This window comes from Staurois parvus, unplaced genomic scaffold (genome assembly GCF_062004578.1).
Source record: "Staurois parvus isolate SC_StPar_1 unplaced genomic scaffold, SC_StPar_1.0 ptg002301l, whole genome shotgun sequence".
In the NCBI taxonomy this organism is placed as follows: Eukaryota; Metazoa; Chordata; class Amphibia; order Anura; family Ranidae; genus Staurois; species Staurois parvus.
The window spans coordinates 9,774-64,205 of record NW_028320097.1 but is presented as its reverse complement, the minus strand read 5'-3'; the positions used below and the strand labels follow the sequence as shown (position 1 = coordinate 64,205).

Below are 54,432 nucleotides of genomic sequence, written 5' to 3'. Positions count from 1 at the left end.
ATATACTATATCCTGTGATCTCTCTCCTGTACACTCCATATACTCCATCCTGTGATCTCTATGCTGTACACTCCATATACTATATCCTGTGATCTCTCTCCTGTGATCTCTCTCCTGTGATCTCTATGCTGTACATGCCATATACTATATCCTGTGATCTCTCTCCTGTGATCTCTATGCTGTACACTCCATATACTATATCCTGTGATCTCTCTCCAGTGACATCTCTCCTGTACACTCCATATACTATATCCTGTGATCTCTATGCTGTACACTCCATATACTATATCCAGTGACATCTCTCCTGTACACTCCATATACTCCATCCTGTGATCTCTATGCTGTACACTCCATATACTATATCCTGTGATCTCTCTCCTGTGATCTCTATGCTGTACATGCCATATACTATATCCTGTGATCTCTCTCCTGTGATCTCTATGCTGTACACTCCATATACTATATCCTGTGATCTCTCTCCTGTGATCTCTATGCTGTACACTCCATATACTATATCCAGTGACATCTCTCCTGTACACGCCATATACTCCATCCTGTGATCTCTATCCTGTACACTCCATATACTATATCCTGGGATCTCTATGCTGTACACGCCATATACTATATCCTGGGATCTCTATGCTGTACACGCCATATACTATATCCTGGGATCTCTATGCTGTACACTCCATATACTCCATCCTGTGATCTCTCTGCTGTACACTCCATATACTCCATCCTGTGATCTCTCTGCTGTACACTCCATATACTATATCCAGTGACATCTCTCCTGTACACGCCATATACTATATCCAGTGACATCTCTCCTGTACACGCCATATACTCCATCCTGTGATCTCTATCCTGTACACTCCATATACTCCATCCTGTGATCTCTATCCTGTACACTCCATATACTCCATCCAGTGATCTCTATGCTGTACACGCCATATACTCCATTCTGTGATCTCTCTCCAGTGACATCTCTCCTGTACACGCCATATACTCCATCCAGTGACATCTCTCCTGTACACTCCATATACTCCATCCAGTGATCTCTATGCTGTACACGCCATATACTCCATTCTGTGATCTCTCTCCAGTGACATCTCTCCTGTACACGCCATATACTCCATCCAGTGACATCTCTCCTGTACACTCCATATACTCCATCCTGTGATCTCTATTCTGTACACTCCATATACTCCATCCTGTGATCTCCATGCTGTACACTCCATATACTCCATCCTGTGATCTCTATGCTGTACACTCCATATACTCCATCCTGTGATCTCTATGCTGTACACGCCATATACTCCATTCTGTGATCTCTCTCCAGTGACATCTCTCCTGTACACTCCATATACTATATCCAGTGACATCTCTCCTGTACACTCCATATACTCCATCCTGTGATCTCTAAGCTGTACACTCCATATACTCCATCCTGTGATCTCTATGCTGTACACGCCATATACTCCATCCTGTGATCTCTATGCTGTATACTCCATATACTCCATCCTGTGATCTCTATGCTGTACACGCCATATACTCCATCCTGTGATCTCTATGCTGTATACTCCATATACTCCATCCTGTGATCTCTATGCTGTACACTCCATATACTCCATCCAGTGACATCTCTCCTGTACACTCCATATACTCCATCCTGTGATCTCTAAGCTGTACACTCCATATACTCCATCCTGTGATCTCTATGCTGTGCCCTCCAGTCACCTGATGGCCTTTGTCTCGGTCCTGGACATGTTTGTGCCAGCTTGCTGATTCCAGTAACAATGTCGCTCGGCATCAGCAGATCTGCGATCCACGGGGCCGGCGACCCTCCAGAGAGTTCCCTATTCTCCACATTGTAGAGGGAGGACAGGGGAGTCTTTATAAAGGAGGGACCCCTCCCAGGGACATCCAGCTGGAGGTCTCTCTTTGTAGGTGGGGGTCTGGGATGGCTACTAGGACATAAGGTAAGTCCTGAACACTGACAACACCCCCATTAACCATGAATTACTGAGAATCCAATCACAGAATACACAGGAAAGTCAATATCTGAAGGGATCTCATTTCCTGGAGAGTCCAATATCTCCTCCACCAATAAACAGGAGAGATCAACCCTTATATTACCGCAGATAGTCTGACATGGACTGTATATGGGAAGAGCTATGGGACTATGGACTGTATATGGGAAGAGCTGTAGGACTATGGACTGTATATGGGAAGAGCTACGGGACTATGGACTGTATATGGGAAGAGCTACGGGACTATGGACTGTATATGGGAAGAGCTGTAGGACTATGGACTGTATATGGGAAGAGCTACGGGACTATGGACTGTATATGGGAAGAGCTACGGGATCATGGACTGTATATGGGAGGAGCTGTAGGACTATGGACTGTATATGGGAAGAGCTACAGGACTATGGACTGTATATGGGAAGAACTACAGGACTATGGACTGTATATGGGAAGAGCTGTAGGACTATGGACTGTATATGGGAAGAGCTACGGGACTATGGACTGTATATGGGAAGAGCTACGGGATCATGGACTGTATATGGGAGGAGCTGTAGGACTATGGACTGTATATGGGAAGAGCTACAGGACTATGGACTGTATATGGGAAGAGCTACAGGACTATGGACTGTATATGGGAAGAGCTACAGGACTATGGACTGTATATGGGAAGAGCTGTAGGACTATGGACTGTATATGGGAAGAGCTACGGGACTATGGACTGTATATGGGAAGAGCTACGGGATCATGGACTGTATATGGGAGGAGCTGTAGGACTATGGACTGTATATGGGAAGAGCTACAGGACTATGGACTGTATATGGGAAGAGCTACAGGACTATGGACTGTATATAGGAAGAGCTACAGAGCTATGGACTGTATATGGGACGAGCTGTAGGACTATGGACTGTATATGGGAAGAGCTACGGGACTATGGACTGTATATGGGAAGAGCTACGGGACTATGGACTGTATATGGGAAGAGCTACGGGACTATGGACTGTATATGGGAAGAGCTGTAGGACTATGGACTGTATATGGGAAGAGCTGTAGGACTATGGACTGTATATGGGAAGAGCTACGGGATCATGGACTGTATATGGGACGAGCTGTAGGACCATGGACTGTATATGGGAAGAGCTGTAGGACCATGGACTGTATATGGGAAGAGCTACAGGACTATGGACTGTATATGGGAAGAGCTACAGGACTATGGACTGTATATGGGAAGAGCTACGGAGCTATGGACTGTATATGGGACGAGCTGTAGGACTATGGACTGTATATGGGACGAGCTGTAGGACTATGGACTGTATATGGGAAGAGCTACAGGACTATGGACTGTATATGGGAAGAGCTACAGGACTATGGACTGTATATGGGAAGAGCTGTAGGACTATGGACTGTATATGGGAAGAGCTGTAGGACTATGGACTGTATATGGGAAGAGCTACGGGATCATGGACTGTATATGGGATGAGCTGTAGGACCATGGACTGTATATGGGAAGAGCTGTAGGACCATGGACTGTATATGGGAAGAGCTACAGGACTATGGACTGTATATGGGAAGAGCTGTAGGACCATGGACTGTATATGGGAAGAGCTACAGGACTATGGACTGTATATGGGAAGAGCTACAGGACTATGGACTGTATATGGGAAGAGCTACGGAGCTATGGACTGTATATGGGACGAGCTGTAGGACTATGGACTGTATATGGGACGAGCTGTAGGACTATGGACTGTATATGGAAAGAGCTACGGGATCATGGACTGTATATGGGAAGAGCTACGGGACTATGGACAGTCAATGGGAAGACCTACGGGACTATGGACAGTATATGGGACGAGTTGTAGGACTATGGACTGTATATGGGAAGAGCTATAGGACTATGGACTGTATATGGGACGAGCTGCAGGACTATGGACTGTATATGGGATGAGCTGCAGGACTATGGACTGTATATGGGACGAGCTGTAGGACTATGGACTGTATATGGGATGAGCTGTAGGACTGTGGACTGTATATGGAAGGAGCTGTAGGACTATGGACTGTATATGGGAAGAGCTATAGGACCATGGACTGTATATGGGAAGAGCTACGGGACTATGGACTGTATATGGGAGGAGCTACGGGACTATGGACTGTATATGGGAAGAGCTACGGGACTATGGACTGTATATGGGACGAGCTACGGGACCATGGACAGTATATGGGAAGAGCTGTAGGACTATGGACTGTATATGGGAAGAGCTACGGGACTATGGACTGTATATGGGAAGAGCTACGGGACCATGGACAGTATATGGGACGAGCTGCAGGACTATGGACAGTATATGGGAAGAGCTACGGGACCATGGACAGTATATGGGAGGAGCTACGGGACCATGGACAGTATATGGGAAGAGCTACGGGACTATGGACTGTATATGGGAAGAGCTACGGGACCATGGACAGTATATGGGAAGAGCTACGGGACTATGGACTGTATATGGGAAGAGCTACGGGACTATGGACTGTATATGGGAAGAGCTACGGGACTATGGACAGTATATGGGAAGAGCTACGGGACCATGGACAGTATATGGGAAGAGCTACGGACCATGGACAGTATATGGGAGGAGCTGTAGGACCATGGACAGTATATGGGAGGAGCTGTAGGACCATGGACAGTATATGGGACGAGCTGTAGGACCATGGACTGTATATGGGAGGAGATGTAGGACTATGGACTGTATATGGGAGGAGCTGTAGGACCATGGACTGTATATGGGAAGAGATGTAGGACTATGGACTGTATATGGGAGGAGCTGTAGGACCATGGACTGTATATGGGAGGAGCTGTAGGACCATGGACTGTATATGGGACGAGCTGTAGGACCATGGACTGTATATGGGAGGAGCTGTAGGACCATGGACTGTATATGGGAGGAGCTGTAGGACCATGGACTGTATATGGGAGGAGCTGTAGGACCATGGACTGTATATGGGAGGAGCTGTAGGACCATGGACTGTATATGGGAGGAGCTGTAGGACCATGGACAGTATATGAGACGAGCTGTAGGACCATGGACAGTATATGGGAGGAGCTGTAGGACCATGGACAGTATATGGGACGAGCTGTAGGACCATGGACTGTATATGGGAGGAGCTGTAGGACCATGGACTGTATATGGGACAAGCTGTAGGACCATGGACTGTATATGGGAGGAGCTGTAGGAACATGGACTGTATATGGGACAAGCTGTAGGACCATGGACAGTATATGGGAGGAGCTGTAGGACCATGGACTGTATATGGGACGAGCTGTAGGACCATGGACTGTATATGGGAGGAGTTGTAGGACCATGGACAGTATATGGGACGAGCTGTAGGACCATGGACAGTATATGGGACGAGCTGTAGGACCATGGACAGTATATGGGACGAGCTGTAGGACCATGGACAGTATATGGGACGAGCTGTAGGACCATGGACTGTATATGGGACAAGCTGTAGGACCATGGACTGTATATGGGACGAGCTGTAGGACCATGGACTGTATATGGGAGGAGCTGTAGGACCATGGACTGTATATGGGACAAGCTGTAGGACCATGGACTGTATATGGGAGGAGCTGTAGGACCATGGACTGTATATGGGACAAGCTGTAGGACCATGGACTGTATATGGGACAAGCTGTAGGACCATGGACTGTATATGGGACAAGCTGTAGGACCATGGACAGTATATGGGAGGAGCTGTAGGACCATGGACTGTATATGGGAGGAGCTGTAGGACTCCAGTAGAAGAATTCTCTTACTCAATGCTGTTGGTCCTTTACATACAGTGCAAAAGTCTTAGGCAGGTGTGATGCTAATGATGTAAATGAAGAACGATTTCCGAAATCGAAGTGTTAATCGTTTATTTTTTATCAATTAACAAAATGGAAAGTAAATGAAGAGAACTCCAATCAATATTTGGTGTGACCCCCCTTTGCCTTCTTCTAGGTAACGTGGACACATTTTATAAAGGATTCGGCAGGTAGGTTGTTCCAAACTTCTTGGGGAACTAAGCACAGATCTTCTGCGGATCTTGGCTGCCTACAATAAATGAGCAACAAATGGGCAATAGTCACAATACATGGACAACAACCAGAAAACTGCAACAATACACAAGCAACAAATGGACAATACTGACAATACATGGACAACAACCAGAAAACTGCAACAATACACAAGCAACAAATGGACAATACTGACAATACATGGACAACAACCAGAAAACTGCAACAATACACAAGCAACAAATGGACAATACTGACAATACATGGACAACAACCAGAAAACTGCAACAATACACAAGCAACAAATGGACAATACTGACAATACATGGACAACAACCAGAAAACTGCAACAATACACAAGCAACAAATGGACAATACTGACAATACATGGACAACAACCAGAAAACTGCAACAATACACAAGCAACAAATGGACAATACTGACAATACATGGACAACAACCAGAAAACTGCAACAATACACAAGCAACAAATGGACAATACTGACAATACATGGACAACAACCAGAAAACTGCAACAATACACAAGCAACAAATGGACAATACTGACAATACATGGACAACAACCAGAAAACTGCAACAATACACAAGCAACAAATAGACAATAGTCACAATACATGGACAACTACCAGAAAACTGCAACAATACACAAGCAACAAATGGACAATACTGACAATACATGGACAACAACCAGAAAACTGCAACAATACACAAGCAACAAATGGACAATACTGACAATACATGGACAACAACCAGAAAACTGCAACAATACACAAGCAACAAATGGACAATACTGACAATACATGGACAACAACCAGAAAACTGCAACAATACACAAGCAACAAATAGACAATAGTCACAATACATGGACAACTACCAGAAAACTGCGACAAAACACAAGCAACAAATGGACAATAGTCACAATACATGGACAACTACTAGGAAACTGTGACAACACACAGGCAACAAATGGGCAATAGTCACAATACATGGACAACTACCAGAAAACTGCAACAATACACAGGCAACAAATGGACAATAGTCACAATACATGGACAACTACCAGAAAACTGCAACAACACACAGGCAACAAATGGGCAATAGTGACAATACATGGACAACTACCAGAAAACTGCAACAACACATAGGCAACAAATGGGCAATAGTGACAATACATGGACAACTACCAGAAAACTGCAACAACACACAGGCAACAAATGGGCAATACTGACAATACATGGACAACAACCAGAAAACTGCAAAAACACACAAGCAACAAATAGACAATAGTCACAATACATGGACAACAACTAGGAAACTTTGACAACACACAGGCAACAAATGGGCAATAGTGACAATACATGGACAACAACCAGGAAACTGCAACAATACACAAGCAACAAATGGGCAATAGTGACAATACATGGACAACAACCAGAAAACTGCAACAATACACAAGCAACAAATGGGCAATAGTGACAATACATGGACAACAACCAGGAAACTGCAACAATACACAGGCAACAAATGGGCAATAGTGACAATACATGGACAACAACCAGGAAACTGACAACACACAGGCAACAAATGGGCAATACTGACAATACATGGACAACAACCAGGAAACTGACAACACACAGGCAACAAATGGGCAATAGTGACAATACATGGACAACAACCAGGAAACTGCAACAATACACAAGCAACAAATGGGCAATAGTGACAATACATGGACAACAACCAGGAAACTGTGACAACACACAGGCAACAAATGGGCAATAGTGACAATACATGGACAACAACCAGGAAACTGCGACAACACACAGGCAACAAATGGGCAATAGTGACAATACATGGACAACAACCAGAAAACTGCGACAACACACAGGCAACAAATGGGCAATAGTGACAATACATGGACAACAACCAGGAAACTGCGACAACACACAGGCAACAAATGGGCAATAGTGACAATACATGGACAACAACCAGAAAACTGTGACAACACACAGGCAACAAATGGGCAATAGTGACAATACATGGACAACAACCAGAAAACTGTGACAACACACAGGCAACAAATGGGCAATAGTGACAATACATGGACAACAACCAGAAAACTGTGACAACACACAGGCAACAAATGGGCAATAGTGACAATACATGAACTACACTAATGTCTGGGCTAGTGTGAGAAGAAGGGAGATGGAAGAGGGAGGAGAAGGAGGATGGACAGGTTAGATGGGACAGATGGAAGAGGGAGGAGAACAGAGATGGACAGGTGAGATGGGACAGATGGAAGAGGGAGAAGGAGGACGGAAAGGTGAGTTGGGACAGATGGAAGAGGGAGGAGAAGGAGGATGGACAGGTGAGATGGGACAGATGGAAGAGGGAGGAGAAGGAGGATGGACAGGTGAGATGGGACAGATGGAAGAGGGAGGAGAACAGAGATGGACAGGTGAGATGGGACAGATGGAAGAGGGAGGAGAACGGAGATGGACAGGTGAGATGGGACAGATGGAAGAGGGAGGAGAAGGGAGATGGACAGGTAAGATAGGACAGATGGAAGAGGGAGGAGAAGGAGGATGGACAGGTGAGATGGGACAGATGGAAGACGGAGGAGAACAGAGATGGACAGGTAACATAGGACAGATGGAAGAGGGAGGAGAAGGAGAATGGACAGGTAAGATAGGACAGATGGAAGAAGGAGGAGAAGGAGGACGGACAGGTAAGATAGGACAGATGGAAGACGGAGGAGATCGGAGATGGACAGATGAGATAGGACAGATGGAAGAGGGAGGAGACGGAGGACGGACAGGTGAGATAGGACAGATGGAAGAGGGAGGAGAAGGAGGATGGACAGGTAAGATAGGACAGATTTAAGAGGGAGGAGAAGGAGGATGGACAGGTAAGATAGGACAGATGGAAGACGGAGGAGAACGGAGATGGACAGATGAGATAGGACAGATGGAAGAGGGAGGAGAAGGAGGACGGACAGGTAAGATAGGACAGAAGGAAGAGGGAGGAGAAGGAGGATGGACAGGTAAGATAGGACAGATGGAAGAGGGAGGAGAAGGAGGATGGACAGGTAAGATAGGGCAGATGGAAGAGGGAGGAGAACGGAGATGGACAGGTAAGGTAGGACAGATGGAAGAGGGAGGAGAAGGAGGACAGACATGTAAGATAGGACAGATGGAAGAGGGAGGAGAAGGAGGACGGACAGGTAAGATAGGACATATGGAAGAGGAGGAGAAGGGAGATGGACAGGTAAGATAGGACAGATGGAAGAGGGAGAAGGGAGATGGACAGGTAAGATGGGACAGATGGAAGAGGGAGGAGAAGGAGGATGGGCAGGTGAGATAGGACAGATGGAAGACGGAGGAGAAGGGAGATGGACAGGTGAGATGGGACAGATGGAAGAGGGAGGAGAAGGAGGATGGACAAATGAGATAGGACAGATGGAAGACGGAGGAGAAGGGAGATGGACAGGTGAGATGGGACAGATGGAAGAGGGAGAAGGGAGATGGACAGGTGAGATGGGACAGATGGAAGAGGGAGGAGAAGGAGGATGGGCAGGTGAGATAGGACAGATGGAAGAGGGAGGAGAAGGAGGACGGACAGGTAAGGTAGGACAGATGGAAGAGGGAGGAGAAGGGAGATGGACAGGTAAGGTAGGACAGATGGAAGAAGGAGGAGAAGGAGGACGGACAGGTAAGATAGGACAGATGGAAGACGGAGGAGATCGGAGATGGACAGATGAGATAGGACAGATGGAAGAGGGAGGAGAAGGAGGACGGACAGGTGAGATAGGACAGATGGAAGAGGGAGGAGAAGGAGGATGGACATGTAGGATAGGACAGATTTAAGAGGGAGGAGAAGGAGGATGGACAGGTAAGATAGGACAGATGGAAGACGGAGGAGAACGGAGATGGACAGATGAGATAGGACAGATGGAAGAGGGAGGAGAAGGAGGACGGACAGGTAAGATAGGACAGAAGGAAGAGGGAGGAGAAGGAGGATGGACAGGTAAGATAGGACAGATGGAAGAGGGAGGAGAAGGAGGATGGACAGGTAAGATAGGGCAGATGAAAGAGGGAGGAGAACGGAGATGGACAGGTAAGGTAGGACAGGTGGAAGAGGGAGGAGGGAGATGGACAGGTAAGATGGGACAGATGGAAGATGGAGCAGAACGGAGATGGACAGATGAGATAGGACAGATGGAAGAGGGAGGAGAAGGAGGACAGACAGGTGAGATAGGACAGATGGAAGACGGAGGAGAAGGGAGATGGACAGGTAAGGTAGGACAGGTGGAAGAGGGAGGAGGGAGATGGACAGGTAAGATGGGACAGATGGAAGATGGAGCAGAACGGAGATGGACAGATGAGATAGGACAGATGGAAGAGGGAGGAGAAGGAGGACGGACAGATGAGATAGGACAGATGGAAGACGGAGGAGAAGGGAGATGGACAGGTAAGGTAGGACAAATGAAAGAGGGAGGAGAAGGAGAATGGACAGGTGAGATAGGACAGATAGAAGAGGGAGGAGAAGGAGAATGGACAGGTGAGATAGGACAGATAGAAGAGGGAGGAGAAGGAGGACGGACAGGTGAGATAGGACAGATGGAAGAGGAAGGAGAAGGAGGACGGACAGGTAAGATAGGACAGATGGAAGACGGAGGAGATCGGAGATGGACAGATGAGATAGGACAGATGGAAGAGGGAGGAGAAGGAGGACGGACAGGTGAGATAGGACAGATGGAAGAGGGAGGAGAAGGAGAATGGACAGGTAAGATAGGACAGATTTAAGAGGGAGGAGAAGGAGGATGGACAGGTAAGATAGGACAGATGGAAGACGGAGGAGAACAGAGATGGACAGATGAGATAGGACAGATGGAAGAGGGAGGAGAAGGAGAATGGACAGGTAAGATAGGACAGATGGAAGAGGGAGGAGAAGGAGGATGGACAGGTAAGATAGGACAGGCGGAAGAGGGAGGAGAAGGAGGACGGACAGGTAAGATAGGACAGAAGGAAGAGGGAGGAGAAGGAGGACGGACAGGTAAGATAGGACAGATGGAAGAGGGAGGAGAAGGAGGATGGACAGGTAAGATAGGACAGATGGAAGAGGGAGGAGAACGGAGATGGACAGGTAAGGTAGGACAGATGGAAGAGGGAGGAGAAGGAGGACAGACATGTTAGATAGGACAGATGGAAGACATAGGAGAACAGAGATGGACAGATGAGATAGGACAGATGGAAGACGGAGGAGAAGGAGGACGGACAGGTAAGATAGGACAGGCGGAAGAGGGAGGAGAAGGAGGACGGACAGGTAAGATAGGACAGAAGGAAGAGGGAGGAGAAGGAGGATGGACAGGTAAGATAGGACAGATGGAAGAGGGAGGAGAAGGAGGATGGACAGGTAAGATAGGACAGATGGAAGAGGGAGGAGAACGGAGATGGACAGGTAAGGTAGGACAGATGGAAGATGAAGGAGAACGGAGATGGACAGGTAAGGTAGGACAGATGGAAGAGGGAGGAGAAGGAGGACAGACATGTAAGATAGGACAGATGGAAGAGGGAGGAGAAGGAGGACGGACAGGTAAGATAGGACAGATGGAAGAGGGAGGAGAACGGAGATGGACAGGTAAGATAGGACAGATGGAAGAGGGAGGAGAACGGAGATGGACAGGTAAGATAGGACAGGCAGAAGAGGGAGGAGGATGGACAGTTGATATGGGACAGATGGAAGAGGGAGGAGAAGGAGGATGGACAGGTAAGATGGGACAGCTGAGATGGGACAGATGGAAGAAGGAGGAGAAGGTGGACGGACATGTAAGATAGGATAGATGGAAGACGGAGGAGAAGGAGGACGGACATGTAAGATAGGACAGAAGGAAGACGGAGGAGAAAGTGGACGGACAGGTGAGATAGGACAGATGGAAGAGGGAGGAGAAGGAGGACGGACAGGTGAGATAGGACAGATGGAAGAGGGAGGAGAAGGGAGATGGACAGGTAAGATAGGACAGATGGAAGAAGGAGGAGAAGGAGGACGGACAGGTAAGATAGGACAGATGGAAGACGGAGGAGATCGGAGATGGACAGATGAGATAGGACAGATGGAAGAGGGAGGAGAAGGAGGATGGACAGGTAAGATAGGACAGATGGAAGAGGGAGGAGAAGGAGGATGGACATGTAAGATAGGACAGATTTAAGAGGGAGGAGAAGGAGGATGGACAGGTAAGATAGGACAGATGGAAGAGGGAGGAGAACGGAGATGGACAGGTAAGGTAGGACAGATGGAAGATGAAGGAGAACGGAGATGGACAGGTAAGATAGGACAGATGGAAGAGGGAGGAGAACGGAGATGGACAGGTAAGATAGGACAGGCAGAAGAGGGAGGAGGAGGAGGATGGACAGTTGAGATAGGACAGGTGGAAGAGGGAGGAGAAGGAGGACGGACAGGTGAGATGGGACAGATGGAAGAGGGAGGAGAACGGAGATGGACAGATGAGATAGGACAGATGGAAGAGGGAGGAGAAGGAGGACAGACATGTAAGATAGGATAGATGGAAGACGGAGGAGAAGGAGGACGGACAGATGAGATAGGACAGATGGAAGAGGGAGGAGAAGGAGGACAGACAGGTGAGATAGGACAGATGGAAGAGGGAGGAGAAGGTGGACAGACAGGTGAGATAGGACAGATGGAAGAGGGAGGAGAAGGAGGACAGACAGGTGAGATAGGACAGATGGAAGAGGGAGGAGAAGGTGGACAGACAGGTGAGATAGGACAGATGGAAGAGGGAGGAGAAGGAGGACGGACAGATGAGATAGGACAGATGGAAGAGGGAGGAGAAGGAGGACAGACAGGTGAGATAGGACAGGCAGAAGAGGGGACCCGCTTACAATCAGCAACTACAATCCATTCGATAGGCGGGGCAGATGGGGGTAGAGACATTGTGTGTTATGTGAATATGAAGGGCATTAAAGAGACAAAATATAAAATATATGTAAACAGAAAACATAAAGCTGAGGCAGATATCAGGAAAAGGTCCTGGACTGCCGTATCTCTCTCTTGAACATTCCTTGGCAGTCATGCTGATCCTGTGGACTTGATTCTTCTCTAGTATGTGAGATGTTTCTTCAGCAATGCCGGGGGCCCCCTGCTCCTCACACAACATATCAATTGTCCATAATGGGGTACTGGCGCAGGTATGTGACTTCAGGCAGGCAGCTGGTGACACATCAGAAATCACTGAAAACTGGTGACAATGACATTTGTTGAAGATGGGCCTAAGAGCTCCACCAGCTCCTCCTAACCCAACGTACCAAGTTCATTCAAATACGATGAGTGCAATTATCACTGGAAATGCTTAGGTTAGATGTGGGGCTTGGATTATGGCTTGAATCGGGATTCAGATTACAGCTAGGGTTACGGTTTGGGTTCAGATTAAGGTTAGAATAAAGGTTCAGATTAGTATTAGGGTCAGGATTGGGGTTAGGATTAAGGTTCAGGTAAGAGTTATGATTAAGGTTCAGATTAGCGTGTTAATTAGGGTTTGGATGAGGGTTAGAATTCTAACAAGAATTAGGATCAATAGTAGGATTAGGTTTTAGGATTCAGATTAGGATTAGAGTTAGATTTGAGTTAGGGTTAGTTTTGAAATTGGGTTAAGGTTCGGGTTAGGGTTCAGATTAGGATTAGGGTATGGGTTCGAATTAGGGTTAGGATTAAGGTTAGGGTTCACATTAGGATTAGGGTTTCAATTAGGATTAGTGTCAGGATTAGGTTAGGGTTCGGATGAGGGTTAGAGTTCAGATTAGGATTAGGTTTTGAATTAGGAATAGGGTTTGGGTTAGAATTAGGATTGGGGTTAGGATGAAGGTCAGGGTTCAGATTAGGATTAGGGTTAGATTTGGGTTCGAATTAGGATTAGAGTTAGAGTTCAGATTAGGGTTAGGTTTTGAATTAGGATTAGGGTTAGAGTTCAGATTAGGGTTAGGTTTTCAATTAGGATTAGAGTTAGAGTTCAGATTAGGGTTAGGTTTTGAATTAGGATTAGAGTTAGAGTTCAGATTAGGGTTAGGTTTTGAATTAGGATTAGAGTTAGAGTTCAGATTAGGGTTAGGTTTTGAATTAGGATTAGAGTTAGAGTTCAGATTAGGGTTAGGTTTTGAATTAGGATTAGAGTTAGAGTTCAGATTAGGGTTAGGTTTTGAATTAGGATTAGGGTTTTGGTTCCCATTAGGATTAGATTTGAGATTGAATTTGGATTAGGGTTGGAGTTCAGATTAGAATTACAGTTTTTAATTAGGGTTAGGGTTCAAATTCGGATTGGAGTTAGAGATTGCCTAGTCTGCCCAGTCTGTTGGATTAGATTAATAATGGCGACGTTGATGAAATATGTAATCATTATTTCTCGTCTCGCAGACCGCGGAGAATTAGAAGTCTGAAAATGTACACCTTGATGGGCGGCGGTCTGCTCTGTGCAGTCTCTGGATTGGTTCTGCTCATAGTTGCCACAGCGACTGACTTTTGGATGCAGTATCGGTACTCGGGGAGTCTGAGTAACCAGGGCCTGTGGAGGTTCTGTGTGGCCGGGAAATGCCACGCTCATACCATCACTGTCGGTAAGTTCCACCATCCTATCATAGAGATATAACCAGATGTGGGCTCACTGGGGGGCCACAATGCAATGATTGGCTGGAGCCACATGTCAGATTTGTGTGGCCACCATGTTACTGAGGCTAGCAGAGGCAATAAATGTCTACAAATCGCTTGCTGATCTCCCCTCCCCCAGCATTTGTCTCAGATTATAATGGCCTGTAAATCCGTCCAGCTTTGCAGAACTTTGCCCGAACCCTTCCCAATTCTGTACATCTGAGCTACACACCTCCATTCACTGCAATGGAACCCCACAGCCAACCCGGCCAGCAAAGACCCTACATGAGCAGAGATACAAGTATAAACTATCACCAAACTGCTGGGGGAGACAACCTGTCCTTTAATGTGTGCAGGGCTCGGGCTCTGTGTCATACAGTATAGTTCCGGAGGGAGGGTCAGGATAAGGATTATGGAGAAGAGTCTGATTAGGATTTTGGTGTAGGGTCAATGTTCCGGAGGAAGGGTCAGGATAAGGATTATAGAGAAAAGCCTGGTTAGGATATTTTGGTGTAGGGTCAATGTTCCGGAGGAAGGGTCAGGATAAGGATTACAGAGAAGAGCCTGGTTAGGATATTTTGGTGCAGGGTCAATGTTCCGGAGGAAGGATCAGGATAAGGAATACATAGAAGAGCCTGGTTAGGATATTTTGGTGCAGGGTCAATGTTCCGGAGGAAGGGTCAGGATAAGGATTATGGAGAAGAGTCTGGTTAGGATATTTTGGTGCAGGGTCAATGTTCCAGAGGAAGCGTCAGGATAAGGATTACATAGAAGAGCCTGGTTAGGATATTTTGGTGTAGGGTCAATGTTCCGGAGGAAGGGTCAGGATAAGGAATACATAGAAGAGCCTGGTTAGGATATTTGTTGTAGGGTCAATGTTCCGGAGGAAGGGTCAGGATAAGGATGTTCCGGAGGAAGGGTCAGGTTAAGGATTATAGAGAAGAGCCTGGTTAGGATATTTGGTGTAGGGTCAATGTTCCGGAGGAAGGATCAGGATAAGGATTATAGAGAAGAGCCTGGTTAGGATATTTGGTGTAGGGTCAATGTTCCGGAGGAAGGATCAGGATAAGGATTATAGAGAAGAGCCTGGTTAGGATATTTTGGTGCAGGGTCAATGTTCCGGAGGAAGGGTCAGGATAAGGATTACAGAGAAGAGCCTGGTTAGGATATTTTGGTGCAGGGTCAATGTTCCGGAGGAAGGATCAGGATAAGGAATACATAGAAGAGCCTGGTTAGGATATTTTGGTGCAGGGTCAATGTTCCGGAGGAAGGGTCAGGATAAGGATTATGGAGAAGAGTCTGGTTAGGATATTTTGGTGCAGGGTCAATGTTCCAGAGGAAGCGTCAGGATAAGGATTACATAGAAGAGCCTGGTTAGGATATTTTGGTGTAGGGTCAATGTTCCGGAGGAAGGGTCAGGATAAGGAATACATAGAAGAGCCTGGTTAGGATATTTGTTGTAGGGTCAATGTTCCGGAGGAAGGGTCAGGATAAGGATGTTCCGGAGGAAGGGTCAGGTTAAGGATTACATAGAAGAGCCTGGTTAGGATATTTTGGTGTAGGGTCAATGTTCCGGAGGAAGGGTCAGGATAAGGATTATAGAGAAGAGCCTGGTTAGGATATTTTGGTGTAGGGTCAATGTTCCGGAGGAAGGGTCAGGATAAGGAATACATAGAAGAGCCTGGTTAGGATATTTGGTGCAGGGTCAATGTTCTGGAGGAAGGGTCAGGATAAGGATTATGGAGAAGAGTCTGGGTAGGATTTTGGTGTAGGGTCAATGTTCCAGGTGAAGGGTCAGGATAAGGATTACATAGAAGAGTCTTGTTAGGATATTTTGGTGTAGGGTCAATGTTCCAGATGAAGGGCAGGATAAGGATTATGGAGAAGAGTCTGGTTAGGATATTTTGGTGCAGGGTCAATGTTCCAGAGGAAGCGTCAGGATAAGGATTACATAGAAGAGCCTGGTTAGGATATTTTGGTGTAGGGTCAATGTTCCGGAGGAAGGATCAGGATAAGGATTACATAGAAGAGCCTGGTTAGGATATTTGGTGCAGGGTCAATGTTCCGGAGGAAGGGTCAGGATAAGGATTATAGAGAAGAGCCTGGTTAGGATATTTGGTGTAGGGTCAATGTTCCGGAGGAAGGGTCAGGATAAGGATTATGGAGAAGAGCCTGGTTAGGATTTTGGTGTAGGGTCAATGTTCCGGAGGAAGGGTCAGGATAAGGAATACATAGAAGAGCCTGGTTAGGATATTTTGGTGTAGGGTCAATGTTCTGGAGGAAGGTTCAGGATAAGGATTATAGAGAAGAGCCTGGTTAGGATATTTTGGTGTAGGGTCAATGTTCCGGAGGAAGGGTCAGGATAAGGATTATGGAGAAGAGCCTGGTTAGGATATTTGGTGCAGGGTCAATGTTCCGGAGGAAGGGTCAGGATAAGGATTATAGAGAAGAGCCTGGTTAGGATATTTGGTGTAGGGTCAATGTTCCGGAGGAAGGGTCAGGATAAGGATTATGGAGAAGAGCCTGGTTAGGATTTTGGTGTAGGGTCAATGTTCCGGAGGAAGGGTCAGGATAAGGAATACATAGAAGAGCCTGGTTAGGATATTTTGGTGTAGGGTCAATGTTCTGGAGGAAGGTTCAGGATAAGGATTATAGAGAAGAGCCTGGTTAGGATATTTTGGTGTAGGGTCAATGTTCCGGAGGAAGGGTCAGGATAAGGATTATGGAGAAGAGCCTGGTTAGGATTTTGGTGTAGGGTCAATGTTCCGGAGGAAGGGTCAGGATAAGGAATACATAGAAGAGCCTGGTTAGGATATTTTGGTGTAGGGTCAATGTTCTGGAGGAAGGGTCAGGATAAGGATTATAGAGAAGAGCCTGGTTAGGATATTTGGTGTAGGGTCAATGTTCCGGAGGAAGGGTCAGGATAAGGATTATAGAGAAGAGCCTGGTTAGGATATTTGGTGTAGGGTCAATGTTCCGGAGGAAGGGTCAGGATAAGGATTACATAGAAGAGCCTGGTTAGGATATTTTGGTGTAGGGTCAATGTTCCGGAGGAAGGGTCAGGATAAGGAATACATAGAAGAGCCTGGTTAGGATATTTGTTGTAGGGTCAATGTTCCGGAGGAAGGGTCAGGATAAGGATGTTCCGGAGGAAGGGTCAGGTTAAGGATTACATAGAAGAGCCTGGTTAGGATTTCGGTGCAGGGTCAATGTTCCGGAGCAAGGATCAGGATAAGGATTACATAGAAGAGCCTGGTTAGGATATTTTGGTGTAGGGTCAATGTTCCGGAGGAAGGGTCAGGATAAGGAATACATAGAAGAGCCTGGTTAGGATATTTGTTGTAGGGTCAATGTTCCGAAGGAAGGGTCAGGATAAGGATGTTCCGGAGGAAGGGTCAGGTTAAGGATTACATAGAAGAGCCTGGTTAGGATTTCGGTGCAGGGTCAATGTTCCGGAGCAAGGATCAGGATAAGGATTACATAGAAGAGCCTGGTTAGGATATTTTGGTGTAGGGTCAATGTTCCGGAGGAAGGGTCAGGATAAGGATTATAGAGAAGAGCCTGGTTAGGATATTTTGGTGTAGGTCAATGTTCCGGAGGAAAGGTCAGGATAAGGATTACATAGAAGAGCCTGGTTAGGATTTTGGTGTAGGGTCAATGTTCCAGAGGAAGGGTCAGGATAAGGAATACACAGAAGAGCCTGGTTAGGATATTTTGGTGTAGGGTCAATGTTCTGGAGGAAGGGTCAGGATAAGGATTATGGAGAAGAGTCTGGGTAGGATTTTGGTGTAGGGTCAATGTTCCAGGTGAAGGGTCAGGATAAGGATTACATAGAAGAGTCTTGTTAGGATATTTTGGTGTAGGGTCAATGTTCCAGATGAAGGGTCAGGATAAGGATTATGGAGAAGAGTCTGATTAGGATTTTGGGTCTAGTGTCAATGTTCTGGAGGAAGGGTCAGGATAAGGAATACATAGAAGAGCCTGGTTAGGATATTTTGGTGTAGGGTCAATGTTCCGGAGGAAGGATCAGGATAAGGATTACATAGAAGAGCCTGGTTAGGATATTTTGGTGTAGGGTCAATGTTCCGGAGGAAGGATAAGGATTACATAGAAGAGCCTGGTTAGGATTTTGGTGTAGGGTCAATGTTCCGGAGGAAGGGTCAGGATAAGGAATACATAGAAGAGCCTGGTTAGGATTTTGGTGTAGGGTCAATGTTCCGGAGGAAGGGTCAGGATAAGGATTATAGAGAAGAGCTTGGTTAGGATTTTTTGGTCTAGGTCAATGTTCCGGAGGAAGGGTCAGGATAAGGATTACATAGAAGAGCCTGGTTAGGATTTTGGTGTAGGGTCAATGTTCCGGAGGAAGGGTCAGGATAAGGAATACATAGAAGAGCCTGGTTAGGATATTTTGGTGTAGGGTCAATGTTCCGGAGGAAGAGTCAGGATAAGGATTATAGAGAAGAGCCTGGTTAGGATATTTTGGTGCAGGGTCAATGTTCCGGAGGAAGAGTCAGGATAAGGAATACATAGAAGAGTCTTGTTAGGATATTTTGGTGTAGGGTCAATGTTCCGGAGGAAGGATCAGGATAAGGATTACATAGAAGAGCCTGGTTAGGATATTTTGGTGTAGGGTCAATGTTCCGGAGGAAGGGTCAGGATAAGGAATACATAGAAGAGCCTGGTTAGGATATTTTGGTGTAGGGTCAATGTTCTGGAGGAAGGGTCAGGATAAGGATTATGGAGAAGAGTCTGGGTAGGATTTTGGTGTAGGGTCAATGTTCCAGGTGAAGGGTCAGGATAAGGATTATGGAGAAGAGTCTGATTAGGATTTTGGGTCTAGGGTCAATGTTCTGGAGGAAGGGTCAGGATAAGGAATACATAGAAGAGCCTGGTTAGGATATTTTGGTGTAGGGTCAATGTTCCGGAGGAAGGATAAGGATTACATAGAAGAGCCTGGTTAGGATTTTGGTGTAGGGTCAATGTTCCGGAGGAAGGGTCAGGATAAGGAATACATAGAAGAGCCTGGTTAGGATATTTTGGTGTAGGGTCAATGTTCCGGAGGAAGAGCCAGGATAAGGATTATAGAGAAGAGCCTGGTTAGGATATTTTGGTCTAGGTCAATGTTCCGGAGGAAAGGTCAGGATAAGGATTGCATAGAAGAGCCTGGTTAGGATTTTGGTGTAGGGTCAATGTTCCGGACTTACTCTCTACATGTTAATTTTCTCTCCATTTGGTTGTATTCAGCCTTCTGGGATGCCACCCGTGCATTCATGCTGCTGTCTATTCTGTCCAGTTTTGCTGGAATAATCCTGGGCCTTACAGCTTTCTCCAGTGGGGCCAAATCTGCTAGAACCCGCTCTGCAGGAGTCACATTACTGGTTGCAGGTAAGTGTTACCGAATGACCTGGCTATCAATAAGTGGCTACCATCACACAGAAGTTATGTCTGAGTTTGTGCCATATCTTACTATTGTACAGGATTTCTATATCACCAGCACTTTACAATATAAAGATTGACAGGAGAGGGTTGGGTTGGCCCAACTCACAAGAGCTTACAATTTATATTGGCATGAAGATTAGGGTTTCCAGCTCAACCCTTTATACCCCGAACACATTAATTCCACAGGTTCTGAGGGGGATGTAATACAGATAAGGTACTGAGTTTACCTACCACTTTGATCAGCCACAGAACCTGTGGAATTTATGTGTTGGGGGTATAAAGGGATGAAGTGGTGACCCCAATGAAGACTCTTTTCTTCTTCTATTTATTCATCCATCAAACTGCAATGAACAGTATTCTATCTATAAGAGTGTTCATGAACTGGAGGAAACACACGACTTCTCTGACACAGCAACTCTTCGGCCCTCTGCCACTGCTGCAATGCTCCCAACATGGCCCTCTTACTTTTTTTTAAATTCCTAGTGTCCAGCCTGTGGCACGAGGGCCAAATGCGGCCCTTTGATGTTGGAAGTGATGTCCTTGGGCCCCAGCAGTCTGTAGAGGGAGTATTAATCTGTCTAATGTTTTCATGCAACATGTCCGTAGTCTCTGAGTGTCTCCTATAGCATGACTTCAGTCTCCAGCCACTCCTGAAGAACAACATCTGACCACTTCCTCTAGCAAGCCTTCAGTCTCTGACAGTTTCGTTACCATTACATGTGGGGGGGGGGGGGTTACATTTGAGGCTCCCTTTACCTTGCAAGTTGAAAAGGACCAATTTAAATGGTTTTGACATCCAAGGTGTCCTCAGATATTCCCATCTGGTATCTGATACACATCCACTAGGTGTCAGCAGACTGTAAGTAGTACAATGTAGACAGTTTATAGTAGGGTTTATATAAGGGTGAATGAGCTTGTGTTGGGGAATTGTGAACATGGCTTCAGTCAGGTCTGATGGTCATCATCCATCAACTCTACCACCTTTACCTGGAAAAAGAAATATTGGCATTAAGTTCCCTTTTGTTGAAAATTCTGTTCTCAGCCAGGCAAGTAAAATATAAAGAGTATCCATTGGAAGAATTCTTTAAAACCCTTTGATTCAGCGCATTGCAGGAATTGGAGGACAAGCATCTTCAGATGCTGGGAAAGTAAAGCTGGTTGTGGAGGCTTTGCCTTGTCAGACACAGAAGTCCAGGCTACCAGACTTCTAAATGAGGCAGTGTGCATCCTATTGGCTGGATTTAGCAGCCGACACCAGAGGTTGAAGTCATGGCCAGAGTTAGGATTGCAAAAAAATGGGAACCAAAGTTTCCTTCACGGTCCAACCTGCGGACCTTCATGACTGCCTTGTTAGAGATATTGAGCTGTGAAATGGGGTCTCATAGTGAGATGGGATGTGGGGTGGACAGCCCTGGAAGGAGCGTGGACTTTTCAGACCTTCTTTATCGATTGTTGTTTGAGGCTAAATAAAGAGAGAAGTGAAGTATAATTTACAAAATGTGAGCAAAAGTTACCTCTGTCAAACAACGGGCAGCGAAATTTCAAGATCTGCCTACAACCGGTCCAAACTGTTTGTGGAGAGCCCACGTGTCTTTCTCAATGTTGGGACAAGTGGAGAGGCTTTTCTTTCTAGAGACTGTGCTGTACTGAAGGGATTGCTGTGTTGCATCTGTTTGCAAATGAAGTTGACATTTTTGAAACCCGGCAGGAACTAGTTAAGATTTATATGATAACACATCTAATGGCAGACTCAGGGCTTTGGGCCATAGAATAATATTCCTAGAAAAAGTGGGGGGATGACTAACGGCAAAGTGACCACACTGAATGGCTATCAAAGTCTTATTAATTAGGGTGCACTAAATGAAGAAACATTGATTGAAAGATCTGCCTACCAGCAACTCAAAAAGAGAATTAGAAATGGAGATGTTTGCAAGAGATTGCAATGACTGCTGACTTTTCTAAGCTCAAAGCTTTGCAAATAAACGGTCTACATCAGTTAATGCAGTCTTCAATCCCGCATACATTGAGAGGGTACCAAGGACAGAAAATCATGGGAAATATGTGTCCTATGGTAACTCCTCCAAATGTGGCAGAACATGAGAGGGAACCAAGGACAGAAAATCATGGTGTCCTAAGGGAACCCCTCTAAATGTTTCAGAGCTTAAGTGGGAGTCAAGGGCAGGAAATCATTGTGTCTTATGAGAACCCCTCTAAATGTGGCAGTACGTGAGAGGGAACCAAGGACAGAAAATCATGGTGTCCTAAGGGAACCCCTCTAAATGTGGCAGAACATGAGAGGGAACCAAGGGCAGGAAATCATGGTGTCCTAAGGGAAACCCTCTAAATGTGGCAGAACATGAGAGGGAACCAAGGGCAGGAAATCATGGTGTCCTAAGGGAAACCCTCTAAATGTGGCAGAACATGAGAGGGAACCAAGGGCAGGAAATCATGGTGTCCTAAGGGAACCCCTCTAAATGTGGCAGCACATGAGAGGGAACCAAGGGCAGGAAATCATGGTGTCCTAAGGGAACCCCTCTAAATGTGGCAGCACATGAGAGGGAACCAAGGGCAGGAAATCATGGTGTCCTAAGGGAACCCCTCTAAATGTGGCAGAACATGAGAGGGAACCAGGGGCAGGATATCATGGTGTCCTAAGGGAACCCCTCTTAATGTTGCAGGACTTAAGTGGGAGCCAAGGGCAAGAAATCATTGTGTCTTATGAGAACCCCTCTAAAATGTGGCAGTACGTGAGAGGGAACTAAGGACAGAAAATCATGGGAACTATGTGTCCTAAGGGAACCCCTCTAAATGTGGCAGAACATGAGAGGGAACCAAGGGCAGGATATCATGGTGTCCTAAGGGAACCCCTCTTAATGTTGCAGGACTTAAGTGGGAGCCAAGGGCAGGAAATCATTGTGTCTTATGAGAACCCCTCTAAAATGTGGCAGTACGTGAGAGGGAACCAAGGACAGAAAATCATGGTGTCCTATGGGAACCCCTCTTATTGTAGCAGCGTGAGTCATAGCTGATTGTAGCACTGGATAAAAGTGTTGTCTGTGTGGACAGAGGAGCCATTTTGAAGTTGTTTGTCAAAGTCAAGTCTATGACAATTCCACACCACTTACCAAATAACAATGTTTAAGGAAATTATACGTCAGCAGATACGAGAACTATGCCCGATTCTGATTTTGTTTGGCCCATTTGAGGAACTCTGCCTATTAGGATTGTAACCCAGATGTCCCAGTATTGGCTGACTCTGGAGATATGGGTAATGGCATGGAGTCTAGTGATGCAACACCAACAAGCCAATTTACACATTTAGTTCTCTGCAGTTTAAAGGACAGTTGAACACATTTCTTCAAACATAAACCCCACGAATCTCCCATGTGAACTGAACTCTTTGTTTTAATGGGAAAGGAACCTCTTAGTTTGACTACAATATAGAAACAGACAAGCTTGGAATTGGCCTGATATCCGGGTCTGCGGAGATATGAAAAGTGATGAGCACAAGCCATCCAATTCTCACAGTTGAGGATATTTTGCATGAGATGGATGGGCAATGGTTTTTAGCATACTGAACTTAAAAAGGGGTTATCCTTAGACAGCTAACCCTGGTTGGTAGAGTCATCACTACATTTGGCAACGTTAACCCTAAGGTCTCTTCCACTGATATGTAACCTCTGCCGAGGAGATTTATCATGATCTGATTCAACAAGTACAGAGAGGTTGTAAGGCCAATATTTGAGGCCATATTATTTTATGAGGGCTAAGCATCAATGCATTGTACACACCAAGCAATGGTCACAGGAAAAGGTCTGGTGGCCAGGAATTGATAAGGTGGTTTGTTCACCAGATGTCAAGCCTGTCCACATCTGATCACCAAACCAAAATCGGTTACATAAACTCTTTGCCCTCAGATCCATGAGAGGAATTGGCTATTGATGCGATATATTTCCGGAACTCTGGCTTTAACAGGTTGTGAATCTTAATTGACATTGGCAGGAGGCATTCCATGACGGCAATTTCATCAACTTAAAGAGGAACTTCACTCTGTCACTCAACATTGACTGTTTCAAAGCCTTATGCTGTAAGCATTAGTAAATAGATAGGAAGGGAAACTAGATGTACTTGTTTTTGCCTTTTTAACATTTCTTCAGTTACTTCCTGGTTTCCATGCCTAGGCAAATGATGTCATACATCCTAGGAGTCTTCAGGAGGGGAAGAGGGTGGGTGGAGATTTCTCAGCTAAGAGCACCCTCCTGCCTGCATGCCTGACCTAAGAGCAGATTGATTACAAGGAAGTAAATGCTACACTAATAATCTGCCCTTACTCAAGATGGCCATGGCCAGAAATGCTAGGTGGGTGTTTCCCAGCAAAATAAAGCATGGAGACATGGATGGATGAATGGATGGATGGAGACATGGATGGAGGGGGAGTATTCTTTGAATTTTAAAAATGAATTACGTAAATAGCATTTTTGGTTGGTGGTGCTCAGATGCAGTGCAGTTCCATTTTATGTTTTAGAGTGGCTTCTCATGGACTTCCTAAACACATTGTAAGTGGCAATGGATCCCGGTTTCTTTGCATCATTATACTACAACATTCTGTGAAGAAGAAGTAGAACTTCTCAGAACACATATTTGTTGAAATTTATTTGAGTTGAATATTTGGAAGACAACATTTAGAAAAAGAAATGTTGGTGACCACTCCTCATGCCATAATGGAGGTAATGCATGCAGAACGTCTTTGTGGTCACAAGTTCAGGACAAAGTCACTCCACATTGCATCCCACCCTATAAGGGTACTGGACATTTCTGAGGTCAGAACCTTTCTGAGGTCAGAACCGTTCTGAGGTCAGAACCTTTCTGAGGTCAGGACATTTCAGAGGTCAGGACATTTCAGAGGACAGAACTGTTCTGAGGTCAGAACCTTTCTGAGGTCAGGACATTTCAGAGGTCAGGACATTTCAGAGGACAGAACCTTTCTGAGGTCAGGACATTTCAGAGGTCAGGACATTTCAGAGGTCAGAACCTTTCTGAGGACAGGACATTTCAGAGGTCAGAACCTTTCTAAGGACAGGACATTTCAGAGGACAGAACCTTTCAGAGGTCAGGACATTTCAGAGGACAGAACCTTTCTGAGGTCAGGACATTTCAGAGGTCAGAACCTTTCAGAGGTCAGGACATTTCAGAGGTCAGGACATTTCAGAGGTCAGAACCTTTCTGAGGTCAGGACATTTCAGAGGTCAGGACATTTCAGAGGACAGAACATTTCTGAGGTCAGAACCTTTCTGAGGTCAGGACATTTCAGAGGTCAGGACATTTCAGAGGTCAGAACCTTTCTGAGGTCAGGACATTTCAGAGGTCAGAACCTTTCTGAGGACAGGACATTTCAGAGGACAGAACCTTTCAGAGGTCAGGACATTTCAGAGGTCAGGACATTTCAGAGGACAGAACCGTTCTGAGGTCAGAACCTTTCTGAGGTCAGGACATTTCAGAGGTCAGGACATTTCAGAGGACAGAACCTTTCTGAGGTCAGGACATTTCAGAGGTCAGGACATTTCAGAGGTCAGAACCTTTCTGAGGACAGGACATTTCAGAGGTCAGAACCTTTCTAAGGACAGGACATTTCAGAGGACAGAACCTTTCAGAGGTCAGGACATTTCAGAGGACAGAACCTTTCTGAGGTCAGGACATTTCAGAGGTCAGAACCTTTCAGAGGTCAGGACATTTCAGAGGTCAGGACATTTCAGAGGTCAGAACCTTTCTGAGGTCAGAACCTTTCTGAGGTCAGGACATTTCAGAGGTCAGTACATTTCTGGCTCTGCAGATTGAACCTAAAACTATAAAAATTCTATTCTAACAAGTTACACCATGTGTACTGTACTGTACAAGAGAAGGTGGGAGCCTGGGAGGATCCAGAAGGAGCCACAAATGTTCAGAGCTCGTTTTTATTGTGTCAGAGGACCAAGCAATGAAGGTTGGTCAATGAGCTGAATTCTGGAAGAACAGATGACCCTTCTGACACAAACACAGTAAATACATCCGAACCAGCAAAAGCTCAGCAGTAGACATGTGTCAAACAAAAACATTTGTTTTATTTTGTTTTGATACGTTAAATAATTACATTTCATTAATTTTGTTTAATTTGTTTCATTTTCTAATTCAATTTTATTCAACCGAATTAGGAAAATTTGAATCACCATTCAAATTGGCATTCCAATTCTAATTTATTCTATTCAAAATTTGAATTTCATAAGATGATTATATTCTCTTTTGTTCTATTATATTTTGTTTTTTTTCTATTCTATTCTCTTATTTTCTATTCTTTTCTATTCTATTCAGTTCCTTTATGTTCTATTCTTTTCATATTCGAATTAGAGTGGAATTCGATTCAAATTTTGTCTGAACTGCATTTTGTTATTTTGGACTTGTTACTATTGTAATTCAGAAATTCAGAGACATCCGAATGTCCAAATAACAAAAAATATGTTCGAATTCAGAATAAAACAAACCACACGTCTCCTGAGCAGTCAATTCAGCCACCAGCAGACCTTGAATGAACCATTTGACATCTTCATGTTTTTGGATTGCATCTGCTTTAGTCTCTGTAGTCTATGTCCTCCTTATATATTTAGTTTCATTGAAGGACATAAAGCATCATAGTATTTCTTAGATTGCAGGTTGTTATACTCACTCCAGTCTGTATAAGACGTGAATCGGTTATTGTATAGCCAGGCTGGAGAAGTGACCGTCTGCCTAGGGTTGCTGATGTGTATGGTACACCACCGGGGAGAACCTTCATTATGGAGTTGGCTCCAACCCTCGTCACGTCCTTGGCTCCCAGGCTCCTACCTTAGTGCTTGGACTAAAGCAGACTTCAATGGGAGGTCAGTGCTCTGTGAATTGCATGGCCATTCTCAAGGCCTGCTGCATGTGGGGTCCAGATAACGCCGCCAATGGAGCCAAAGCACACGCAATTAATCAAGATACAGAAATATGTGACTCCCGGTGCCAGGAAGTATTTACACCGTCTGCGATTACTTGTCACATTCAGCAGAATATAGTCGTAGTGCGAAGGGAAGACTGGAGGCCACCAATAAACGATTGTACTGTGTATAGCATGTGCTGGTCATACCATCGACCGATGAATATTCTATACATTATAGCCTGGCCTGCTGTATATATATGTATATATTCATTCTCGGCAGGCTAGCATACATAAATAAATATATATATACACATACATATACACAGTGCCTACATATTACTACAGTCCTGCTTCTAGAGTTTGCGCTCCATATTCCCATCCATTACATGCAGTACTTCTATAGATTACCGTGCTTCATATACACAGTATTAGATGTAACAATATCCCAATGTGTTCTCCTCCATGTAGTCTGTATGGTGTGTAGAGCCCAGACTGGGGGTAGTATATATTGTGTATATCATGTATAGAGCCCAGACTGGGGGGGTAGTATATATTGTGTATATACCGTGAGTATCCCCCAGACTTGGGGGGGTAGTATATATTGTGTATATCATGTGTAGCCCCCAGACTGGGGGGTAGTATATATTGTTTATATCATGTGTAGCCCCCAGACTAAGGGGTAGTATATATTGTGTATATCGTGTGTAGCCCCCAGACTGGGGGGTAGTATATATTGTGTATATCATGTGTAGCCCCCAGACTGGGGGTAGTATATATTATGTATATCGTGTGTAGCCCCCAGACTGGGGGGTAGTATATATTGTGTATATCATGTGTAGCCCCCAGACTGGGGGTAGTATATATTATGTATATCGTGTGTAGCCCCCAGACTGGGGGGTAGTATATATTGTGTATATCGTGTGTAGCCCCCAGACTAGGGGGTAGTATATATTGTGTATATCATGTGTAGTCCCCAGACTGGGGGGTAGTATATATTGTGTATATCGTGTGTAGCCCCCAGACTGGGGGGTAGTATATATTGTGTATATCGTGTGTAGCCCCCAGACTGGGGGGTAGTATATATTGTGTATATCGTGTGTAGCCCCCAGACTGGGGGGTAGTATATATTGTGTATATCATGTGTAGCTCCCAGACTGGGGGGTAGTATATATTGTGTATATCGTGTGTAGTCCCCAGACTGGGGGGTAGTATATATTGTGTATATCGTGTGTAGCCCCCAGACTGGGGGGTAGTATATATTGTGTATATCGTGTGTAGTCCCCAGACTGGGGGGTAGTATATATTGTGTATATCGTGTGTAGCCCCCAGACTGGGGGGTAGTATATATTGTGTATATCGTGTGTAGCCCCCAGACTGGGGGGGTAGTATATATTGTGTATATCGTGTGTAGCCCCCAGACTGGGGGGTAGTATATATTGTGTATATCATGTGTAGTCCCCAGACTGGGGGGGTAGTATATATTGTGTATATCATGTGTAGCCCCCAGACTGGGGGGTAGTATATATTGTGTATATCGTGTGTAGCCCCCAGACTGGGGGTAGTATATATTGTATATATCATGTGTAGCCCCCAGACTGGGGGGGTAGTATATATTGTGTATATCGTGTGTAGCCCCCAGACTGGGGGGTAGTATATATTGTGTATATCGTGTGTAGCTCCCAGACTGGGGGGTAGTATATATTGTGTATATACTGTGTGTAGCCCCCAGACTGGGGGGTAGTATATATTGTGTATATACTGTGTGTAGTCCCCAGACTGGGGGGTAGTATATATTGTGTATATCGTGTGTAGCCCCCAGACTGGGGGGTAGTATATATTGTGTATATCGTGTGTAGCTCCCAGACTAGGGGGTAGTATATATTGTGTATATCGTGTGTAGCCCCCAGACTGGGGGGTAGTATATATTGTGTATATCGTGTGTAGTCCCCAGACTGGGGGGTAGTATATATTGTGTATATACTGTGTGTAGCCCCCAGACTGGGGGGTAGTATATATTGTGTATATCGTGTGTAGTCCCCAGACTGGGGGGTAGTATATATTGTGTATATCATGTGTAGCCCCTAGACTGGGGGTAGTATATATTGTGTATATCGTGTGTAGCTCCCAGACTAGGGGGTAGTATATATTGTGTATATCGTGTGTAGCCCCCAGACTGGGGGGTAGTATATATTGTGTATATCGTGTGTAGTCCCCAGACTGGGGGGTAGTATATATTGTGTATATCGTGTGTAGTCCCCAGACTGGGGGGTAGTATATATTGTGTATATCGTGTGTAGCCCCCAGACTGGGGGGTAGTATATATTGTGTATATCGTGTGTAGTCCCCAGACTGGGGGTAGTATATATTGTGTATATCATGTGTAGTCCCCAGACTGGGGGGTAGTATATATTGTGTATATACCGTGTGTAGCCCCTAGACTGGGGGGTAGTATATATTGTGTATATCGTGTGTAGTCCCCAGACTGGGGGGTAGTATATATTGTGTATATCATGTGTAGTCCCCAGACTGGGGGGTAGTATATATTGTGTATATACTGTGTGTAGCCCCCAGACTGGGGGGGTAGTATATATTGTGTATATCGTGTGTAGTCCCCAGACTGGGGGGTAGTATATATTGTGTATATCATGTGTAGCCCCTAGACTGGGGGTAGTATATATTGTGTATATCGTGTGTAGCTCCCAGACTAGGGGGTAGTATATATTGTGTATATCGTGTGTAGCCCCCAGACTGGGGGGTAGTATATATTGTGTATATCGTGTGTAGTCCCCAGACTGGGGGGTAGTATATATTGTGTATATCATGTGTAGTCCCCAGACTGGGGGGTAGTATATATTGTGTATATACCGTGTGTAGCCCCTAGACTGGGGGTAGTATATATTGTGTATATCGTGTGTAGCCCCTAGACTGGGGGTAGTATATATTGTGTATATCGTGTGTAGCTCCCAGACTAGGGGGTAGTATATATTGTGTATATCATGTGTAGCCCCCAGACTGGGGGGTAGTATATATTGTGTATATCGTGTGTAGCCCCCAGACTGGGGGGGTAGTATATATTGTGTATATCATGTGTAGTCCCCAGACTGGGGGGTAGTATATATTGTGTATATCGTGTGTAGCTCCCAGACTAGGGGGTAGTATATATTGTGTATATCGTGTGTAGCCCCCAGACTGGGGGGTAGTATATATTGTGTATATCGTGTGTAGCCCCCAGACTGGGGGGTAGTATATATTGTGTATATACTGTGTGTAGTCCCCAGACTGGGGGGTAGTATATATTGTGTATATACTGTGTGTAGCCCCCAGACTGGGGGTAGTATATATTGTGTATATCGTGTGTAGCCCCCAGACTGGGGGGTAGTATATATTGTGTGTAGCCCCCAGACTGGGGGGTAGTATATATTGTGTATATCGTGTGTAGCCCCCAGACTGGGGGGTAGTATATATTGTGTATATCGTGTGTAGTCCCCAGACTGGGGGGTAGTATATATTGTGTATATCGTGTGTAGAGCCCAGACTGGGGGGTAGTATATATTGTGTATATCGTGTGTAGTCCCCAGACTGGGGGGTAGTATATATTGTGTATATCATGTGTAGTCCCCAGACTGGGGGGGTAGTATATATTGTGTATATCATGTGTAGCCCCCAGACTGGGGGTAGTATATATTGTGTATATCGTGTGTAGCCCCCAGACTGGGGGTAGTATATATTGTGTATATCGTGTGTAGCCCCCAGACTGGGGGTAGTATATATTGTGTATATCGTGTGTAGCCCCCAGACTGGGGGTAGTATATATTGTGTATATCGTGTGTAGCTCCCAGACTGGGGGGTAGTATATATTGTGTATATACTGTGTGTAGTCCCCAGACTGGGGGATAGTATATATTGTGTATATCATGTGCAGCCCCCAGACTGGGGGGTAGTATATATTATGTATATCATGTGTAGTCCCCAGACTGGGGGGGTAGTATATATTGTGTATATCGTGTGTAGCCCCCAGACTGGGGGGGTAGTATATATTGTGTATATCGTGTGTAGTCCCCAGACTGGGGGTAGTATATATTGTGTATATCGTGTGTAGTCCCCAGACTGGGGGGGTAGTATATATTGTGTATATCGTGTGTAGCCCCCAGACTGGGGGGGTAGTATATATTGTGTATATCGTGTGTAGTCCCCAGACTGGGGGTAGTATATATTGTGTATATCGTGTGTAGTCCCCAGACTGGGGGGGTAGTATATATTGTGTATATCATGTGTAGCCCCCAGACTGGGGGTAGTATATATTGTGTATATCGTGTGTAGCTCCCAGACTGGGGGGTAGTATATATTGTGTATATCATGTGTAGCTCCCAGACTGGGGGGTAGTATATATTGTGTATATCGTGTGTAGCTCCCAGACTAGGGGGTAGTATATATTGTGTATATCGTGTGTAGTCCCCAGACTGGGGGGTAGTATATATTGTGTATATCGTGTGTAGCTCCCAGACTAGGGGGTAGTATATATTGTGTATATCATGTGTAGTCCCCAGACTGGGGGGTAATATATATTGTGTATATCGTGTGTAGCTCCCAGACTGGGGGGTAGTATATATTGTGTATATCATGTGTAGCCCCCAGACTGGGGGGTAGTATATATTGTGTATATACTGTGTGTAGTCCCCAGACTGGGGGGTAGTATATATTGTGTATATCGTGTGTAGCCCCCAGACTGGGGGGTAGTATATATTGTGTATATTGTGTGTAGTCCCCAGACTGGGGGGTAGTATATATTGTGTATATCGTGTGTAGCCCCCAGACTGGGGGGTAGTATATATTGTGTATATCGTGTGTAGCCCCCAGACTGGGGGGTAGTATATATTGTGTATATCATGCGTAGCCCCCAGACTGGAGTCCCTAGACTCCCCTGGATTGGATAATGCCATCATGAAAAGTGAATATTTCCTGCCCCTTCGCCATCCTTCTCGCTGCCTTCTGCTTCCTCCTTGCCGGGTTCCCCGCCCTTCTCTTCCGCCATCTTGCCGGGTTCCCCGCCCTTCTCTTCCGCCATCTTGCCGGGTTCCCCGCCCTTCTCTTCCGCCATCTTGCCGGGTTCCCTGCCCTTCTCTTCCTCCTTGCCGGGTTCCCCGCCCTTCTCTTCCGCCATCTTGCCGGGTTCCCCGCCCTTCTCTTCCGCCATCTTGCCGGGTTCCCCGCCCTTCTCTTCCGCCATCTTGCTGGGCTGAGCCCTTCACAGTCATTCTAAGGGTGAAAGATACGGAAAGCCCAGAGCCAGAGTTCAGGAAAGGTTGGTGTATGCTTGTCATACTTTGGACCCCGGGCCCCGTCATATGCTCTGGACAATAGCCAACAATAGTTGCCCCTTTACTGCACTCAGCATTGGATGGAGCCGCTCTGGATTCAGCCAATAAATGGATGTCAATCTCTGGAAGGTACTGTATTTGTAATGGAGGAGAACAGGGCTGCCCCATAGAGTTCCCCAAATTAGCCAATAGATGTCTCCATAGTTAGGGTTGGGGGCCCTGTAATGAAGAAGGGAGAGTAGGTACCAGTAGGGAGCCAATACCCGTTACTGGCGTCATGTACCTGGCCGAAGTGAGGAGAGGGCTTCCTTTGTGGCTGAGTGCAGAGCACCCCTAGAGGTGGAGACAGGGAGTGCGGAATGACCTGATGAGTAGGGTGGATGAGGCACTTGGAAGGGACCTGACCTACAGTGGTGTCAGCAGGGCAGAAGATACTCTAGATGAGCAGCTGAAGTCTTGATCAGGTCAGGGTACCAGCAGGACAGGTGGAACTCCAGAGGCACAGGTGGATCTTGACAGGTGAGCAGAACAGGAGGCGGAGTCAGAACCCAGAGCCAGGATCATGCATAGTAGGTCAGTCAGGAAGAGACGTGTGGCCGAGATCTGGCCGAGGTCATACTCAGGAAGTAGGCAGTCAGTAAAGTCCATATAACAAGCCGGGGTCAGAGCCAGGAGAGAAGCCAAGACAGGTTCAGGGGCAAGTTGGGTCAGCAACGGGAAATGCAAAAGTATAGCAACACAGGAGCACCGGGAACCGGGGCCGACGATTATCTAGCAACTTGTGCACCAGAGAATTGACTTTAAATAGGCCACTGAGTGTCAAGAACTGTTGTGAGAGCACCGGCGCACATGGGAGCACACCCAAGTCCCCGCACACAACCTCTCTGCACATTTCTGCGCAATTAGTGTGGCCATTGTGAATGTTGGCAAATGTGCCCTTACTTCTGCGGTTCATCCTCTGACAACTGATGTACCACAGGGAGCTAGGAAGTGACAGCTCTGAGCCCTGCTAGTGTAGGGCATCATGGGTAAGAGGGCTCGGTATATAGTCCATGTCCACCAGTGTGGTTCTGTATGGGAAGCTGTGCAAGGACCAAGGCATGCAAAGAAGCACCCTTTAAGACTCCAGCTAACCCTAAGTAAGGAGGGGGAGGTGCAGGACTATCAGGACTACTCAGGTGCCTTTGGCATGGGATGTAGGAATCTGACAAACTCCTAAAGGTATGGACTGCTGATCGACTCGGCTCCAATCTCGGCTCTTATCTGCTTGCAAATACGGAAAGTGCCATCACCATTAGGATGACTGAAAGAATGTGAATCAACTGCAGTTCAGTAAGGAGTTCAAAGTCTTGTGGTGTCTTGAATCTTCCATCTCCTGACCTCAAGATGAGAGCTTTTCTGGAAACCAAACTTGTGCTGGGCTGGAGCTGGGGTCCTGTGCTGGGCTGGAGCTGGGGTCCTGTGCTGGGCTGGAGCTAGGGTCCTGTGCTGGGCTGGAGCTGGGGTCCTGTGCTGGGCTGGAGCTGGGGTCCTGTGCTGGGCTGGAGCTGGGGTCCTGTGCTGGGCTGGAGCTAGGGTCCTGTGCTGGGCTGGAGCTGGGGTCCTGTGCTGGGCTGGAGCTAGGGTCCTGTGCTGGGCTGGAGCTGGGGTCCTGTGCTGGGCTGGAGCTGGGGTCCTGTGCTGGGCTGGAGCTGGGGTCCTGTGCTGGGCTGGAGCTGGGGTCCTGTGCTGGGCTGGAGCTGGGGTCCTGTGCTGGGCTGGAGCTGGGGTCCTGTGCTGGGCTGGAGCTGGGGTCCTGTGCTGGGCTGGAGCTGGGGTCCTTTGCTGGAAGGCCTGAGGAAGGTATGGAATAGGCTAGTGGGTGGTGCTGACATGGCCCGTCCTGGGGGTACCTCTGTAGTGGCATTAGGGGAGGTACCCATAAATCTAAGTGGACCACCTTATGAAGGGTAGGAATCAGAAAGTACAGGTGCTCCCCTGCCACACGGCTGTACACACGGAAGACATACAATTCAGCACACGGCTGCCACTCAATGTATGTATGTATGGCTGTGCGGCATGCTGTGACCTCTTCTTCTCCTCTACAGGCTTCTTCGCTCTCCTGGCCTTGTCCGTATACACAGGGGTGACAGTGAACTTCTTCGGGAAACGCTACGCGGATTGGCGATTTTCCTGGTCGTATATTCTGGGCTGGATTGGAATTATTCTTACTGTGTCAGCAGGTATGAGAAATGTCATCTTCCATATTCTAGAGAGGAATGTTGCCTCCAGAATGCTCCTCACATTGTCCACTGATGGGAGAACCTGGTCTGACCTTTCCTTCTAGAGAACATTGATCTCTCTGTTTTCTGCTTCCAGGAATCTTTCATATCTGCGCCTATGCCAGAAGCAGCCCCCAGGATGTGGGCAACGTGTCCAGTGGATGAGACCCCCTCCAGCTCCTCCCCATTTATTATCTGCGACCCAGCCCCCACGGGAAGTCACATGGATCCTCAGAGGATGGTGTCCCCGCCCCCCGCTGTCTGTGTATTCACCGTTTTTCTATTTTGTATTGAAGACACGCTTTTATACTGTGTATGGACTGACTTTGTCTAGCCAAGATCTCATTGGACTGCAGTATGAATATTGATGATATTATCCAGAAAATGTCTTAATGTCAATAAAATCTACAAGTCAGAATGATTTCTGAAGATCGATATGTTAGAGAACGGTCACAATGCGAGTGTATGAACGGCCATGGTCATTGTTTGTTTTGGATAGAAGGGTTCAATTCTGCCAGTTTACTTTTTCTGATATACCAACTTATAGCGCTGCCCTCTGCTACCGCGCCAAAATATTAGAAATGCAGCATATAAATATATAAATCCAAGTCAGATCAGAGTCCAACGTAGTCGCCACCGAACTACACTAGGTGAAACCAATTGGTGCCGTCTTTACATCACAGTGTAGGTGTGCAATCCCTTTCCAGTAGTTTGTGCAGGAATCGTAGGGCAGTGCTCCCCTCTAGTGTTCCCCTCCAATGCTCCCCCCAGAGTCCCCTCCAATGCTCCCCCCAGGGCTCCCCCTAGTGCTCCTCTCCAGTGCTCCCCTCTAGTGTTCCCCTCCACTGCTCTCTTCCAGTGTTCCCCTCCAATGCTCCCCCCAGGGCTCCCCCTAGTGCTCCTCTCCAGTGCTCCCTTCCAGTAGTCCCCCAGAGTTCCCCTTCAGTGCTCCCCTCTAGTGTTCCCCTCCACTGCTCTCTTCCAGTGTTCCTCTCCAATGCTCCCCCCAGGGCTCCCCCTAGTGCTCCTCTCCAGTGCTCCCTTCCAGTAGTCCCCCAGAGTTCCCTTTCAATGCTCCCCTCCAATGCTCAAACCAGAGTTCGCATCCAGTGCTCCCCCCAGTGGCTCACACCAGTGCTCCCGCCAGGGCTCCCCCGCTCACCAACAGTTGGTGACCCTTCAGCAAAGCAATGAGAGTTGGATTAGAAGTATCTTTAACTTGGGCTCTTTTCCTCTCAATCACCCGCCACTCCTCCAGTCTGATGGCAGGGTTCAGTCATTTATATGCTCATTATATGTAGGGAGGGCAGCAAGAGAGATCCAGTTAGAATGATTCCATATTTTATTAAACTACATTTCAAATAAATTTCACTCATTAAAACAGATAAATAAAAGGCAGAATTGCTGGACCAGAAACACCGCCGGGGCGTGCGCTCCACCAGTGAGATGTGACGTCACCAGAAGTCCCCATCTACCGCGTTTCACCCCTCCAACAGGGAGTCTTCATGTATTTGGAATATTCACGGGGTGATCATAGCGCGGGTAGAGGGAAAGTATTTATTCTTCCCCATGGGAATATTTGCACTCCCCTCTTATTCTGGGGATAACCATCAATTTCTTCTTAGTGACAATGGTCACCAGTACAAATAGAAGGTTAAATCTCCACAATTGGGACACAGACAATAGTAAGAACTGGGAAGACGGTCTAACTCCTCCCCACTCTGGGCAAAATAAAAAAGTATATATTCTGCCCAGACATATGGCTTCATGTCTGGACTCCGCAAACCATCAGCAACACTGGAAGGAAATGTTCAGCCTCTTCCCTGACATGCAGATGGTGATCCTGAATGATAATGGTGGTGCAATGGTGGCACTCCAGAGGGACCTTTCATAAAGAGAATCCATGGAAGAGACGCACCCGGGACTGTTTGTCCACACAGCTAGTGAAGAGTTCATGGAATGCAGTTGGAGGTTTTTTGGTATTCAGAATAGAGTCCTCAAACATCCAAAAGCCACAAGGGAACATGGCCGCCTGCCTTTAGGTGACACATTACGGGGGGGTAGAATGACCTTAGGTGTGATATAGACAGTCAATGCACCTGATTTCAAAGTGACCAATCATATGACTTCTGCCATTGTGGAAATGCCCTAACCTATACACACCCCATGACTGGAAACAATTGCAGAGACCCAATGATCAGACGATGAAAGGTTTTGCAGAGACACAATGGAGAGCATTTCTGGGTATCAGAGGACACATGATATGACATCATTCATTCCTGATGAAGCCAGGCAGGCACTAAACCTGCAGCAATGCGTCCTCCATGTCTGTGTCCAGACTTAACACGAGATGGGGGGAGAGCCATCCAGGGGTGGGGTATAAAATGACAGGTCCTCTTATAGGGGGTGTTCATAGACAATAACACCCAAAGTGTCCCCCATTCCCCAATGAGCTGGGACTTACCTCAGCAGCACCAGTTGTAGGTTCTACCTTTTTGCATCTCCCTCGTGATCAGGGGCAGACTGCAACTCATGGGGCCCCCGGGCAATAGGGGATCATGGGGCCCCTGTGTCCTTGCCCAAACTCAAAAAAGCCTATGAAAAAAGGTACCAGGGTCATCTCATGGGGCCCCCTACTGACGGCAGTGCCCGAGTTTCCAAATGGTCAGTCCGCCCCTGCCCGTGATGAAGAACCTATGCAAGCCGCCTCCTCTGCCCACCCCCCCCTTTGGCCCGGCCCCCAAACAGATCACTTATCAAAAGCAACACCTGGAATTGGGGTGCCATTTATCAGACTGGTCATGGCCAGACTAGGATTCTGCTGGAGGAGGTCCTTAGGGGCGTATTCATAAAGTGGTGAATCTGACATTCTCTGCCAGTGGATCTTCCAGGTCCATGTGTTTCCAAAGACAGGTATTGATTCTCCACCACAGAATGTTGGGTGAAAATCACATTCACTGCTTTACAATAGATCCCTTCATGTCTCATCTAGAGATATGAAGATACGGAAAGATGTAGAATACAGCCAGCCGACTGATTCATCATCATCAGGCAGTTAGTCACCCCAGAAGACCCAGCTCGCTCTTCAGGCAGCCTTGGCCCCGGGCCGACACCCTGACAACTCCGCACAAACAACTCACATTCCCAACTTTATCTTACAATCAGCAAAGTCCTGGTCTGGATTACAGGACAGATCTTCTTGTACTGTGAGAGTTGTAGATATAATTATCTCAAACCGGGAAAAACCACAAATTCCTAATCCTAGCTAACCGGAATGTGTCACCTGACTGTGTCTAAGGAAGAACTCCAGACTGATCAACTATCACGGGTACCTAATTCCAGAGCAGGGGCCCCCTTTATACTCCGAATCTCAATGAAGCCAAATCTGCGATGTGAAGGAGCCGGGAGCCGGGAAGGACCGTCTTCTCTTCACAGATTTGTTTTCATTTCACATCAATAGAAAGTCATAGAAGATGTTTGTGTCTCGCTGAGTGCAGTGAGAGGCGCATTGTCTGCACACAATATCTCCGCTTGTACACCATTGTGCCTATTCAATGCGGTCATGTCTGGCTGAACCTGAAACCGTGCCAGAATTCTTCTACATTACATGTATGAGTATGGAGGAACAATACAGAGCGGAGGACCGATCATATTATATGGAGGACCCATCATAATGTATGGAGGACCCATCATAATGTATGGAGGAACGATACAGAGTGGAGGACCGATCATTTTATATGGAGGACCCATCATAATGTATGGAGGACCCATCATAATATATGGAGGAACAATACAGAGCGGAGGACCGATCATAATATATGGAGGACCCATCATAATATATGGAGGAACAATACAGAGCGGAGGACCGATCATATTATATGGAGGACCCATCATAATGTATGGAGGACCCATCATAATGTATGGAGGAACGATACAGAGTGGAGGACCGATCATTTTATATGGAGGACCCATCATAATGTATGGAGGACCCATCATAATATATGGAGGAACAATACAGAGCGGAGGACCGATCATATTATATGGAGGACCCATCATAATGTATGGAGGACCCATCATAATGTATGGAGGAACGATACAGAGTGGAGGACCGATCATTTTATATGGAGGACCCATCATAATGTATGGAGGACCCATCATAATATATGGAGGAACAATACAGAGCGGAGGACCGATCATATTATATGGAGGACCCATCATAATGTATGGAGGACCCATCATAATGTATGGAGGAACGATACAGAGTGGAGGACCGATCATTTTATATGGAGGACCCATCATAATGTATGGAGGACCCATCATAATATATGGAGGAACAATACAGAGCGGAGGACCGATCATAATATATGGAGGACCCATCATAATATATGGAGGACCAATCATAATATATGGAGGACCCATCATAATATATGGAGGAACGATCATAATATATGGAGGACCGATCATAATATATGGAGGACCCATCATAATATATGGAGGACCCATCATAATATATGGAGGAACGATCATAATATATGGAGGACCCATCATAATATATGGAGGACCCATCATAATGTATGGAGGACCCATCATAATATATGGAGGACCCTTCATAATATATGGAGGACCCATCATAATGTATGGAGGAACGATACAGAGCGGAGGACCGATCATATTATATGGAGGACCCATCATAATATATGGAGGACCCATCATAATATATGGAGGAACAATACAGAGCGGAGGACCGATCATAATATATGGAGGACCCATCATAATATATGGAGGAACGATACAGAGTGGAGGACCGATCATAATATATGGAGGACCCATCATAAAAAATGGAGGAACGATACAGAGCGGAGGACCGATCATAATATATGGAGGACCCATCATAATATATGAAGGAACAATACACTGCACAGGACTGATCATAATATATGGAGGACTGATCATAATATATGGAGGAACGATCATAATATATGGAGGACCCATCATAATATATGGAGGAACGATCATAATATATGGAGGACCCATCATAATATATGGAGGACCCTTCATAATATATGGAGGACCCATCATAATGTATGGAGGAACGATACAGAGCGGAGGACCGATCATATTATATGGAGGACCCATCATAATATATGGAGGAACGGTCATAATATATGGAGGAACGATACACTGCACAGGACTGATCATAATATATGGAGGACTGATCATAATATATGGAGGAACGGTCATAATATATGAAGGACCCATCATAATATATGGAGGAACAATCATAATATATGGAGGACCCATCATAATATATGGAGGAACGATCATAATATATGGAGGACCCATCATAATATATGGAGGACCCATCATAATATATGGAGGAACGGTCATAATATATGGAGGAACGGTCATAATATATGAAGGACCCATCATAATATATGGAGGAACGGTCATAATATATGGAGGAACAATACAAAGCGGAGGACCGATCATAATATATGGAGGAACGATACACTGCACAGGACTGATCATAATATATGGAGGACTGATCAAAATATATGGAGGAACGATACACTGCACAGAATCGATCATAATATATGGAGGACCCATCAATGTATGGAGGACCGATCATATTATATGGAGGAACGATACAGAGCGGAGGACCGATCATAATGTATGGAGGGCGATACACTGCGGAGGACCCATCATAATATATGGAGGGCCCATCATAATATATGGAGGACCAATACACTATGAAGGACCGATCATACTGTTTGGGGGATTGATCCCAACATATGGAGGACCAATAGACTGCAGAGGACTGATACTAATGTATGGAGGACCAATCCTAAAGAGTGCAGAGGTCAACCGTTGCACTATATAGGACCATTCCCATACCACAGAGCAGCCATTCTCATGTCAGGGTTCTTCCAATGGTTGGTGGAGGCTCCATGGGCAGTGGCTGGTTGATGGGACCTGGAAAATTCCAGAGTCACTTGGTTGAGCCATTGTCCCTCACTGAATTCATTTTATCCGGGGTTCTGAGACCTGAAAAGGTTGAGGACGGCTGTTGTGGAAAATATTATTTGGGTCCTTTTGTTCCCCCTAAAGGGCACAACTCCGACACAGCATGCGGTTCTTTCTTCTGGCTCCATTGCCTAGCAGGGTATAAACCCGACCCAGCGGTTCACCCTGACCCCAAGCAGCATCAATAGAAACAGCATGTAGTAACAATACAAATGACACCCCCACAGTAACAGCATGTAGTAACAATACAAATGACACCCCCCCCCAGTAACAGCATGGATCCAGCGTTTAGGCCTCTAGGTCTCTGGTCTATGCAGTGAGAGATACACAGGGGCCTTCTAAAGATACGGTCCCCCCTTACCCCCAGTGGTCAAATAGCTGTCATTGGCTGGTGTTGGGGCCAAAGTCCTTGGTGGAGTAATCTTAATGGATTTGTAATCCCAGGAAAAGGGGAAAGGAGCGGTCCAAAGACAAGAGTCCCAGATGTTCCAGCAGGAGGACAACACTAAGGGAAGGGAAGAAGATGGGTGGTCTGATGGTCTTGGATGGTCTCTCTTCCCTCCCATGAGGACCATCTCTGAATACACATATTGGCTCTGGATGTGACAGGGATGCAGCAGTGGATGTCCTGTTAGATAGGGTCACACAAGGGCGGCCTCTCATGAGGTCAGTGCACAGAGATAGAACCTACTACTGGCAGCCCCTGGCAGGAGGACTCCCAGAACCTGCCTGCAGCTCAGCTCAGCAGCACTCCGGGTCCTGGGCTCCTACGTAGCATAGCTCCCAGCTGTCCGATTTCGAGGGACTGTCCTTCATTTGGACAAAGCTGTATAGTAGTAATAATAGTAGTGGTAATAAAAGCACTTGTGGGTTTAAATGATCTTTTCTTGTATAATTCTGCTTTAAGGGGGCGTGGCAGGGGGGGTGTCCTATGCCTACATACTTTTGCTAATAGGTGTTCCTTGTTCCCAATTTCAGAAAGTTGGGAGGTGTGCCGTAGTCACTTCACTCTGGAGACCTGCAAACTGTCTTCATTACCCCTTCTCCATTACTGCCCATCATTCCACCTCAGGGGCTCCATCCCCAATAGACCCTCTTGGATCAGTAGTCCTGATCCCCTTCTCCCCAGGGCTTGGTCTCTGTGTGGGGACTACATCTCCCATAAGACTTTGCAGTCCCCTCCTCTCCAGTACATTTCTTGTCCCTTCCAAAATGGCCACCTCCCATGTTGAGGACACTGTATAGCTTATTATCGTTCATGTTCTCCTCCAATATGGTGCCTGCACCTAGTCTTCAACAAAATGGCCACCACGTTTCTGTCTAGCACAGTCCTCCAATCAGGAAGAGGAGAGTAATTTAACAGGTCTATAACCCAGGCTGCATGGAACTCATCACCTCTTGCCTATTCACCAGGAATCATGAATTGAATGTGTCAGTCCTGGTTCCTCAGCGTCACAACATTTCTTTGAAGATTTACGTCTGCACTTTATGTGACTATAAATTATAAGAACATCCATTTATTCCCCAGTCACAGGAGATGAGTGGCAGTTAGTAGGGGGGCCTCTGTCACTCCTCCACCTCATCAGAGCTGGCAGTCATGTGAAGAATGCTGGAGGTGGAAACCAGAAAAACAACTTTTACCTGTGAAGATGAAATGCCCCCGGGGACACAATGGCCGAAGGGGGCAACAATAAAAACACTTCATTTCCAAGACTTGGCTCTCTGAAACTGGTTCTTCAGGAGGCAACACAATGAGGTCTCTGTCACCTTTTATCACCTGAAACATGGTAGGACTTCCCTCTCCCAGACTCAACCCAGTGGTATCGGGGTGAAAGGTACATTATCCTGTATTCCGGGGTATGGGGGTGATAGGTACATTATCCTGTATTCCGGGATATCGGGGTGATAGGTACATTATCCTGTATTCCAGGGTATCGGGGTGATAGGTACATTATCCTGTATTCCGGGGTATGGGGGTGATAGGTACATTATCCTGTATTCCGGGATATCGGGGTGATAGGTACATTATCCTGTATTCCGGGGTATGGGGGTGATAGGTACATTATCCTGTATTCCGGGATATCGGGGTGATAGGTACATTATCCTGTATTCCGGGATATCGGGGTGATAGGTACATTATCCTGTATTCCGGGATATCGGGGTGATAGGTACATTATCCTGTATTCCGGGATATGGGGGTAATAGGTACATTATTCTGTATTCCGGGATATCGGGGTGATAGGTACATTATCCTGTATTCCGGGGTATCGGGGTGATAGGTACATTATCCTGTATTCCGGGGTATCGGGGTGATAGGTACATTATCCTGTATTCCGGGGTATCGGGGTGATAGGTACATTATCCTGTATTCTGGGGTATCGGGGTGATAGGTACATTATCCTGTATTCCGGGTATCGGGGTGATAGGTACATTATCCTGTATTCCGGGATATCGGGGTGATAGGTACATTATCCTGTATTCCGGGATATCGGGGTGATAGGTACATTATTCTGTATTCCGGGATATCGGGGTGATAGGTACATTATCCTGTATTCCGGGATATCGGGGTGATAGGTACATTATCCTGTATTCCGGGGTATCGGGGTGATAGGTACATTATCCTGTATTCCGGGATATCGGGGTGATAGGAACATTATTCTGTATTCCGGGATATCGGGGTGATAGGTACATTATCCTGTATTCCGGGATATCGGGGTGATAGGTACATTATCCTGTATTCCGGGGTATCGGGGTGATAGGTACATTATCCTGTATTCCGGGGTATCGGGGTGATAGGTACATTATCCTGTATTCCGGGTATCGGGGTGATAGGTACATTATCCTGTATTCCGGGATATCGGGGTGATAGGTACATTATCCTGTATTCCGGGATATCGGGGTGATAGGTACATTATTCTGTATTCCGGGATATCGGGGTGATAGGTACATTATCCTGTATTCCGGGATATCGGGGTGATAGGTACATTATCCTGTATTCCGGGGTATCGGGGTGATAGGTACATTATCCTGTATTCCGGGATATCGGGGTGATAGGAACATTATTCTGTATTCCGGGATATCGGGGTGATAGGTACATTATCCTGTATTCCGGGGTATCGGGGTGATAGGTACATTATCCTGTATTCCGGGATATCGGGGTGATAGGAACATTATCCTGTATTCCGGGATATCGGGGTGATAGGTACATTATTCTGTATTCCGGGATATCGGGGTGATAGGTACATTATCCTGTATTCCGGGATATCGGGGTGATAGGTACATTATCCTGTATTCCGGGATATCGGGATGATAGGTACATTATCCTGTATTCCGGGTATCGGGGTGATAGGTACATTATCCTGTATTCCGGGGTATCGGGGTGATAGGTACATTATCCTGTATTCCGGGGTATCGGGGTGATAGGTACATTATCCTGTATTCCGGGGTATCGGGGTGATAGGTACATTATCCTGTATTCCGGGGTATCGGGGGGATAGGTACATTATTTTGCATTCCGGGGTATCGGGGTGATAGGTACATTATCCTGCATTCCGGGGTATCGGGGTGATAGGTACATTATCCTGCATTCCGGGATATCGGGGTGATAGGTACATTATCCTGTATTCCGGGATATCGGGTGATAGGTACATTATCCTGTATTCCGGGATATCGGGGTGATAGGTACATTATTCTGTATTCTGGGATATCGGGGTGAAAGGTACATTATCCTGTATTCCGGGATATCGGGTGATAGTTACATTATCCTGTATTCCGGGGTATCGGGGTGATAGTTACATTATCCTGTATTCCCGGGATATCGGGGTGATAGGTTCATTATTCTGTATTCCAGGGTATCGGGGTGATAGGTACATTATCCTGTATTCCGGGATATCGGGGTGATAGGTACATTATCCTGTATTCTGGGATATCGGGGTGATAGGTACATTATCCTGTATTCCGGGGTATCGGGGTGATAGGTACATTATCCTGTATTCCGGGATATCGGGGTGATAGGTACATTATCCTGTATTCCGGGATATCGGGGTGATAGGTACATTATCCTGTATTCCGGGGTATCGGGGTGATAGGTACATTATCCTGTATTCCGGGGTATCGGGGTGATAGGTACATTATTCTGTATTCTGGGATATTGGGGTGATAGTTACATTATCCTGTATTCTGGGGTATCGGGGTGATAGGTACATTATCCTGTATTCCGGGATATCGGGGTGATAGGTACATTATTCTGTATTCCGGGATATCGGGGTGATAGGTACATTATCCTGTATTCCGGGATATCGGGGTGATAGGTACATTATCCTGTATTCCGGGATATCGGGGTGATAGGTACATTATCCTGTATTCCGGGGTATCGGGGTGATAGGTACATTATCCTGTATTCCGGGGTATCGGGGTGATAGGTACATTATCCTGTATTCCGGGGTATCGGGGTGATAGGTACATTATTCTGTATTCCGGGTATCAGGGTGATAGGTACATTATTCTGTATTCCGGGTATTGGGGTGATAGGTATATTATTCTGGTTGGGGTTATCAGGGGTATCGGGGTGACAGGTTTGGGTGGGGTTATCAGGGGTATTGGGGTGATGGGTGAGGTTGGGATTATCAGGGGTGTTGGGCTGATTGGTGGGGTTGGGGTTATCAGGGGTATGGGGGTGATGGGTGAGGTTTGGGTTATCAGGGGTGTTGGGGTGATTGGTGGGGGTGGGGTTATCAGGGGTATGTGGGTGAGGGGTGAGGTTGGGGTTATCAGGGTTGATTGGTGAGGTTGGGGTTATCAGGGGTATGGGGGTGATGGGTGAGGTTGGGGTTATCAAGGGTATGGAGATGATGGGTGAGATTGGGGTTATCAGGGGTAATGGGTGAGATTGGGGTTATCAGGGGTATCGGGGTGCTGGGTGAGCTTGGGGTTATCAGGGGTGTTGGGGTGATTGGTGGGGTTATCAGAGGTATCGGGGTGATGGGCGAGGTTGGGGTTATCAGGGGTATGGGGGGTGAAGGGTGAGGTTGGGGTTATCAGGGGTATGGGGGTGAAGAGTGAAGTTGGGGTTATCAGGGGTATGGAGATGATGGGTGAGATTGGGGTTATCAGGGGTATGGGGGTTAGGGGTGAGGTTGGGGTTATCAGGGGTGATTGGTGAGGTTGGGGTTATCAGGGGTATGGGGGTGAAGGGTGAGGTTGGGGTTATCAGGGGTATGGGGGGTGATTGGTGAGGTTGGGGTTATCAGGGGTATGGGGGTGAAGGGTGAGGTTGGGGTTATCAGGGGTGTTGGGGTGTTTGGTGGGGGTGGGGTTATCAGGGGTATGGGGGTGAAGGGTGAGGTTGGGGTTATCAGGGGTATGGGGGAGAAGGGTGAGGTTGGAGTTATCAGGGGTATGGGAGTAAAAGGTGAGGTTGGGGCTATCAGGGGTATGGGGGGTGATTGGTGAGGTTGGGGTTATCAGGGGTATAAGGGTGAAGGGTGAGGTTGGGGTTATCAGGGGTATGGGGGTGAAGGGTGAGGTTGGGGTTATCAGGGGTGTTGGGGTGTTTGGTGGGGGTGGGGATATCAGGGGTATGGGGGGTAAAGGGTGAGGTTGGGGTTATCAGGGGTGTTGGGGTGTTTGGTGGGGGTGGGGTTATCAGGGGTATGGGGGTGATGGGTTCATTATTCTGTATTCCAGGATATCGGGGTGATAGGTACATTATCCTGTATTCCGGGTATCGGGGTGATAGGTACATTATCCTGTATTCCGGGTATCGGGGTGATAGGTACATTATCCTGTATTCCGGGATATCGGGGTGATAGGTACATTATCCTGTATTCCGGGATATCGGGGTGATAGTTACATTATCCTGTATTCCGGGATATCGGGGTGATAGGTTCATTATTCTGTATTCCAGGGTATCGCGGTGATAGGTACATTATCCTGTATTCCGGAGTATCGGGGTGATAGGTACATTATTCTGTATTCCGGGGTATCGGGGGGATAGGTACATTATCCTGTATTCCGGGTATCGGGGTGATAGGTACATTATCCTGTATTCCGGGGTATCGGGGTGATAGGTACATTATCCTGTATTCCGGGATATCGGGGTGATAGGTACATTATTCTGTATTCCAGGATATCGGGGTGATAGGTACATTATCCTGTATTCCGGGGTATCGGGGTGAAAGGTACATTATCCTGTATTCCGGGATATCGGGGTGATAGGTACATTATCCTGTATTCCGGGATATCGGGGTGATAGGTACATTATTCTTTATTCTGGGGTATCGGGGTGATAGGTACATTATCCTGTATTCCGGGTATCGGGGTGATAGGTACATTATCCTGTATTCCGGGATATCGGGGTGATAGGTACATTATCCTGTATTCCGGGGTATCGGGGTGATAGGTACATTATCCTGTATTCCGGGATATCGGGGTGATAGGTACATTATCCTGTATTCCGGGGTATCGGGGTGATAGGTACATTATCCTGTATTCCGGGGTATCGGGGTGATAGGTACATTATTCTGTATTCCGGGTATCAGGGTGATAGGTACATTATGTGTGAAAAAAGTATAGCGAGCGCTACAGGTACAAGAGCACAAGCAGCTAGAACACCAAAAAGGCAACCAATCCTCCTTACAATAGTCAATAATAAAAGAAAAGTAGGTGCAGCGCTAAAACAAATTATAAATATTACTCTATAGGATAAATATAAATATCAGTGGTCAAAACAGATATACCACAGAGGTGAATAATGCATTATTCACCTCTGTGGTATATCTGTTTTGACCACTGATATTTATATTTATCCTATAGAGTAATATTTATAATTTGTTTTAGCGCTGCACCTACTTTTCTTTTATTATTGATAGGTACATTATCCTGTATTCCGGGGTATCGGGGTGATAGGTACATTATCCTGTATTCCAGGGTATCGCGGTGATAGGTACATTATCCTGTATTCCGGAGTATCGGGGTGATAGGTACATTATTCTGTATTCCGGGGTATCGGGGTGATAGGTACATTATCCTGTATTCCGGGTATCGGGGTGATAGGTACATTATCCTGTATTCCGGGGTATCGGGGTGATAGGTACATTATCCTGTATTCCGGGATATCGGGGTGATAGGTACATTATTCTGTATTCCGGGGTATCGGGGTGATAGGTACATTATCCTGTATTCCGGGTATCGGGGTGATAGGTACATTATCCTGTATTCCGGGGTATCGGGGTGATAGGTACATTATCCTGTATTCCGGGATATCGGGGTGATAGGTACATTATCCTGTATTCCGGGGTATCGGGGTGATAGGTACATTATTCTGTATTCTGGGATATCGGGGTGATAGGTACATTATTCTGTATTCTGGGATATCGGGGTGATAGGTACATTATCCTGTATTCCGGGATATCGGGGTGATAGGTACATTATTCTGTATTCCGGGATATCGGGGTGATAGGTACATTATCCTGTATTCCGGGATATCGGGGTGATAGGTACATTATCCTGTATTCCGGGATATCGGGGTGATAGGTACATTATCCTGTATTCCGGGATATCGGGGTGATAGGTACATTATCCTGTATTCCGGGGTATCGGGGTGATAGGTACATTATCCTGTATTCCGGGATATCGGGGTGATAGGTACATTATCCTGTATTCCGGGGTATCGGGGTGATAGGTACATTATCCTGTATTCCGGGATATCGGGGTGATAGGTACATTATCCTGTATTCCGGGATATCGGGGTGATAGGTACATTATCCTGTATTCCGGGATATCGGGGTGATAGGTACATTATCCTGTATTCCGGGGTATCGGGGTGATAGGTACATTATTCTGTATTCCGGGTATCAGGGTGATAGGTACATTATCCTGTATTCCGGGGTATCGGGGTGATAGGTACATTATCCTGTATTCCGGGATATCGGGGTGATAGGTACATTATCCTGTATTCCGGGATATCGGGGTGATAGGTACATTATCCTGTATTCCGGGATATCGGGGTGATAGGTACATTATTCTGTATTCTGGGATATCGAGGTGATAGTTACATTATCCTGTATTCCGGGGTATCGGGGTGATAGGTACATTATTCTGTATTCCGGGTATCAGGGTGATAGGTACATTATTCTGTATTCCGGGTATTGGGGTGATAGGTATATTATTCTGGTTGGGGTTATCAGGGGTATCGGGGTGACAGGTTTGGGTGGGGTTATCAGGGGTATTGGGGTGATGGGTGAGGTTGGGATTATCAGGGGTGTTGGGCTGATTGGTGGGGTTGGGGTTATCAGGGGTATGGGGGTGATGGGTGAGGTTGGGGTTATCAGGGGTGTTGGGGTGATTGGTGGGGGTGGGGTTATCAGGGGTATGTGGGTGAGGGGTGAGGTTGGGGTTATCAGGGTTGATTGGTGAGGTTGGGGTTATCAGGGGTATGGGGGTGATGGGTGAGGTTGGGGTTATCAAGGGTATGGAGATGATGGGTGAGATTGGGGTTATCAGGGGTAATGGGTGAGATTGGGGTTATCAGGGGTATCAGGGTGCTGGGTGAGCTTGGGGTTATCAGGGGTGTTGGGGTGATTGGTGGGGTTATCAGAGGTATCGGGGTGATGGGTGAGGTTGGGGTTATCAGGGGTGTTGGGGTGATTGGTGGGGGTGGGGTTATCAGGGGTATGTGGGTGAAGAGTGAAGTTGGGGTTATCAGGGGTATGGAGATGATGGGTGAGATTGGGGTTATCAGGGGTATGGGGGTTAGGGGTGAGGTTGGGGTTATCAGGGGTATGGGGGTGATGGGTGAGGTTGGGGTTATCAGGGGTGTTGGGGTGATTGGTGGGGGTGGGGTTATCAGGGGTATGTGGGTGAGGGGTGAGGTTGGGGTTATCAGGGTTGATTGGTGAGGTTGGGGTTATCAGGGGTATGGGGGTGATGGGTGAGGTTGGGGTTATCAAGGGTATGGAGATGATGGGTGAGATTGGGGTTATCAGGGGTAATGGGTGAGATTGGGGTTATCAGGGGTATCGGGGTGCTGGGTGAGCTTGGGGTTATCAGGGGTGTTGGGGTGATTGGTGGGGTTATCAGAGGTATCGGGGTGATGGGCGAGGTTGGGGTTATCAGGGGTATGGGGGGTGAAGGGTGAGGTTGGGGTTATCAGGGGTATGGGGGTGAAGAGTGAAGTTGGGGTTATCAGGGGTATGGAGATGATGGGTGAGGGTGGGGTTATCAGGGGTATGGGTGTTAGGGGTGAGGTTGGGGTTATCAGGGGTGATTGGTGAGGTTGGGGTTATCAGGGGTATGGGGGTGAAGGGTGAGGTTGGGGTTATCAGGGGTGTTGGGGTGTTTGGTGGGGGTGGGGTTATCAGGGGTATGGGAGTGAAGGGTGAGGTTGGAGTTATCAGGGGTATGGGGGTGAAGGGTGAGGTTGGGGTTATCAGGGGTATGGGGGAGAAGGGTGAGGTTGGAGTTATCAGGGGTATGGGAGTAAAAGGTGAGGTTGGGGCTATCAGGGGTATGGGGGTGAAGGGTGAGGTTGGGGTTATCAGGGGTATGGGGGTGAAGGGTGTGGTTGGGGTTATCAGAGGTATCGGGGTGATGGGTGAGGTTGGGGTTATCAGGGGTATGGGGGTGATGGGTGAGGTTGGGATTATCAGGGGTATGGGGGGGGTGAAGGGTGAGGTTGGGGTTATCAGGGGTATGGGGGTGAGGGGTGAGGTTGGGGTTATCAGGGGTATGGGGGTGAGGTTGGGGTTATCAGGGGTATGGGGGTGAGGTTGGGGTTATCAGGGGTATGGGGGTGAGGTTGGGGTTATCAGGGGTATGGGGGTGACCTGTATGGTGGGTAATGTCTCTCTCGGTGTTTGGTAGATTTGTCACCCTCGTCACTCCCCTCCCCTCCTCCGGATGGCTCCACATTGAAGAACTGGTCGGTCTAGTTTTATAATCCAGCTCTGAGTGAGTTGGAGACGAAGAGACAGCGTCCTCGCCCTGCATTCAGCGTCTGACCCTGCACCAAGTACAGGCACAATGTCACCAGGGCCCTGCCATCCCCCACTGTGGCCCCCCAGGATCTGGCACCATGTGAGGGTCCTGCTGCTCCTTCTCCTCTGCTGTACAGGTAGGACACTGATGTATGAACCGTGTAAAGAGGGGGGTACCACCGTTGTATGTGCTGGGAGTACCACCATTATGTGTTCTGGGGGTGTCACCTTTGTGTGTGCTGGGGGGGTCACCATTCTATGTACTGGTGGGGGTGTCACCATTGTATGTGCTAGAGGTACCACCATTGTATGTGCTGGAGGTGTCACCATTGCACATATTGGGGGTGTCACCATGGTATGTGCTGGGGGTACCACCATTGTATGTGCTGGGGGTGTCACCACTGTATTTGCTGGGGGTGGCACCACTGTATGAGCTGGGGGTACCACCATTCTATGGGCTGGGGGTACTCACTATTCAACTCAGGAATGACGGCTGTCACTTTATGTCTGTCTCTATACTTCATATGGTCACTTCTGGGGATCTCTCTCCAAAACAGCTGTCCTAAGATGTCTCCCTACATAGAGGTCTCAGGATGTCTCCCTACATAGAGGTCTCAGGATGTCTCCCTACATAGAGGTCTCAGGATGTCTCCCTACATAGAGGTCTCAGGTTGTCTCCCTACATAGAGGTCTCAGGTTGTCTCCTATTTAGAGGTCTCAGGTTGTCTCCTATTTAGAGGTCTCAGGTTGTCTCCTATATAGTGGTCTCAGGTTGTCTCCCTACATAGAGGTCTCAGGTTGTCTCCCTACATAGAGGTCTCAGGTTGTCTCCTATTTAGAGGTCTCAGGTTGTCTCCTATATAGTGGTCTCAGGTTGTCTCCCTACATAGAGGTCTCAGGTTGTCTCCCTACATAGAGGTCTCAGGTTGTCTCCCTACATAGAGGTCTCAGGTTGTCTCCTATTTAGAGGTCTCAGGTTGTCTCCCTACATAGAGGTCTCAGGTTGTCTCCCTACATAGAGGTCTCAGGTTGTCTCCTATTTAGAGGTCTAGGGTTGTCTCCCTACATAGAGGTCTCAGGTTGTCTCCCTACATAGAGGTCTCAGGTTTTCTCCCTACATAGAGGTCTCAGGTTGTCTCACTACATAGAGGTCTCAGGTTGTCTCCTATATAGAGGTCTTAGGTTGTCTCCCTACATAGAGGTCTCAGGATGTCTCCCTACCTAGAGGTCTCAGGATGTCTCCCTACATAGAGGTCTCATGTTGTCTCCCTACATAGAGGTCTCAGGATGTCTCCCTACATAGAGGTCTCATGTTGTCTCCCTACATAGAGGTCTCAGGATGTCTCCCTACATAGAGGTCTCATGTTGTCTCCCTACATAGAGGTCTCAGGTTGTCTCCCTACATAGAGGTCTCAGGATGTCTCCCTACATAGAGGTCTCAGGTTGTCTCCCTACATAGAGGTCTCAGGTTGTCTCCCTACATAGAGGTCTCAGGTTGTCTCCCTACATAGAGGTCTCAGGTTGTCTCCCTACATAGAGGTCTCAGGTTGTCTCCCTACATAGAGGTCTCAGGTTGTCTCCAACATAGAGGTATCAGGTTGTCTCCCTACATAGAGGTCTCAGGATGTCTCCCTACATAGAGGTCTCAGGATGTCTCCTACATAGTGGTCTCAGGATGTCTCCTACATAGAGGTCTCAGGTTGTCTCCTACATAGAGGTCTCAGGTTGTCTCCTACATAGAGGTCTCAGGATGTCCCCTACATAGAGGTCTCAGAATGTCCCCTACATAGAGGTCTCAGGTTGTCTCCCTACATAGAGGTCTCAGGTTGTCTCCCTACATAGAGGTCTCAGGATGTCTCCCTACATAGAGGTCTTAGGATGTCCCCTACATAGAGGTCTCAGGATGTCTCCCTACATAGAGGTCTCAGAATGTCTCCCTACATAGAGGTCTCGGGTTGTCTCCCTACATAGAGGTCTCGGGTTGTCTCCCTACATAGAGGTCTCATGTTGTCTCCCTACATAGATGTCTCAGGTTGTCTCCTATATAGAGGTCTTAGGATGTCCCTTACATAGAGATCTCAGAATGTCCCCTACATAGAGGTCTCAGGTTGTCTCCCTACATAGAGGTCTCATGTTGTCTCCCTACATAGATGTCTCAGGATATCTCCCTACATAGAGGTCTCAGGATGTCTCCCTGCATAGAGGTCTCAGAATGTCCCCTACATAGAGGTCTCAGGTTGTCTCCCTACATAGAGGTCTTAGGATGTCCCCTACATAGAGGTCTCAGGATGTCTCCCTACATAGAGGTCTCAGGATGTCTCCCTGCATAGAGGTCTCAGGATGTCTCCCTACATAGAGGTCTCAGAATGTCTCCCTACATAGAGGTCTCGGGTTGTCTCCCTACATATAGGTCTCGGGTTGTCTCCCTACATAGAGGTCTCATGTTGTCTCCCTACATAGATGTCTCAGGATATCTCCCTACATAGAGGTCTCAGGATGTCTCCCTGCATAGAGGTCTCAGAATGTCCCCTACATAGAGGTCTCAGGTTGTCTCCCTACATAGAGGTCTTAGGATGTCCCCTACATAGAGGTCTCAGGATATCTCCCTACATAGAGGTCTCAGAATGTCTCCCTACATAGAGGTCTCGGGTTGTCTCCCTACATATAGGTCTCGGGTTGTCTCCCTACATAGAGGTCTCATGTTGTCTCCCTACATAGAGGTCTCAGGTTGTCTCCCTACATAGAGGTCTCAGGATGTCCCCTACATAGAGGTCTCAGGATGTCTCCCTACATAGAGGTCTCAGAATGTCTCCCTACATAGAGGTCTCGGGTTGTCTCCCTACATATAGGTCTCGGGTTGTCTCCCTACATAGAGGTCTCATGTTGTCTCCCTACATAGAGGTCTCAGGTTGTCTCCCTACATAGAGGTCTCAGGTTGTCTCCCTACATAGAGGTCTCAGGATGTCTCCCTATAAAGAGGTCTCAGGTGGTCTCCCTATGTAGAGGTTGTGGTCCCTGACAGACAGAAGGGATATTTTGCAGTCCCCCCCCCCCCCCACCATGTAATATGGGGATTGGTAGGTCTCTGGGTGGGTAATGTAGGGTGACGTTACCCCAGAGGAGGCGGGGCTCTGACCACATAAGCAGGTAGAAGGGTCAAGTCAGGGCCTTGGATTTGGCATTCATTTGGTGAGTCGGAGTCATGGGCACTAGGACAAGCCTGCTGGTATACAAAGGGAGACGGGCAGGGCTGACACCTCGCTTCTGTAAACCTTCATTCCACTTGAAGGACATGCAGGAGCGGCCATTATTCTGCCTGTTCCTGGGGTGAGCTGGACCAATCCACACGCAGATTGGTGTTGGGTCCTTCTCACCCAGGACATCCTCAGGGTAAAAGCTTCACTTGCTGCATGCTTGTTTTTGCTGTGTGCCAGATGGTAGTGACACAAGGATGAGGATGACATCTACAGAGCCTGGACCTTGGCTGCTTCTATATCTCTTCTCCTGCCCATTGCCTTGCATTGATTTAGACTGTAAGCTCTTGGGCTCGGTATTTCCTGCAGAGAAATGTCCACGAAGCGGGGTGACACATGCACCGAGCATTCCTCTGTCACCATGATTCATAAATCTGGGGTGTCAGTCACATCTACAGGACACTTTTGCTGTCACGGAGGCCTCTGATCGCACTGTCGCCGTTTCTAACGAGCCAGATCTGACTGAATTCCTTGTAAAAGGTTCCA

At 46.9% G+C, this 54,432-nt stretch overlaps 1 protein-coding gene across 2 annotated transcripts; it reads left to right on the top strand.

The window, feature by feature from the left end:
- Positions 1-1,856: 1,856 nt before the first annotated feature.
- LOC149431286 (lens fiber membrane intrinsic protein-like) lies at positions 1,857-35,112 on the top strand. 2 transcript variants are annotated; one of them, XM_089665709.1, is made up of 6 exons: positions 1,936-1,979; positions 6,017-6,050; positions 14,515-14,714; positions 19,990-20,130; positions 34,521-34,655; positions 34,792-35,112. In XM_089665709.1, exons 3-6 carry the CDS (start codon positions 14,540-14,542, stop codon positions 34,857-34,859), a joined length of 519 nt encoding a protein of 172 aa, XP_089521835.1. In that variant the 5' UTR covers positions 1,936-1,979; positions 6,017-6,050; positions 14,515-14,539; the 3' UTR covers positions 34,860-35,112. The 2 variants fall into 2 exon arrangements, with proteins under 2 accessions (XP_089521836.1, XP_089521835.1); XM_089665710.1 differs by lacking the exon at positions 6,017-6,050 and having other exon boundaries at positions 1,857-1,979.
- Positions 35,113-54,432: the final 19,320 nt, after the last annotated feature.

What these genes read in the sequence shown, in the direction of transcription:
- LOC149431286 (XM_089665710.1), top strand. Translation starts at nt 14,540, where the DNA reads ATGTACACCTTGATGGGCGGCGGTCTGCTCTGTGCAGTCTCTGGATTG. An exon ending in CGCTCATACCATCACTGTCG is followed by an intron (nt 14,715 to 19,989) that starts GTAAGTTCCACC and finishes GGTTGTATTCAG; the next exon opens with CCTTCTGGGATGCCACCCGT. An exon ending in TATTCTTACTGTGTCAGCAG is followed by an intron (nt 34,656 to 34,791) that starts GTATGAGAAATG and finishes TTCTGCTTCCAG; the next exon opens with GAATCTTTCATATCTGCGCC.